Source organism: Arachis stenosperma, chromosome 7, assembly GCF_014773155.1.
Source record: "Arachis stenosperma cultivar V10309 chromosome 7, arast.V10309.gnm1.PFL2, whole genome shotgun sequence".
NCBI lineage: Eukaryota > Viridiplantae > Streptophyta > Magnoliopsida > Fabales > Fabaceae > Arachis > Arachis stenosperma.
In genome coordinates this window covers 61,866,595-61,938,683 of record NC_080383.1, presented here as the reverse complement: position 1 = coordinate 61,938,683, position 72,089 = coordinate 61,866,595, and the positions used below count along the sequence as shown (strand labels likewise).

Sequence of the window (72,089 nt, the reverse complement as noted above, 5' to 3'; positions counted from 1 at the left end):
GTTTTATTTTTAATTTGATTCCTACCGTTGATATTCTGATAATTTCTAATTTAATATTTAATGTCATAAAGTTATAAATTTCTTTTTTGAATTATTGTTGATACAATTAAGTTAGTTATTAATTTTTAATGTGTACTTATTTTAAAAAAAATTAATTATAATTTTTAATTCAAGTGTTATGTTTAGAATTTTAAATTTAAATTCAAATATTTTTTTTTAAATTTTTAAGTAAGTCATTGGGTTTGAGAATACTTTTTAAAAATTTATATAATTTATAAACTACTATGCCAATTACAAAGGATTATAATAAAGTAAATAGAATTATCAGTCTTATTAAGATATGAGGTTATTTATACTGTTTTAAAAAAAAAATCTTTATCTTTATAGCAATACAAATAGAAAGTTCTTATGCTGACGTGGTGGTCATACATTGAGTTTGAAAATTTATTTGCTTAAGTGTCAGTCACTGAAAATTTTTAAAATTTTATTATAAATTATAACTTATTATTTGCTTACGTTGTTACCTTTTAAATTTTTAAATACGCTTTCTTAGATTGTTGGGTATTTAGTTTTTAATATTGTTGAACTAATAATTTGCTTAGGTATCATCACAAAAAATTTTTAAAATGTTATTTATAAATTATAATTTATTATTTGCTTAAGTTGTTACTTTTTAAATTATAATATTAAAGTAAATAGAATTATCAATCTTATTAAAATGTAAGGTTATTTATACTATTTAAAAAATTCAATTTGACATTTTTCTATATTTAATTCTATTTCTAATGTTATTTTGACAAAATTGAATTAATTTAGAAAATTTTATTTAAAAATTTAAAATTTGTACTAGCTAATTAAAAAACTCTATTTAAAAATTTAAAATTTGAAATTCTAATACTAATTCCTAATTAAGTGACTTCTTAACCGTTTCGATTTTTAAATTTAAATTTTTTTACTTGCCACATTTATAAATTTTCTCTTTACTCAATTTACATTGTTATCTTTTAAATTGTTTTTACAGAATAGAAGTACTTTCATTTTTTTCTCTCTTTTTAAATACTTTTCCTAAATTTACGTAATTTATAAGATTATTAATTTTTAGATTGTATTTAATTTTATTTTTTTATCGACAAATAATAGGATTGATACTATTTATGACGAAACTAATAAAATCATTCTTAAATTAACAAATTCTTATATTCTTGATGAACAACGAACATTTAATTAAAAAATTTTATTTAAAAATTTAAAATTTGTACTAGCTAATTAGCAAACTCTACTTAAAAATTTGAAATTTGAAATTCTAATAGTAATTCCTAATTAAGTGACTTCTTAATCGTATCGATTTTTAAATTTAATTTTTTTATTTGTCACATTTATAAAATTTCTCTTTACTCCATTTACATTGTTATTTTTTATATTGTCTATATACAACAATAGAAGTACTTTCATCTTTTTCTCTCTTTTTAATTATAAGCTATTCATTTTTAATTTTTTTTAAAAAATGAAAAAAAAAAGATTTTAACTATTAGTTGAATTTATTGACTGTGAGATTAAACTTATTATTATTTGTTAAAAATTTTTTACTAGAATTTTGATATTAGAATTCATTTATCTAATAAAATAAAATATTTTGTGATTAAAATATATTTATAACTAAACTTTTCGACAAAAATATTTGGAAAACTAATTTGGAGTATTATGACAATTCTCTCGATAAAATGCTTAACAGATTTTTTAAATAAATAAAATAAATCAAATATTTGCTTATTTTAAAAAATATATATTTTTATATTATATTACACATTTTATAAGCGTATCTTTATCTTTATCTTTATCTTTATAGCAATAACAATACAAATAGGGAGCTCTTCTTATGCTGATGTGGTCCTCATACATTGAGTTTAGGAATTTATTTGCTTAAATGTCGACACTAGAAATTTTTAAAATTTTATTTATAAATTATAACATATTTTATTTACTTATGTTGTTACCTTTTAAATTTTTAAATACACTTTCTTAGATTGTTGGATATTTAATTTTTAATATTGTTGAACTAATAATTTGCTTAGGTGTCATCACTAAAATTTTTTAAAATATTATTTATAAATTATAATTTATTATTTGCTTAAGTTATTACTTTTTAAATTTAAAATAATCTTTCTTCTAGACCAAATACAAATGAGGAGACTTTTTGCTGACGTGATACTCATATGTTAGGTTTCGAGATTATTTTCTTAAATATCGTTATTAGAAATTTTTGTAATTTTATTTATAAATTAATAGATTATTTGGTTAAATTGTTAGATAATAATAAGGATTTACTTTTTGAGTTTATTAGCAAGATAGTTAGATATTTCAATCTTAATATTATTAAACTAATTTAAAAAAAATTAATAAATTATTTGGTTAGATTGTTTGATATCAATAAAGATTTAATTTTTGAATTTATTAACAAGGTAGTTAGATATTTAAATCTTAATATTATTGAACTAATTTAAACAAAGTTATTTATAAATTATTTTAAAATTAAGACGGTTGTTTAATAATGAAATCAAAATTTAAAAGTAATAACAAAACAACAAAAAGCAAGTAATAGTAAGAAACAAGTTCGAAAACAAAATAATAAGAGCTTAAATTTGAAAATAGAAACAAAACGTCATCTTTAAAAGAGGTTGTTATTTTTTAAACTTAGTTATTTCTTTAAGTTGTTTTGCTTAGGTTGTTATTTTTTAAATTTTAAGTTATTTTTCTTAGGTGATTATTTTTTAAATTTTAAGTTATTTGCTTAGTTTGTTATTTTTTAAATTTTAAGTTATTTACAGATTACTCTTTTAAATCATAAATTATTATTATTATTTGTTTAAGTTGTTACTTTTTAATTTTAAGTTATTTTTTCATAATTAAATTTTTTAAAAAAATTTAAAAAAAAAATATATCTCACTTAAGAGGGCTCTTGTGACTCAATTCATGAATTTGTTAAGAAAAATCAATGATGGATAATCAATTATTATTTTTTAAATATAACTTCATTGTAAGTCTATATTTTAATATTAACTTCATTGTAAGTCTATATATTTTAAATTATTATTTTAATTTTTTAAATAAATATTTTTTCTATCTTTTTATTTAAAATATTATTATTGATATGTTAATATTAAAAATATAAAAAATAAACATACTTTTAAAAAAATACTTTACGTCATTTTATCGATCTTATAAAATATTCTGTAAATTTAAATTTATTTATTTTAGTATTCTCTATTTAAATTGTTATTTTGATTTTATTTTGTAATAAATATTTTTGTAATATTAAATTTTTTTGTGCTGGAAGGATTTTAATTTGTCGAGAAAAAAATTATTTTTGTGAATAAATATTTTTTATTTTTTTATTTAAAATATTATTATTGGTATGTTAATATTAAAAATATAAAAGATAAAACATATTTAAAAAAATATTATAAAATCAAATAATTTTATGATTGTGGGTATTTATCTACATGGAAGGCTATATGGAGAACTTTGCCTTATGATATTCAGTTATGAGATTAATCTTTTATTTACCTAGAAAACAAAATATCATCTTTAAGGGTGTGAATACCTCTCTCTAGCATGACGCGTTTTGACGAGTGAGCGTGGGGGGGCTTCTGCTATCATCCCTATCGTCAAAGGCAAAACCGTGAGGTCTTGTGTGCCAAAGCGGACAATATGATATTAGCGGGTGGTCTGGGCTGTTACAGATGGTATCAGAGTCAGAACCCGGATTGATGTGCCAGCGAAGGCGCTGGACTCCCTTAAAGGGGTGGATTGTAAGGTCCCACATCGGTTGGGAAGGGGAACGAAGCATGTCTTATAAGGGTGTGGATACCTCTTCTTAGCATGACGCGTTTTGACGAGTGAGTGTGGTGGGATTCGGCTATCATTCCTATTGTCAAAGGCAAAATCGTGAGGCCTTGTGTGTCAAAGCGAACAATATCATGCTAATGGGTGGTCTGGACTGTTACAGGAGGCCAACAAAGAATTTGAAGCAGGTCAAACTTTAACGTATGCTGAGTTTCCAAATCAATTTGTTTATAAAATAGAAGAAATGGAATGATATCCAAGCAAGAGAGAGTATTTTATCTGGAGATTAAACTATGTTCCACCGGGTACATCTGATATCTACCATATGAGAATTTTGTTATTCAAAAAAATTGCATAACATATGAGTCTATTAGGATAGTTAATGGGATTACATATCCTAACTTTCAAGATATTTTCTATTTTATGGGACTACTATGTGACGATAGAAAATTCATTGCATCTATTAACGAGGTCTGGTCATCAATTGAAAAAATTGTTTGTGATGCTATTAATATCTAATAGTGTTAACAAACTAAAACATATTTAGAATGTAACTTAGACATTATTGGTTGACGGGATACTATATATGAGGAGAAAAACATTAAAACCAAGATATTTCACTATGTAGTCAATTATTATCGCATGTAGGACTTTACTTGCCAAAATCAGTGTTTACCAATGGGCTACTTTACGTTATTTGGTCAAGAATTAAGAGTCGCAATGGCTTGAACATTCTAATTCTAAATAAAGACAGTAATTCAAACTCATCAACAACAAATGTCACGTTCAACAAAATTTTTAATAATATTTAGATAAAAAAATAATATTTTCATTTTAGTAACATGTTATGATTTGCACTTTTATATAAATATTTGTCGTAGATATAACTAATTTATTAACTATACTTTTAGACTTGAAATAAAATGTGTAATATGGAGCACAACATCATATGCCAATTACCTTTCTAATGAGGTTAGTAAAATACTAGGTTGTTGATAAATTTTCATTAGTCTTATAATATACAGTTTAGTGTAAAATTAACATGCTATTATTACAGTTATATATGTTCTTATTATTTTATATCTCTTTTTTTATGACTTAAGAATATTATAGATTTTAATCTGTTCTATTTGTATTTTACTTTAAACAAAGATAAAATAACATATTAAATACGTTTATTATATAACGACAATAATAATGTTGTACTAAACTTAAAAACTTTATAATTATAAAATATTATTTTTTATTTATCATGTGAAATTAAAATATAAACCCGTGCATCGCACAAGTTTAACACTAGTATAATTAAATACAATGCGTTGTACGCTGCTAGTACTCAGGGATTTTAAATTTAATTAAATAACAAAAATAAATTAAAAAATGTCATAGACGTAAATAATAAAAAATAAAAAATATACAAAAAAATCACACATATTAAAAGAAAAATTTAACGCCAATAAAACAAATACAATTTTTGTAATTATTTTTATATTTAAATTTAAATTCTCTTAAATTTAATAATAAATATTCTATTCAATCTAAATAATAATAAAATATATCGATATTTATTTTTTAAATTATTTTAAATTAAGTTATTAATATTTTTATTATTTTAAAAAAATATATTTATATATTTATAAACATATATCTCATTTATATTTACACGGTAAATAAAATATGTGAAAATAAGCATATTTCACATATTTTATTTATACTAATACACATAATTAATTCGTTTACACTATAAATGAGATATTTAATGTAATACAAATAATAAAAAATTTTCAAATTATTTAATAAAATATTTTATTTATTTAAAAAAAATCCTATCATTTTGTGTATTTATTTGATCAATTCAACTAGTTATCTTTTAAATTAGTCTTTCATTCAACCTTTTTATTACATTAATTTAAAAAAAAATAAAACAAACACATCAAAATAGATTTATTATTTTTTTAATTTAAATAAAAATCTACAAAAACGGATTAACTACAATTCAAATTCAAATTTTAAATTTAAATCTTATAAATCTTAACAAATCCTAAATAAGATCCTAAATATTCCATATTAAATTTTCATCACTAGTAAAATCTTCCTTCCATAAAGATCCAGAACTGCAGCACTTCCCCCTCCTCCTTTCTTGACCGCTTTTGTCTTCTCCCGCATTGCGCACCTCCTCTGCGAGATCTCCTCCTTTGGCGACGCGCTCCTTCTCGCGACGGGCGCACATCCCAGCACCTCCTCCATCGATGGGCTCCTCCCCGTTCCTGGTCTCCTCCCTCGCACCACGCACAACCGCCTCCTCCTCCCGTGTTTCTCCCTATCTCCTCTTTCACGTCGCACTTCTTCTCTGTCTGGTAGTTCTACTTGTAAAATTCTAAAAAAAATTTGGTTGAGTTCATTCATAAAGATATGTTATTCCTTTTTTTTTTCTTTAATAAAAGGTTCTATTTTTTTAATTTATGTATAATATTGAATATGTCTATGTTTTATTTTTTCTAAGTGTTTGTGATTATAATTTTTTGAGTAAAAGACAAATTAGTCCCTGACCTTTTTAAACGGAGACATTTTCGTCCCTCAAGATTTAAAAATACATTTAAATTCCTCACCTTATAAAACGTGGGACAATTATACCCCTCCGTTGAGTTGGGGTTGAAAACGGCAACGGAGAATGCTGATGTGGCTGGGGGAGTCTCAATTGTCCGTTTTGGTTGCTGAGCTGGATGGGAAACAAAATTTAAATGGACAAATCAATCCTTGTGACTCAAAACGACATTGTTACCATGCCTGAGCTTATTTCACCAAATGTAATCCCCATAACACCCAGAAGCCACTCCAGTTATTACCGAAAATCCTACCAGAAGACAAACAGTTTCTTTCTCCCTCCAAAAAAAGAACGTTCTCATCCCGTTGAGAAAGTGGTGGTGTGCTCAGTGGACATTGTGGGTGGCGAAGTTAACGACAAGCTTCGTCTGGCAAGAAGCTGCCGTCTGCTACAGAGGTAAGGGTATTAGTGGAGGATACCTTTGTTCTTGTTTAACTCTTCGGTAGAATATAATGCATAGGATTGGGCTTATGGGTGATCGCATGTACTCTTTCGGGAAAAAGACTGAGAAAAAGCTTTAGGGATTTTACTGATTTCAAAATCTCATGCACTTGATTTAGAGCTTAATGTCTGATTGATGTATTTGTGCATAATGCAGATGGTTGATATATATGCGGTACCTGTTTTTTATTATGGAGGCCATTTTGGTAGAGGACCTAGTGACACTCTTGAGTATATTGATGGGAAGGTTGAAAATTTTTCGAAGATGGATTTGGACTTTGTGAATTTTGGGAATTTGGTTACACTGTTCAAGGATCTAGGCTATGCAACATACATGACAGTGTATTGGTATGACCCAACAAGCAATGACATTGAGTCTGGCCTGCACGTTCTGAGAGGGGATGCAGAAATCAATGAAATACGAGAGAACAAGTTGAGGAATTCAACTATCAACGAGTTCTATATTTACTTCAATCACCCTGTTGATGAGCCATAGATTGTGGAAGAAGATGCTGATGCAGAACAAGGGGCGGAAGAGTTTGATGATTCCGTTGATGTTGACAGCATCATGAGGGAGTTTCAGTCATCACCATCCACAGAATGGGATGAAAATGAAAGTGGGGAAGACGAGATGTATAAACCTCCTTCGAATGTGGCTGAAACTAATTCTAATGATGACTGTTCTAGCTCTGATGAGGAGAATGATGGTATGAAAAAAAAGAAGAACTCTGAAAAGAAAGGAGAAAATTCTGCCAAAAAGTAAGGTGACTGTCAAGAAAGGAATAGGGGCAGAGTCAAGTGGAAGCAAAAAAAGAGCTGGACCAAGGAGTGCAAGTGGGACTAATGGCAAAGGAACCAGGCCAGTTACGACACCCAAAGGAACTGGGCCTACTGGGAAGCCCAAAAGAACCAGTTCTACTGCCAAGCCCAAAGGAAGTGGGCCTAATCTCAAGCCCTAAAGAACTGGTGCTTCTGTGCATGCTGAAGAAGATGTCCCAACTATGCAGCCCAATAATAGGCCTCCAATCGGCCTCTATGTCAATAAGGAGGATTCAGATGATGATGACTTCATTTATGAGTATGAATCTGAGGATCTTCACACACTAGTGTCTTTAGAGGATGAGGGAGACAAGTATGAATTTTCAGTGTTTAATGAGGAGTATGAGTTTGGAAAGAGTAGATTTGAGGTTGATACCAAGTTTGCAACCATTGATGGCTTCAAAGAAGTGGTTAGAGATATATTCATATATGAAGGGAGGGAACTGTTGTGGATAAAAAATGGTAAGGAAAGGGTTAGAGTTGCCTGCAGGGGTGAAGCCCGTTCCTAATGAGGAATTCTGGACTGTCACTGACCAGCTGAGGCCTGCTCCGCCACCTATCAAGCGCCCTATTGGGAGGCCAAAGGTGCACAACCACAACAAGGACCCTACTAAGACTCATATTCAGGGGGACAAGCTGAAGAGAAGTTTTTAGGTTACATGTAGCAAGTGCAACGAGAAAGGGCATAACTATAAAACTTGTAAAGGAGCTCCAAGCAACCCCAACTGAAAACCAAAGAAGAAAAAAACCCAAGAAGACAGTTGATAACTCACAAGCTTTGGTGCTGCTTCCCCTTTCACAATCAGCCCCTCAACTAGAGGTAAGCAAGCACCAATAATGCTTTGGGATCTTTTTGTACTTTCTAAAATTAGTCAGTGGTAAAAACAATGATGTCATTATACAGATCTCTTAAGCATTAATTACTCCATTTGCTTACCTTGCTATATCTTTGTTACATAGGATCAAAATTAATCACAGGGTGAAAAATTTGCTGACCCAAGTGCTAGGGAAGCATTTGGGACTGCACCAGTTGCTGCACCAGTTATGGGCCAACCATCTGCTCCAGCACAGACTTCATTCAGGCCTCCATCCTAGCTGTCAAGAGTGGACCAACCAAAATTCAATGCTGCTGCCCCTAAATTCAGACCCAAGCAACCAATTGTCAGGCTCCCAACAAGTACAAATCCACCACCAGATCCACCACCACACACACAACAAACTCAAAGCAAAAGCACCAGTAGGGGACTATCCAAGGAGACCTTGAAAGCAGCTAGCAGTGGCAAAAAAAAATTCTCAAGCATCAGAAGAAGTGAACACAACTGCATGATTTTTGTTTGTTTTTTTCCTAGTTATTAGCATGAATTGAACAATGCTTTCTAGCTATCATAGCTTGGCAAGCTTGTTTACATGCCAACCAGACATTTTCTTATTTTGTGGTAAACTTATGTTGTTTAGTTATGTTTTGGATTAAGTCAGATACATTATCATGTAACGTTTTGGTTACAATCTATCTAAAATTACTATCTTATATAATACTTGCAATATTGTTTAGCTGTTCTAACTTTAAAAAAAATGGATTCAGTCCACAAATAGACTTTTCATTAAAAAGCCAGCAATGGCAATTTTCATTACAACATCTCCATGTACATCAATCATCTTTACCTCTTTAAGATACATACAACAACAACTACTACTACTACACTAATCACAGTAATATGCCACAAACTCATTTTTTTTTTTTTTTGCTTTCAATATACAATAGCTTCCTCTCCAACTCTTCCATTTTTTTCTCCATACCCTAATTTCGAAACAGTTGTTCTTCAACGTCTATTCCCTCAGCTTCATCCGCAGCACCCAATGCTTAGGCTCTATGGCCCTAATTTTTTTCAGGTGTTCATCCAGTCAGACAAAGTATCGGCAGTATCGTTCTTTAGCCTGGAGAAAATTTTCAGAGAATCACCAATTAACACCCAATACAGTCTCATCCAACTATTGAAAAAATATTCACTTACCTTGAAGAATGGACACCCGAGAAACATTCTATTAGGGTTACTAGTTGTTCTTGACTTGTACATAATGCCATAGACGACGCGGAAGCACTTTGGCACAACCCGATCTCCCTCATATCCTCCTGACACAGCGCATGAAGATCCCCCTCCAGATCTTGTGCATGAAGAACCCCTTCACTCGTCATGGACGATCGCAGCATCAACGCCCATGGGTTCGTCGAAGGATTTCGATCAAATAGGGCTCAGGCATGGTAACGACGTCGTTTTGAGTCACAAGGATCGATTTGTCCATTTAAATTTTGTTTCCCATCCAACTCAGCAACCAAAAAGGACAACTGAGACTCTCCCCAGCCACATCAGCATTTTCCGTTGCTGTTTTCAACCCCAACTCAACGGAGGGGTATAATTGTCCCACGTTTTATAAGGTGGGGATTTAAATGTATTTCTAAATCTTGAGGAATGAAAATGTCCGCATTTAAAAAGGTCAGGAATCGATTTGTTTTTACTCTTTTTTTTTGCACTCATATATTTGATTTAGGAGTTGTAATGTTAACTTAATTTAGATGTGTCAATACTTAATTTTGAATGTATATATATATATATATATATATATATATATATATATATATATATATATATATATATATATATATATATAATACATTCAAAATTAAGTATTGACACATCTAAATTATTGTCATTGTAGTTCTAGATTACATATTGAACACATACAGACAAAATTAAACTCAAATATACATCTAAAATTATAAGAATGTATTTTAAATATTTTATCAACACATCCAAAACTTATGTAAACAAATTTATATATGTATATAAGAACATAATAAACAACATAAATACATCTAATATTATAAGAATGCACTCTAACTATATTTTATCAACACATTAAAAACTCATGTAATATATATATATATATATATATATATATATATATATATATATATATATAATTTAGATGTGTTAATACATCATTTTAAATGTATTTATGTTATTTATTTAATTTTAGATGTGTTTTTGACATGAAACACATGAGTTTTGAATGTTTTGAATAAAAAAATAATTAAAGTGAGTTTAATTAATTTTAAAAACTTTACTATTTTTTAAAAATTAGTACACAAAAAATTGTTACAAATTTTATAATTTAGTTTGCAAAAAAATAAAAGTAGTTACAAAGTTTACCGTAATAAATATTAAAAATAGAAAATATGATTAATTAAAACATTAGCATTTTTCTTATTCGATTTGATCTTTTAGCAAGATGTTACTATTTTACAAGATAGTTGCAACAATTGCTCCTCTATGATACAGGGCCTACCAAATGGTGATCAATTCATGTTTGCTCAACTTTCTCTCCTTTAAAATCCTCTTCTTATTATTCTTGTATCAATGGATTTTTGACCTTTTAATTCTTCTGATCATGTATAGGGGAGAAGAAAATTATGGCCCCTGTGAATGGGTTGCAAAACTCGTATGCATAAATCTTTTGTAGCCAGGATGTATAAACATTTCAAATAGTTATTGCTTTTAGAATTAGTATAACACCACCCTCCCAAAGCCAACTCTCTTGTCAATATTTTTAAGTTTTTATGTATTTTTAATTTTAATTATTGATATTTTATAATTGATTGTCAATTTAAATAATTATTTTTATAATAAAATTATTTCTTTAAATCAAATACTCTTGTCTCTCAAAGAATAAAAGTAAAAAAATAAATGAATTCAACAAATAGAAATTATTTTGGAGAATATGTATTTAATATTAAATAAAATTAAAAAACTCAACAAATATATAGAAAAGAGGAAGAGAGGTTAAAACGTTTATTCCAAAACTAAAAATCCGTGTATTTTGAGTTGAAAACGTTTTCAAAGGTTAAAACAAAAAAAAAAACTAAAAATAAGAAAATATCAACAAAAAGAAGTGATTCATACTTGCGTGAAACCAACTATATTTGTCAAGATAGGAGAAAAAATCATTCAAAATATATAGGTTTGTCAAGATAGAGAAAAATATCATTCAGAATATATAGGTTTTAAAAACAAATCTAGATGGCAGTGAGGAAAGAAGAAGGTGCAATGTAAAACTCTCTTGCATGATAATGGTAATGCGACAACTGCATAAATAATGTATTTTAAAAAAAAAAAGCTCCACTATTTTGTTTTAGAGACATATATTTGCTTCCACTATCAAAAATGATTTCCAGCTAGACATGCATAAAGTATTTGAGAGATCAGAAAATAATAGAGACCAAGATGTTTAGTGAAAAAAACATTGAAATAGTTAATATTGTCTTAAATACAAGAGAAAAATAAAGGGAAAATTTTATTTTTATTACATTAAAGAGTATTAATTTTACTTTTATTGCGATTCTTCACGATAATTATTGAAATAGCAGATATGATTTATCATAAATCTATAAAACTCTATAACAAGATTTTGCTCAAGTGAAAAATTAAACATTGTATCATCATTGGAACATATTAAGCTTTGATAGTGATTAATTTATGAATTTTTGTATTCCAGCGACTTGAATGATGATCTCTTACACTTAGTTTTTCTTTTTTGGTATATATTAACTTACCGACATATATCTTACATTTTGATAATAAAGAAAATCGTGAAGAAAATTTTCTAGGACATGTATTTATTATCCGAAAAGAAGCTCACATCATGCAGCATCCTCTCTTGTTTTAGAGGCTGCAAATTTCATTCTTTTTACCATTTAACAGGACAACCGTAATCTCAAATTCCTAGAGTATGACCAGCTTCACAGAACCATTGATGAACCTGTAGTTAATATATATGATGTTCCAAAAACATAGCTACATAGTTATATATCCAATAAGAATGAAACATTATGAAGAAATAAAATCCAACCACTAGCATCTAAAGAGTAAGCATTCCAACTCAAATCCAGAAGGCATGCCATATTTTTTAACAGCATTTGAATAGCTGAAATTAAACAGTCACTCATCACTTAAAATTGAAAGGACATTTTGAAACATAGTTGCAAATTTGACAGGCCTTACTGAAAGGTGCAAGAGCATATTTGCTTTTTACACTGAAAACATGGTCATTTGTGTGGAAGGTATATTTCTTGCACACAAATAGCTGCACCTCTTACTTCTTACATTGTTCAGAACTCTTTTCCACTCAGTAACCTTTGTGTGTGCCATAGGTTGAACTTTGAAGCAATTTCTTTTGGTAATTATTAAGTAAAATATTTATGTTATTTTATTCACGATTTTTTTGCACACATGGCAACAGCATAAGCAGCATAATGTGCATAATCACAACGAAAATTATATATATAATAACTCAGTGCATTACTATAATCAATAGTGAAGACTTATGAAATTACACCAAAGTTTATTGATGTGATGTGTTAAATGACATCACAATATATATCTAATAGTTTTAATTGACAATTAACATAATAAATTTATAAAATTAGATCAAATAAATTTTAAATTGAAAGATTTTAATGTCTTAAATTTTTTTTAAATTGGATTTTGATTTAATTTAATTTCATAAATTTATCAAGTTAATAGTCAATTAAAATTTTTATGTGAATATTGTAATAAGTAATAACACTTAACATGTTATATTAACAAATTTTGACACCATCAATAAAAAAAATAACATAAAGTCTAATATGATCAATTCCAAATCTTTAAAGAATAAATTTGATTAAAAATTTTTCAAAAGCCAGTTTAAAAAACGAATAATGTTTTAGTAACGAATTTGACCGATTATTTACTATGCATCGAAATGGAAAAAATTATAAATATTTGTATTTATGTAATTAGTGAAATAGAGACGGATCCACTTCTTAGGATGTGGAGACAAGTGCCTCCATTACAATTTGAAATTTCATTAAGTAGTATATAATAATAATATTTATTTGCCCCCACTAAATTATTAAATTTGACTCCATAATAACTTTTTATTCAACTTTCGACACTTGATAGCCAATATGAGAACTTCATATTAGATGTCTATTATAATTATCAAGTTTCAAATTTAAATAAAATTGATATTCTTTTTTAGAAACCGACTCGAAATTAAAGAATATTATCTATCCATTTGTATTTTTTCTTTTAAAATTAGTTTTAGTTTTTTTCATAATAACTACATTAATTAAATGAATTTTTTCAACTATGAATATCATCAAGAACTAATTGTATGAAAATTGAGTTTTAAATAACTGTTTAACGACATATACAAACAAAAGACATTTTAATTATATTGTCAAGATTTTAAAATATAAAATATAAAAAATTAAATTATATGTTATTATTTAAATTACTATTTTAGCATTTTAATTTGTAATTAGATATTTTGAAGCCTAATTATATTTTATAATAATAAAATATAATTATAACAACAATTATATTACGTATACATAAAATAATTACTTGTACAAAATAAATCTTAAAATACAAATTTTAAAATATAAAATATACATTAAAAATAAGTTAAATGATATATATATATATATATATATATATATATATATAAATTTATAATAAATAATTTAATAGTTATTTTTTTATGTAAACGTAATATTTTGCCCAACCTATCAAAAATTTCTGTGTGAAATAATAAGTACTTAGTTAAACCAAATGCTTCCAATGATACAGTAATATAAGATTAGATGCTCATGTATGTGTAAAAATAATGGTGTTTCATAATATATAACACTGAATAACATAACATAAAAGGTGCATATATATGGTTTAGCATGCACCTTTTATGTAAATTAAAAGAGTAAATAAAGGTGGCTTATCTACCGTACCTATTATTATATGGATAGATAGATTCAAACCCAAAGGATATATAGGAGAGAGGTAAGTGCCGACAAGACCAGCATTATTATTATTAGGTGCCTACTACTGTAAAGATGCATCTTTACAGATTTTTGTTTTTTATGGCAAAAAAGCGTGTCACTAAAAAGCGTTGCTTTAAAGAGAAAAGTGTTATCCTTAATCGTTAACTTGGCTCTGATACCAATTTTTATCAATGCAGGTTTTTGAAATATTTTTCTTGGGTTGGATTTGCATTATTAAAATTTTCTATTTCTTTTAACAAATTTTCTATTTCTCTTGATATGCTTTCTATACAATTTTTACAGAATTGTTCCACTTCTTCTCTATTTCTTGTGTAAATGTTACTATTCTTTAATCTTACTTCATAATATCTTTTTTGACTTTTCTGAAAATCTAAATCATTTTTTAATTCTTGTATCATTTGATTTGCTAAACCAGGCATTTTATACTTGTAATTCTTGTTCAGATTCAATTTGTACTTGTTCTAGGGGTTCAACCTGTAGAGGTTGTATTACTTGAATATTTTGAACATGTATTCTTGATTCAAAAGCTTGTAATGCAATCATATTTTGTATGTGAAGATAATGCAATCTTCGAGCACGATAAATTTGTTTATTCTTAATATTTTCTTTTAAATTTTTGACTGATTTTTTAGTTTTAAAACGTTGTATTAATTTTCTTGTTCTAAATATCTTTTTGTTTACCTTCTTGATTTCTGTTTCTAAATCTGAAGATTCAGTTGTCAAATTTCTTATTTTTATAGATATAGCCATTATTCTTGTTTTCATATTCCTTTTAATTGTTTTTAAAGAAATAAGACTTTTTTGAAAATCTTTCATATTAGAATTTCTGCATCTTCTGCCATAGCTTCATTGTTATTTTCTAAAGATTCTATTATTTTTTCTAATTCTTCGACTTCTTTTTTCAGATTGTTATAAGATAATACTAAAGTTTTGAAAGCTCTTTGGTTTATTTCAGAAAACTTTAAATATTTCAAATGATTTTCTCTTTCAAAGAGTTCTTGTTTCTTATCTTGATAAGACACGTATATTTCTTCTTTATTTATCGTCATAATTTATTATTTAAAGTTTCATTCAACTTTTCAATTCTTTTTGTTAATTCCTTTATTTCAGAATCTTTTTCTTCAATTTTTAAATGAGATAGACTTAGAGGGCTGTTAATTTTAGATTCTTTTATCAATGCAGGTTTTTGAAATATTTTTCTTGGGTTGGATTTGCATTATTAAAATTTTCTATTTCTTTTAACAAATTTTCTATTTCTCTTGATATGCTTTCTATACAATTTTTACAGAATTGTTCCACTTCTTCTCTATTTCTTGTGTAAATGTTACTATTCTGTAATCTTACTTCATAATATCTTTTTTGACTTTTCTGAAAATCTAAATCATTTTTTAATTCTTGTATCGTTTGATTTGCTAAACCAGGCATTTTATACTTGTAATTCTTGTTCAGATTCAATTTGTACTTGTTCTAGGGGTTCAACCTGTAGAGGTTGTATTACTTGAATATTTTGAACATGTATTCTTGATTCAAAAGCTTGTAATGCAATCATATTTTGTATGTGAAGATAATGCAATCTTCGAGCACGATAAATTTGTTTATTCTTAATATTTTCTTTTAAATTTTTGACTGATTTTTTAGTTTTAAAACGTTGTATTAATTTCTTGTTCTAAATATCTTTTTGTTTACCTTCTTGATTTCTGTTTCTAAATCTGAAGATTCAGTTGTCAAATTTCTTATTTTTATAGATATAGCCATTATTCTTGTTTTCATATTCCTTTTAATTGTTTTTAAAGAAATAAGACTTTTTTGAAAATCTTTCATATTAGAATTTCTGCATCTTCTGCCATAGCTTCATTGTTATTTTCTAAAGATTCTATTATTTTTTCTAATTCTTCGACTTCTTTTTTCAGATTGTTATAAGATAATACTAAAGTTTTGAAAGCTCTTTGGTTTATTTCAGAAAACTTTAAATATTTCAAATGATTTTCTCTTTCAAAGAGTTCTTGTTTCTTATCTTGATAAGACACGTATATTTCTTCTTTATTTATCGTCATAATTTATTATTTAAAGTTTCATTCAACTTTTCAATTCTTTTGTTAATTCCTTTATTTCAGAATCTTTTTCTTCAATTTTTAAATGAGATAGACTTAGAGGGCTGTTAATTTTAGATTCTCTTATTCTAAAACTAGATGATGAAAATGAATTTCTTGACGGTTGTTTTAATAACAAAACTGGGCTTTCAATAGCCTTATTTCTTGGAATTTCTGTTTTTACAAACTTTTGAAATAGTTCATCAACATAAATTCTTTCTTTATCTTTGAAGTCTATACTATGATGACTATTTGTCAGCGCATAATTAATTGCATATGTGATAGAAAATGGTTCATCATTTTGTTCCATTAAATCTATCTTATGGAATTATAAGCCAGACTTAAGGATCTGCCGAGATTTTCGGTTGATAGAGGAATAGCGTATCCAATATGAGCATTGAATTTAACATTTACATTTGCCAAGTTACCATGGATTATTCCAATTATTTGATCTCTAGGATTAGTGATTCTTTTATCACAGATTGCCAGACTTATTGGAGAATTAATTCCTTTCATGTATGTGGATTTAACTAAAACTTGAATGGTACTAATATGAATCCATCCAATTTTAGATCTTTTTTGTTGATCTTTAATTTTTCCAATTGTTTATTTACATCTTGTTCATTTATCAGAGCTATTTCAAGTTCTCCATTTGCGGATTGTATTTTTATTGGAGTTTCAATCTGAATTTTTCCATAATATATTATATTTTTTCTATTAAAGATTTCTTTTAGAGGATTTTGTTTATTAAAATTATCGTTAGGTTTAAGATCTAATTCCGTTTTTAAAATAGCTTGTTTTTCATTATCAAGTAAAGCAGTTAGCTTATAGTAATCAGATTCTTCAGTTATTTCTATATCTTCTAAATAATTCATAACTTAAAAAGATTGGGATAAAGATGTACCTTTCTGGAGAATAAACTTCTTTATTTATTGCTATTTTACAATATGTGTTTTGTTCTCCAGAGGGGAGATTTTACAAATTAATTCCAGAGGGGAATATCTTTGAGCCATTTTTAATTGTTTAAAAAGCATTGTAACTTCTTCTAATTTTTCATCAATATTCATAATTTTAGAGGCGGTCTAATCATTAGATTTGTTGTATCGATTTTATTTTGGATTTCTTCTTTCTTAGGAATTTCTTTTTGGAAATGTTTATCAAGAATTTGTTCAATTTTATTTATTATATTAGGCTCTTCTTTTTCTTTATTTTTCTGAAACTTTAGAGAGACTAATATTTCTTCAAGCATATCTATTATCGAATTTAATTGTGGATTAAAAGTATGATGAAGATGGGGATAATTATCTCCATGATAACATTTTTTAGAAACTCCGTGTGAAATATAAGTTTTTTCTGGTTTTTGAATACCTTCAATAAAACTTAAAGTAAAATTAAGATTTTGGGAAAACTCGTTTTGTATTGATTTTAAAAATTCAGTGTCATTACTATTGACATTAGTTAAGATCATTAGTTTTTGATCTATTAATTTTGATAGATTAATTATTTCTTCTCTTAAATCTTCTAATTTACTAGTTTTTTCCATTAGGTGACGCTTTTCTTTGTAAAGGGCTACGGTTTTAAGTTAAAAGTGTGGTTTTAGAATGTGTGGTTCAAATTTTGCCACATAGCACATCTTTAAAACAACATCTTTACCATATATTTCACCTTATTATTATCAATATTGTTAATATTCAGCATCGACCTCTTTACACATATAACATGGGAAGATCCCTTCACAGAGGAACATGCAGCACCAATACCATACTCTCAATATTATATTTTTTTTTTATATGTATTAATATCAGCAAATGCAGCCAGTCATGCACGTCACGTACCGCATGTGCTTGCCTTTCATTGTTCACATGCAATTAATTGCAAATAACACCCACCTACACACTAACACATATATATATATATATATATCCTTTTACTATATTACCATTATTCAATAATTTATTAATGATAATATAAGCCTTACATTTAATTTCATCTCATCATCATCTTCACTATATATAAATTAAATCAATTAACAGTGGACATTGCCGACACTAGTAAGTAGTAACCATATATACACACCAATAGTGTACATTGTCTGTTGTACTTGCCATGTGTACTTTTATATACTTTAATTTCTTTTCTTCGAAAGTATTTGTTGATTCTATAATAATTCTACGTTAGGCAGATACCGAACCACACACATGCAAATTGCAATGATGCATGTAAAAGCTTCGTATGTAAATCATTCATGTATAGTCCTTTGAATAATATGTCACATGGTCATTCAACAAAGTACTGAACAACTCGTCAAAGAGCAATGCTCATTCGTTCCTTTTCTACAATGTAATTAATTAGCCTTCCCAACGTAACCCCCACTTTTTGGTCTTTGTATAATGGCTTGGCTTCACATACTTCATAGTTAATAAGAAATTCTAGTGCGTTCCTAAATAATTAAGTATATAATTAGGCCTTCGTCAGTTCAAAATTGACTTTACTGATTAACTTGTTTAATTTATATGTAATGCGGTAATGGCAACCAAGGAAGAAGAAGCTAATAAGATTGCAATATGATGAAAGGGTGGAGCCCTTGTCCAAAATCGGTGGAGAGAGTTATATCAACACTCAATGTGTGACCTAATTCTTTCTTTATTTTTATATTTATCATCACTACGCCCCACAACTCAACTCACATGACCTTGCCGCACCGTTTTGCAAGCTAGCTCAGCATCACTCACATTTTTATTTTATTTTATTCTTTTCAAGTTGGTCCTCTCATTTTAGCTTCATAAATTCCCTTGGGCCTTATTAGCTTTTTCTTTTTTCTATGTAGTACGTACAAAGGACGATGTCTAACTGGCCAATGCTAATGGCTAAACATCAAATATTTTAATTTCATTGAGTAATAAACTTTGCTGAAATTCATGCCATCATTCATCTCGATTCGCGTATGATATGTCATAATCAAACTTCAAAAATGATACGACCGTATTTGTTGCCACTCGCCAATCTGATCCTTTTGGTAAAAGTTGGGCCAAGATCTTATCTGTTATATAGTCATTACTTAGTTATTGTTAGAATTTTTAATGGTGTAAAATTTCATTCAATAATATAAAATTATTCACCTTTTTTTGTCATTTAAGTATTAGCCAAATTTTAATAAAAGTGTTATTCCTAAACTTTCTTTCTAACATTATTCTAAATTTACCAATCTCGAAAAAAAAAATCGGAGTGATGAAATACAATCTAGTTTCTACAACTCTACTATATTCTCCTTTAATTATACAGCAGTTTTTGCTTTTTTGAGTTGCACTCACTTGTAGTCCCAAAAAGACGAGAACAATTCTATAGTTTCAAATTTAGCTTATAAAACTTTTGAAAAAGAGTGAAATTAAAAAGAAAAAGTTAAATGTAAGAGGGCTCCACGGTGAAAGCTAAGTTAGACGTTCCTATAATCTGGACAGTTGTGGTGATGAATCAAATACGAATCTTCACCGCTGGATATGTCGAAAACCGAACTCTGACCAATCAAACGGTGATGCTGCATCTCCTTCTGCCTCCTCAGCTCCAACACCTTCCTATGCGAATTTGAATGCTTCGTGGACACAAACGTTGGGCTTGCAGCGGGCCGGTACTCCGGCACTAACCTCCCAGATTTATACCTTACCCCGCATGCATTGCACAATGTCTTTGGGCCCATGGGCCCAGTTCGCCACTGCGGCGTCTGTTCCGCCGCGCAGTGCAGGCATTTTCGGCCCGATGCCTCGGAATTCGCCCCATCTCTCTTCTTCGCGGGCCTTTGCTCCGCGTCCGTTTTAACAACCCGAACCACGCGCGTGGACCAATCACCAGGCGCGGCGCGTGAGCGCTTGCTTCGTGCCTTGGCTGGGAGAGGCGTTTCGGGGTGGAATAACGGTGCGTTTCGAGCATCCGAAGAAGAAGACGATTGAGGTGTCTGAGGCTTCACGCCGGAGATAAGGTGAAGAGTTTTCAGCTCCTCCTCCGCCGGAAAGGACTCTTCAACGAAATTCGAGAGCCATTCCAGTTCCACCACGTCATCATACTGTATAGACAAAAAAAGAAAATAATAATTAATCATATGTATAATTGATTTTTTTTTGTTTGTGGAATTTTTTTGAAAAATTACCGGAACGCAGAACTCTTCGGAGAATTGAGGATCCACTCCGGCGAAGCAGCGGAAGCTGCTGCCGGAAATGGAGGAGTTACAGCTGTCGACTGCGGTGACGACAGAGACGTCGGTGGAGTTTCCGGCGGTATTGTTGAAAAATCCGTCAGATGTGATAGCGTCGGTGTTGGCGTTGGAGAAGTCGAGAAGGTCGTCAATGGTGAAAACCTCGCCGGGCTTCTGGTCAGCGTGACGCTTCTCCGACGAGAGTTGGTCCGGAGTGGCGGCAAAATATCCCGCAATGAAGTATTCCGGCAATTCCATTAAAAAAAAACGAGAGAATGAGAAGTTTTTTTTTTTTTTGAGTGTGAGAATTGAGAAAGAGACTATCTGAGAAGTGAGAAGAGGGGTGCTACTGGTGGGGTTTTGAGGAGTGAAGTAAGGGCATAGTTGACATTTTGGTATCATGTAGGAGCATCTTTTCTCATGCAGAAAATGTATTCTACTCTAGGGAACTCACTGTCACTGACTTGCAAGTTCTGCAAAGTTAATTATGCGCTTCCATTATTATTATTATGTTGTTGTTTTCTTTTTTTCAATGGTAGTTAACTTTTACTGTTAGTATTAGCTTAGCCCCTTGCTCCTTTTACTGCTGTGGAGCAAGAAGTGGAGTAGTTGGCTCAAACTTTACAACTTGGAAAATAATGATCATAGTACCTTATAATTATGGTCGATAAATAACAACCACGTGATCATCTTGGCCTAAACACAAAAGGCAATAATCAAAGTTCAGGCACATGTGTGCATATGTATGAAGTAATTTGCAATCAATTAGTTTTATTATTAACCATCTACTACACAAGACAATTTCCAACTGTCCTTTTCATATTTCAGTACATTGGTGTTTCCATGCTTTTCATATTTTTGTAATTTTATATGCAACTTTTGGCATTTGGTAAGTTGTAAAATAGTTATTGCACATACCAAAACTCTGAATCCATTAATATTTAATAGTGAATTTCTGCGATGTCATTGCTGCAGAATAAAAACAACCGGAGACCCACTCAAATGCACTGCTTCATGTCCTTCGGAGTTTTGGACACACCATTATTGTAGCAAAACAAGAAGCAAAGCTCTTCAACACAATTATGCATTGCCATAGTACTAGTGTAGCAGTAGTCACATTATTATGGTAATACCAATGGTGTCCAAATTTTGAAGCTAGATTCCTCTTCTACTACTACCAATATTATTTTGCTTTTAATCTTACTTAATTAATGGTGCTTTTCTACCCTCGTTAGTACTTAGTATACTTTATCTTCTCACGTTACTATAGTCCGCTAAGACTGACACATGCATTATTGGCACGTGGCTAGTGAAAGTAGTCAACAGTCAACACACTGCCATGGGCTTTTTTTGGTCATCGATTACCATGGGCTTCAACCTCTAGTGTTAGTAGTCCATATGCTACCGTATAAGCCCAATGTCAGATGGCCCACATATCCTCGTAGCCCAAAAAATCTAGATTCACGATTAAACGGACGTCTTCTATTTCATCGGACCCAAATATAACGTATTATATTATGGGCAAAGAGAAATGGTAGCAAGAACTTGGGCCATTGATTTCTCTGTAGCTTCAAATATTTATTACCTCCTACCAATTTTTTTTTTTTTACCTTTTCCTCTTTCTTTTTTCCTAATTCCCCCCCTTAATTTCAACCCTATCTGGTTTTTCCATCAGCACATGAAATTGAGCATACGGATCAAATTTCATTTGCAACCATTAATACACAAAAAAGGGATTTCACTTTGCCTTTTCTTTCAAGAAGAACATATACATGATCGTGTCTTCATGCTTTTTGGGACCATTTTTTATTTCTCACGGAATCTCCCAAACCGACGCCGACAAGTTAAAAACTAATTCATCATGGATTGGATCTCTATTTAAGAGTTTGCCGCTAACAAATGGGTTGTTGTACGAATTCCTGACACTTATTTAGAAGGGTATTCATGGATTAGATCCGATCCGCATATCTGCCGTGTTTATCCAAATCCGATTCAAAAATTGCGAATATGAATCTAATCCACAAAGTTATCGGATCGGATCCGGATCGCGCGTATCCGCTAAAATAAAGAAATAAATAAGTAAATATTTTTTTATATTTTATTTCAACTAATAATTATTATATATGTTGTATTATTTTAATTTATTATTTAAGAAAGTATGTTTGATATTATTTTAAGAGCAAACATATTTAAAAGAATAGAAAAAATAATTTTTATTGATATTTTTTAATAAAAATAAGCTTTTAAAAATATTTTTTGTGTTTTGCGGATATATCTAATATCCAATCCATAGATCAAATCTAAGCTTAAAAACAGCGGATATTGAATCCGATCCGATAATTTTAGTACGGATTGGTTCAAAATTTTGGTCATATCCAATCCGTGTTTATCCCTATTTATTTAAGTAGACTAGTTAATTAACCACTAGAATAACCCAATTTAGTTCATATTTTTGGACTTTGTTGAGTGGTTGTGTTAAGACTATCTCCAGGGAATTCATCCAAATCCTTATTTATGGTCCACCTGTCATAAAAAGTAATTTCATATCAGCTTTTGCGTCATAAATAGTAAATAGGAACTCAAAGCATCTTTCTCTTCTCCATTAGGAGGAACTAACTTTAGTCCCTGTTGTGGTCCCACTTAATTAATTAACTAAAATACTTAAAATTAATGTAATTAATTTTTTTAATAATATTATTTAAATTTATAAATTTAAAAATAATTCACTATTAAAAGATATTAATATTAAATAAATTCATATATGACAATAATACACAATATATAATTCGGGATTACACTAATTTGTAAAATTAATTAATACAAAGAAAAACATAATTAAACTCCATAACTGACGACAAGCATTGTAAAATTGCCATATTTGTTTAATCAAATCCTCTTTCAGTTGTCTATATTGCTGCCTATTTCGAAGTTGGGCATTTCTTTAGAGAAATTGATGGTATGGTGCAAAATCTTCCTCTCCGAGTTGAGGTTGTGATAAGTCATTTTCGACATCATCATTATCTAAGCTTTGAGCAAAATTTCCTACATAAGTGTCTCTTTCATCCTCAACAATCATATTACGCAATATAATACAAGCTCTCATTATGTTGGCAAGCTTCTTCTTTTCCCAAAAGCGAGCTGAACCACGTATAATTGCAAAGGGTGCTTGCAACACTCCGAATGCTCGCTCCACATCTTTTCTTTGCCCTTCTTGGTATTGTGCAAATAACTTGCGTTTCTCCCCTTGTGGCTTTGAGATTGATTTGACAAATGTGGCCCATTCAGGATAAATACCATCTGCTAAATAGTATCCCATAGTATAATTATTACAATTAATAGTATAATTTACCTCCGGAGCACGGTCATGTAGGATATCATCGAACACTGGAGAACGATCTAACACATTGATATCGTTATTTGAACCAGAAACTCCAAAGAACGCATGCCATATCCAAAGGTCTGAAGATGCTAAACCTCAAGTATTGTGGTTGCAATCCTACGATAACCACTCATGTACATACATTTCCATACCTTTGGACAATTTTTCTATTGCCAATGCATGCAGTCAATGCTACCCAACATGATAGGAAAATCATGACCCTCCGCCATTTGTAGCAAGCGTCGAACATCATTCATATTTGGTTTCCGCAAGTATTCATCCTCGAACACCGAAATGACACATTCAACAAACTTTTTCAAGCATTCAATTGTAGTGCTCTCGCCTATGCGCACATAATCATCAACAACATCAGCTGCTATGCATATGCTAACATTCGTATAACAGCGGTACATTTTTTGAGTGGTGACAAGCCTCTTCTTCCAATTGCATCAACTCTCTATTGGAAATACGGATAGACGTTTGAGAGAACGTCTACTATCCGAAGGAACACATGTCTTCTCATTCGAAATCTCTGTCAAAAAATGTCAGCATTATACGCGGTTCATCTGCAAAGTAATCTTGGAAAGGCGATCATGTCTTGCTTCTCAATCTCTGTTGATCCATCTATGAGGAATTGGGACAGAGTTTCTAACGATATCTTCTTCTTCTGAATTTTCGAATAAACACTCATCGATCCAATTATCTATGAGTGTGTTATCTTGCCGTCTTCTTTTGCCATACAAAGCCTCATTAAACATGTCATGAAAATTTCTAGCCATAATCTTTGCTCTTTGTAATTTTTAGTATTCTTTCGAGGTGAGAAACAAGAGTTGAAATGGAGTTGCAAAGTCTTTGATAGTTGATATTTATAAGTGTGTATGCAACAAATACCTACTTCTCAACGCCTAGTTTTACAACGGCTACTTAACGGATAGTTTTGCAACGACTACTTAACGGCTAGTTTTGTAACTGCTACTTAACGGTCACTTTCATGAATAATAACGACACAATAATATTGACTAATTTGAAAAGTTACATCAGAAATGAATAAAACATACTACATCACATACCAGTAATACACAATAAAACTAAGAACATACTACGTAACTCTACGAATACAAGAAACGATTAAGTAAATCACTTCGCGATTATTTTCTCACATGTAATCTCATGAAGAGCTCGTCGTTTTTCACTTATTGTAGACCTATCAGCATTAAGTTTTTGCATGTCCATTTCCCTTTTCCTTTCCTTAGCCATCCTCTCAATTTTCCTTTCTTTTGCATTTATCTCCATTTCTTTAATATACCTTTGAGTTTGTAATTCTTGTTCTTTCATTGCCGCTTGAGTTTGTAATTCTTGTTCTTTTATTGCCGCTTGAATTTGTAACTCCTTCTCCTTTATTGCCATAATCTTTGTTCTATGTGCCCTCTCCTCTTCTCTTTCTTTTTCCTTATCCATTAGTTCCTTTTCTCTAACATTCTTAATATCTTCCATGAGAGATAGTTTTTTAACAACCGATGATTCTTTTTCGCTAAGATCGTCAGACATTTGTGCTTTTTCCTTACCTTTTCGCTTGCTCTTCTTTTATTCTTGTGGGCGAACGGGAGAGTCCACACCGGGTTCGTCTGCCAACGGTGTATCTGGGTTTGATGAGGATGAGTATGCTCTAGTTGCACTAACCTTAGTTCTCTTTGAACCTCCACTCTATGTAGGTAGTTGGCTTCTCCATTTTTACTCCAAACGAAGCATGTTCCAATGCCTCTCAAAAGTAAATTTTTGACCATAATTTATGGAATAAAGTTTATATGCCAATTCCTTTATATCATCAGCATTCGAAGCACACCTTATGTTTTGACTAGCTTGATCGTAGCAACCAGCAAATTGTGCAATAGCCTTGTTGATCTTATACCATCGTTTTTTACATGCAACTACCCCCTTGTCATGTCGGAGCAAAATTCTACACAGTAGCTATGAATTCGACTCCAAAATGTTTCTCTCTTTTGATTGGTACCAACTATAGGGTCAGTTGAAACATTTAACCATGCACTGATCAGTATCTCATCCTCTTTCTAATGCCAGTGTTGAATACTATCTTGCCTCCGATCTTCAATATCATCATAATTAAGGTCGATAGCATCTAATCCACTAGGATTGGTAAAATCTGAATATTGCGAATTTGGACTAGATTGTATCGGAGTTTGAGAGGATAGGTTAGAAGAGCCACAAACATAAGATGAGTTATGTCGTGATGCACTGAATTGAGTTGGAAACGGCAAAGATGTTGGATTAACATTTCCGATAGAGGGGTTAGATATGGATGAAAATGAAAAATGTGGTGTTTGTGAATCTTGATTTTGTGGTTGGAATATAGGAAATTGATTATTATAAAAAGCTTGAAAATTGAAATTAGGAAGATTATGTGGATTTGGATTTTGAAATGTGTTTGGTAGTGTGAAGTTTTGATTTGGAACTTGAGAGTTTGAGGTTTGAGATTGTTGGGTATTTAGAGTTTGATAAAAATTTTGTAAATAATTGAAAAAAGAATTGAGTTGGTTTGGATCCATTTTTTTGAACAAAAAATAATATCAGCAGAACTTTGATTTCGTAAACTTGGAAGAAGATGAAAAAGAGTAGAAGAAAGTGTGAGAATAGAAGTATATGTAAGTGGTATATATAGATTAATAAAATATTAATTTATTAATAATAACGGTAACATAGTAACGGCTAGTTTCTAACGGCTAATTTTGCAACGGCTAGTTTTACAACTGCTAATTTTAATAATGTGGTTAGCATTTTAAATTTCAAAAATAAAAATAACCAACCCAACAAAAAATTATTTTATAAAGTGTAAAATTAAATTTATTTTTTGATGTAAGTAAATTTAATTAATTATAATTTAATATAATTATTTAAATAATATTTAATATTAATTATGATATAAATAATTAATATAAATCATTAATTAAATAAAACTTTAATTATATAATCTAATTAATTATTATTTAAATAATTAATATAAATTATTAATTAAATAAAAATATAATTATTTAATATAATTAATTATTATAATTATTATTAAATTAATTATTATTGAATTATTTAATATAATTATTTAACTAATTAATATTTTTATAATTATTTATTTTTTAAATAACTTGTCAAATGATAAGTTATTATTGAGTATATAGAGTATATAGAGTTCCATTCAAAGAAATTTCCCCTTCTTAATCCAAGAGAAAGAATTTCTTCTTACCTCACTCCAAGTATTGGAACTTTTCTGACATGCACAATAATGAGAATTCCAAAAAAATAACCATAGAAGTTGCTCTAAGTATTGTCAGGCCCATCCGCCCATGTTATGTTTGATGAACTGGTATTAGAATTTTGGATAAAAGGGTCATAAGCCCAGAAAATAAAAAATGAAGGGTGTGCTTGTAAAAGCAAAAGAAAACGGGATGGTTGAGGTTTGGCCCATATATAAGAACAGTGTGGAAGTCGTGATTATTCTCCCGAAGAATAAAAGAAAAAAAAAGCCTACTTGTGTAAGTATTAGATAGGCACGCCGCATTCGTATGTAACTATATGTGATTACATGAATGCAAGTAGCGTTGAGTCTTCTTAGGTTTATTCAATGAATTGAGAATGAATAAGACCGAACAAGAAAGGAAGAGAGAAGCATGAATGATTATAGAGCAGTATGTTGCAGTAGTCCTTTGTGGTTCACTTGGTCAAACTATGACGCACACACACCACCACCACAACAAAAAATCTATCTATCCATGGCGTGACACCAAAATGTCAGCGCTCTTGACGCTTCCCAATTATTACTTACAGCTGCTTCTTCATTTTCTTTTTTTCTTATACAATTTCTTGAATCTCATATACAATGCCAAAAAGGGTAGACACAAGACATGCATTACACAAGATGTAGCAATAATAGTTGTAGAATACGTATATATATACAAATACTACACTATGTTTGTAGGATACAGGTACCAACCACTCCAATGTCACTTGTCTTGTCAATCATGGTCATGCAATGATTTAACCTTATGGTATAATATGCCACATCGTATATATACTATACGGATTCTCATTTAACCTCGGTAAAATATTTGAGAAAATAAATAATATGAAATGAAATTTAAAAAGAATAATACGCATGCTAAAAGGTCATGATGGTGTCCGTGTGACCCACACATACAATAACATAAACAAAGCCTTCGTGGCTCTTCAACCTTCAACTCGTTATACTATGCCTTGCCAATGCCAATGCCAATGCCAATGCCTTTTGTGTATTTTAAGACTCTGATCATCACATCCTATCCTTCCATTCTGCTCCCTCTACTTTCTTCCATTTTACCCTTTTTGCCATTATTTGTATCTCCACTCATTACACCATCCTTTCATATTTCATTCTCACTTCCCAATACTACCCTTCGCATTCCCAATAATGTGTAACATAGGTCATGGTCAACAGGCCAAGGGTCAGGGGATGAGATATCCAACTATGCTGAAGTATCAAAATTAAAGAAACTATATAGTATATGCACTCAAACATTATTAATTAACTGATATATATGAATGATTCAGAAGAAAGCCCATGTTGAGGAGAATGGTTGTAATGCTAGGAAAATAAGAAAATAATAGTTAAAATTTATTTTATTTAATATTAATTAATTATCGTAATAATTTATAAATATTAAATAAAATAAATTATAATTGTTTTTAGCTCTTTTTTTTAGTTACCAAATATTTTTGATTAATTATATACTTTTCTTGCATGCATCATGGTTGTCCATGTAGGAATTTTTGTTTTTCAACGAAGAATATTTTGTGTGACTAAATATAATCTTTGTACGTGATTTTAGCATTAATAAAATTTCTTAAATGACATATATGATTTACTAATGCGTTAACATTTTTCTAGTAATTAATTGCCTTTAAATACATCTAATTTTATTTCATGTGGTAGATGATTAGTATATATAAAGAATGATATTTTTTTATGTCTAATTTTTTGACATTCCAAAATAACATTTGCCTTAAAATGTTGAGAAAATCTAGCATACCATCCAAAGTAGGTAAATTAAGTTGAAGATGGAAACAATTATAGTAGTTAGTTCAACTATAATACTGAAGCGTAGCATAGTAGCATGGGCATATACTCTGATAAATCAAAAAAGAAAAGTATGTACTATGTAGTGTAATAATGAGTACTACAAGTAATAATTAAGAACAATTAATGAAGTAAGTAAATGAGAACCAAGGAAAAAGAAGGTTGGAGCTATGGGGGTATTTAAGGGAATACATAGGGATAATGATAGTGGAGCGGTGGGACCCAGACTCTTGAAGGCGCAATTCACTGTCAGAACAGCCGCGAGAATAAGGGCATTTTCGTCCATACAATAGAAAAAGAGATGGCGCTGTTCTCCATTTGAACCGAAAGTGAAAGAACAAATGAAGACAATCACAACAGAGCAAATCTGAGAGTGAAAATTAAATTAAATAAATATAAAAATAAAAAAAAGAGCAAAAAAAAAAAAGGAGAGAGAAGAAGAAAACCAGCACCACCATCCACTAGTCACTAGGGTCCCCACCCTTCTTCCCCTCTTTCGCTTTCACTTTAGGGTTTCTTTGTTGTCTTCCTTTCATTCCCAAACCCAAATCCCCAATCAACCAACTTCCCTGAAATCCCCAAAAAAGGTGTTTTTTTTTTTTTTTTAAATTCTCTCCGTCGTCTTTGATGCTACCAGCTCAATTACTGCGTTGTTGTGTTTCTATGGTGTTTGTTTGATTATTTGAAAGCGATGGTTCCGAGATCAGCTGAGCTTCGAAAAGTTTCACTTCGAGGATGATGAAGATCGGCGGTGGAGTGGACTGGTCTCGTTTCAACTCCTTCTGAATCCCCGAGGGTTCGGAGGGAACACTCTGTTTTCCGAGCTCTTCACGTCAATCCAATCGGCAGTATCATTTCTTTCTTCAAGCTGTCTCTGGATTTTCGATTTTCCTTCAGGAGAGGTTGTGGTGGATGATTCCGGGATTCAGATCGTCGCTGTTTTCTTCATAAGTTTTCTTCCAAGTCACTGATCTCCGGAAAAAAAATGTATACTTAGTTACTTACTCATTGAAAGATCATTTATTGGAAGCTGTATATAGAAGAAGGTGGGTAAAGCTTGCTTCTTTGTTTTGAGTTGGAAGTGTTAACAAATTTTGGTGTGGTTGGGGGTGGTGTTTTGTGAAGACACTGTTGAATTTGTTGTTGTTGTTGTTTGTGAGTTGTGAGGGTAGTTAGGTAGCGATGTCAATGTCCTGCAAGGATGGTAAACCAGGATTGGATAACGGCAAGTATGTCCGTTACACACCTGAGCAGGTTGAGGCCCTCGAGAGGCTCTACCATGACTGCCCCAAACCCAGCTCCATTCGCCGCCAGCAGCTCATCCGCGAGTGCCCCATTCTCTCCAACATTGAGCCCAAGCAAATCAAAGTTTGGTTCCAGAACAGAAGGTATTATCAAAACCATTTCTTTGTCCCCTTTCTGGTGAATAGTCTGTTACTTGGTGATGGAACTGCTAACATTGTATGTGGATTCAGATGTAGAGAGAAGCAGAGGAAAGAGGCTTTGCGACTTCAGGCTGTGAATAGGAAACTGACAGCCATGAACAAGCTGCTGATGGAGGAGAATGATAGGTTGCAGAAGCAGGTTTCTCAGTTGGTGTATGAAAATGGCTACTTTCGTCAGCATACCCAAAATGTAAGATTTATGTTCAAATGGTTTACTTTAGTTTAAAACTACCTTGAAGTTTTTCTGTTAACGGTTTCCATTCTTCAAGTTTCCTAATCTATAGGTTTTTCTGATTAATTAGATGTCATATTAGCAACTCCGGTTATAGGAAGTATTTTATTCTCTGTTATCCTTTACATACTGGAATTCAATTAGAATGGCGTTCATTTTTTTTGGCTCTGCAGACTTCTCTGCCAACCAAAGACACAAGCTGTGAATCAGCCGTGACTAGTGGTCAGCGCAGCTTGACAAATCAGCATCCCCCAAGGGATGCAAGTCCTGCAGGGTTAGTGGGAATATTAATGATCGTTGGGACCAATTTATGTCATTGTTTCTGTCTGGAAAAATTTGTTTGTGCATGCTTGACCTTACTCAATCACTGTCATTCTTCCCAGGCTTTTGTCCATTGCAGAAGAGACTTTAGCAGAGTTTCTTTCAAAGGCTACTGGAACTGCTGTTGAGTGGGTCCAAATGCCTGGAATGAAGGTAACCCTGAAATAATTAACAACTCTTAATATTGGTTAAGCAATTAGTTATTTTCAGTTTTTTTTTTTCTCTCATGTTTGAACGAGGCATGGATGACGTTCATATTCTATTGGAAATGTTTGCAAGATCAAACTATTTTTAGAATATTGTTTCTTACATTTTGCTTATGTGACAGCCTGGTCCGGATTCCATTGGAATCGTTGCTATTTCTCATGGTTGCACTGGTGTGGCAGCACGAGCCTGCGGCCTGGTGGGTCTAGAACCCACAAGGGTAAGTGCTCAAAATTTGTTCTTTCTAAACTGGTTTTCTTGCTTGTGTTCTTCCACAACATAATGAGCCACAAAATTTTCAGGTTGCAGAAATACTCAAAGATCGACCTTCATGGTTCCGTGATTGCCGAGCTGTTGATGTGCTGAATGTGCTGCCCACAGCAAATGGTGGAACCATTGAGCTGCTTTATATGCAGGTAAATTTAAACTTGATTAGTATGAGATATGACCAATGGTTCTATGCAACTTAATTGATGTTCACCAAAAAAAAAAAATGTAACTTGATTGCTAGCAAACTTCTTATACGCATGTGTTACACCTTGATGATCAGCTATATGCGCCAACCACGTTGGCACCTGCTCGCGACTTCTGGTTGCTGCGCTACACATCTGTGTTGGAAGATGGAAGCTTAGTGGTATGTGACTTATAAGATTATGTTCTTAAGATTTGTCTATACCAAGATATTATGGTCAACCTCATTCCAATGTCCAATGACTTGCCCAAATTTGTACTGCATAATCCTGAAATATATAATAATCATTCTTATCCGCCCTGCTGTAGATCTGTGAGAGGTCTCTTAAGAATACACAAAATGGTCCAACCATGCCTCCTGTGCAGCATTTTGTTAGAGCAGAGATGTTGCCTAGTGGGTACCTGATAAGACCTTGTGAAGGAGGTGGCTCCATCATTCATATTGTTGATCATATGGATTTGGAGGTACATGAATTTAACTTGGTTGCTTTATTGTTTTTGTATTTATTTAACAGAAAATTGAGAAATAATTTTGGATTTTTTATGTTATTATTAGCCTTGGAGTGTTCCTGAAGTATTGCGTCCACTGTATGAATCATCAACGGTGCTGGCTCAGAAGACGACAATGGCGGTATGATATTGTATCAGTATTAATATTGACAGTACAACCATGGCTATTACTGATCCTACTGAAATTTAAATTTAAATTTATCATCTTATGAGCTCCAATATTATATAAAAAGATGTTTGCATTGTTTACATTGTTCATTCCATTCAGGCCCTACGTCAGCTAAGGCAGATTTCACATGAAGTTTCTCAGTCTAATGTCACTGGGTGGGGCAGACGACCAGCCGCTCTTCGAGCACTTGGCCAGAGACTGAGCCGGTAAAAATACTACTGGCACTCTGGTGGATATCTATTGTATCTAAATTTAGAAAACTCATTGATTTTCTTGTAGTGGTTTCAATGAGGCACTCAATGGATTTACTGATGAGGGATGGTCAACGATTGGTAATGATGGTGTTGATGATGTTACAATTCTAGTGAATTCATCACCTGACAAGTTGATGGGTCTGAATCTTTCCTTTGCCAATGGATTTCCTTCTGTCAGTAATGCAGTTTTATGTGCCAAAGCTTCAATGCTGTTACAGGTCAGGATGCTTTGAAATTTCACTTATGTTTCCCTAAAGTTATAAACTATAATATTTTATTGCTGTGGAATATGTTATAGACAGTTATATGTCAAGAATACTTTTTTGTATGACCAGTTTAGCTTTTGTTAAACTGAAAAAGAATCACAGAATTCAAATTGTTACAATATAATGGCTATCAGTTGCTTAGTTGACTAAATTACGCCTTACGAAAGGGACATACAAAGACTTGGTTGATCAGTTATCAAGCTTTTCTATTGAGCTATTCCTTAACATGAGTCACTCTTGTCATCACTAGTTAAAGATAATTATTATCTCCTTTCTAATTATGCTCTTCTTAATTAAATGTACCGGAGACATAGTTAAGTTTTAATATTTCTCTGATGTTTCTCTTTTATGGCTGTCTTCCATTTCTTCAGAATGTGCCTCCAGCCATTCTTCTGAGGTTCCTGCGGGAGCACAGGTCAGAATGGGCAGACAATAACATGGATGCGTACTCAGCTGCTGCCATTAAAGTTGGTCCTTGTAGCTTATCAGGATCTCGCATAGGAAATTATGGGGGTCAAGTTATTCTTCCTCTAGCCCACACTATTGAGCATGAGGAGGTAATAAATTGGTGTAAAAATCTGTAATAACTAACAAGAATTATATGATTGATCTATTCTAACTTCTTTTTAATTTTTTTTTTAATTAATGGTAGTTTCTGGAAGTGATTAAATTGGAAGGAATTGCTCATTCTCCTGAAGAAGCAATGATGCCCAGAGAAGTCTTTCTTCTGCAAGTGAGTTTCTTCAGTTTCTTTCCCCATCTTGCTTGTTTCACTGCTTCCTCCTGTAACATCTGGTCCATACTTAATGTGCTTGATTTTGCTAGATGTGAGTCTAAGATGTAGAAGCTAACATTTAGGTTCTTTATTATAACTTGAGGTCACATTTCCCTCATATGACGCAATTTGGATTATTTAATGATTTTGTAGTCACTTTTGATTTTCCATAAAATATGGTGTGCTTCTAATGTTTAGCCTTGGATTTGGTTTATTTCTTGATTTGCACTTTGCAGCATGTAAAACTTGATTGCATATTGGAATTCAAAGAAAAGTAGTGTGATGACTTCGTATGTTAGCATTGGCTAGAATCGAATTTTTTTAACCGAGTTGCTTAAAGCTTAACTGCATGCACGTCTGACGACACATTGCCATGAATACTATGTGTTATTGTAGACCAAGTCTATAGTCAAAGTATTAATCTATCTATGATCTATTATGAGAAAAATGTTTATGGTTTGGGGCCCCTCTCTTTCTCTGTTAATAGACACTTAGTGGAGTCCAGGAAGAAGTGTCATTTTCTCACCAATCACCATTTGGAATACTTTCTTACAGTTTATTCAATTTATTTTGATAGTTATGTAGTGGAATGGATGAGAATGCTGTTGGAACCTGTGCTGAACTTATTTTTGCTCCAATTGATGCATCCTTCGCTGATGATGCCCCCCTTCTGCCTTCAGGATTTCGCATCATTCCTCTTGATTCTGGAAAGGTTAGCCTCAATTATTGTTGAAGTAGTATATTTTGTTTGTATTTAATATCTTATCTTTAGACAAGGTTCTATCTTTTCAAATCGTGATGCAAAATTTGCAGGAAGCATCCAATCCAAATCGTACCCTTGACCTTGCATCTGCCCTGGATATTGGCCCCACTGGAAACAGAGCTTCGAATGAAACTTCTGGAAATTCTGGCTCTGTGAGATCTGTGATGACAATAGCATTTGAATTTGCATTTGAAAGCCATATGCAAGAGCATGTAGCTTCCATGGCACGCCAGTATGTTCGCAGCATTATATCATCAGTCCAAAGGGTAGCATTAGCGCTTTCACCTTCTCATTTGAGTTCACAAGCTGGGCTTAGGACACCATTAGGCACTCCTGAAGCACAAACTCTTGCTCGCTGGATCTGCAATAGCTACAGGTGTGTAAAATTCTCGTGTCATTTGCCTTCACTGTTCTGAAACTTAGTACAGCAGTTCACATTCTGTGAGATGTTCACATTAGGAACTGATTTCTTTTTAGGCATGTGCATGCCCAAGTGTTTAATAAGGACTTGTGGCACCAATTCATGATATGTTGCAGTTTTTAATATATAATCTCTGGTGTCTGATCCTTTCTTATTATTAATCAATTGATTGAGACATCCATATAAGTTAATAGATTACATGTATTGCATTTGCACATTGAGTGAATTTCTGGTTTCTCCTGCTGCAATTTCAAACACTAGAATGATGTTTGACAGTTCTAATTTGTAGGTGCTACTTGGGTGTTGAGCTACTTAAATCGAATAATGAGGGGAACGAATCTCTTCTCAAGTCACTGTGGCATCACTCGGATGCATTATTGTGCTGCACTCTAAAGGTATCCTTTGAATTTATTTCAATTTCACAACACTATTTCTCAAACCTTAAAGCAACTCCTGAGAGAATATAACAGTCAGATTTCAAGTTTGATTCTTTCCAGTTATTTTAATCATTTACCAATTAGAAAGAGCATTCATTGAAACTTGGTTTTTGCAGGCATTGCCAGTGTTTACTTTTGCAAACCAAGCAGGGCTTGACATGCTGGAGACTACCTTAGTTGCACTGCAGGATATAACTCTAGAGAAGATATTTGATGATCATGGCAGAAAGATTCTCTGCTCAGAGTTTCCCCAAATCATTCAACAGGTACTTTACATTTTATTTTTCAGATTGCAGCATTTTTGTTGCTTTATACAGTTCTCTTTATAGATCGTTGTGTTGATTTCTCTTGCTTTGTAGGGTTTTGCATGCCTTCAAGGTGGCATATGTCTTTCAAGTATGGGGCGACCAATCTCTTACGAAAGAGTAGTGGCTTGGAAGGTGCTGAATGAAGAGGAGAATGCACATTGTATTTGCTTTATGTTTATGAATTGGTCTTTTGTTTAAACATTATGTGTTTTAAGTCTAGGAACCGCAAGTGTCGAACACCAACTCTTTTCAAGACATATTTTGTTGGCTGCTGTTGTTTTAATTTCTTATATTTGATGCCTAAGACTTGGATTGCCTGTAAAACCTACTTTATGTGTTAACCTACGTTGTTATGTTTATTAATGTCTGATTCCCAGTCTATTATTATTATTATTATTATTATTATTATTATTATTATAGTACATAATTTTACTGTCAAGTTTTGAAATCGTTTACACAATTAAGATGCACATAAATAAAAGATAAGTGATACTTTTCCTTACTAGGCAGTACTTTCACCAAACCCTGTTCATTTGGTTGCCTCATCACAGTGACCAAATTTACGGAAGCTATAAAAGTTTAATAATAATTAGTAAATTTAAACCGTTGGATGGAGCAAAAAGGCCTCAGTTAGCAAAAATCAACCAAGTTTATTTTATTTTTAAATACGACTATTTTAAAATTTCAAATTCAAATCATTTTTGGGGCAAGTTTACTATTATGCGAAGAACAAAATATAGTCAAGATTTGATTGAGAGGATCCATGGAGATTATTCTTGCATCATGTTTACCTTACCTTGAAGGCTCTAGCATGATTCACTAGATAGATAGGGACTGCAACTTTATTGAATAATATCTTCCTTGAAAGATGAGAGCTGAAACCAACTTCATTCATTTACTTTCCTTTCATACTTTTAAGCTCGTGAAATGAAAAGTATATATATATATATATACTGAGTAAAAGCTCGTGCTCCATACATAGCCAAGTCCCTTTCTTCCTTCATGTAATTATATTTTACTAAAGCAGAAAAAGTAGAGCCAAAGTATATATGTATGGTTTCACCGTGCCATCATGTGAATACACCCCACACTTTATAGTAATTGGTATTCTGCTTGCAATGGACCACATATGAATAATGCAATTGCCAAAGGGAACAACTTTTTATTAATGTCAACTAACTTTCCTATTGCATGGATATGATACATTGATCCTTGTACATCATCCTAACAAAAAGAAAGGAAGTTTTTTTTTTTTCATTTTCTTGAAAGATTTTCTTTTCAGTGTGCTGATTAAGCATGGCCATCATGGCAATCCAAATTACATGAGATAAAGTTAAAATGAGTGGATACCGAAGGGCCAAGAGAGTAACAATTAGGAAATACTACATATTTAGATCCTCTAAATGGAGCATATTTGTATAGTGGACAAGAGATGAAAAACTAATCATTTAGTAGAACCCACAAAATTATATTAAAAATAAATATAGAAATTAACTTTTAATTATTCAATATTGATCATTTTTTTTTGTAACACTTATTTTATTTTGGAGAATTTAAATTATTCTAAATTTTGATGCACTCACACAATAATGTCTTTATTCTACCCTGAATAATGTAAAAATTAATACATTATCCTAAGAGCAGTGATACATTATTATTCAAGTATGATCAACTAGCTAGATAAAGAAATCATGATGATAATTAATTGTTAATGCAGGTGAACCATACCTTTTCTTGTAGCCACAACTACCCATCAGCATGGATTGCAAGCTATTAGTCCAGTTGCATTGTATACAGATTACAGACCTCTGATTTGAAATAAAAGCTACTCGACTCATCACATCCTTTCCTGAAAAATCTAGCGAGTTCACGATCTTGAAAACTGACATTCCAGTTTCTAAGATCCACACATGTACAATTGTCTCATCCTTAGAAACAAGTAGATTCATTATAAATAGGATCCTTCCTTCATTCTCCAACAACTTAATATATTCACTGTAGTTTCATTATTCAAGACCAAAGCTCTTATTTTCTCTCAAAGCAACCAACTTCAATTCAATTCAAAAGTATGGCTCCCTGTGGAGAGAGTTTCTCAAACCCTAATTTGTGTAGGAACAACATTGCGAAGCCACCGAAGCAGTCACTATGTAATAATAATCATATTCAACGGACCTTCTCAGACATCTCGTTCGAGCTGGCGAAAGAAGAGATCAATGATTTGAAGACACTTACACCAATAAGTGAGGTAGAGGATGCAAAGTGCGAGTGTTGTGGCATGTCCGAAGAGTGCACGCCGGAGTACATAGGCCGCGTTCGCGCCAAATTCTCCGGCAAGTTTGTGTGCGGGTTGTGTTCGGAGGCGGTGAAGGAAGAGTTGGAGAAGAACGGAGGGAAGAAGGAGGAAGCACTGAACTCACACATCAATGCTTGTGTTAGGTTCAACAAGTATGGTAGGGCTTTCCCTGTTTTGTTCCAAGCTGAAGCCATGAAAGCCATGCTGAAGAAGAACAAAATGGAAGGGAGAAGGGCTAAGTCCTTTAACCCTAGGGACACCAACAATGGACCAAAGATAGGATCCATTGCAAGGAGTTCAAGTTGCATTCCTGCAATCACAAGAGAGATCAATGATCTCACTCTTGCAAATTAATTATGTTCTTTAACGGTTTTTGACTATCAATTTAGAAAAAGTAGTAATTGAAAAATTAATGTATTTTAGACAATTTGTCTATATACATAGAATTTTCAATGAACTACTTTTTCGTCCTAATTAAGGGGAACATGGTTATGTACTATCTTTGTTTACCTGTTCCCTATAATTTTCTCTCTGCTGACCGATGTTTCAATTTGTGTGTAATGGGAAGAAGACCCAAGTCACCTTGATTATAAGGGTTTTTTTTCAGGTCTTTGAACCCATGCATACATAAATTATAGTTTTTGGAAGTTGGTATGTGGTGCCACTTCTTGTTTTTCCTTCTTTCTCTTTAGACTTGAGAGGGTTATAGTCCATGTTGCGTTTTAGGTCATCAGGGTATGCATGTCTTTTATTTCTTGTTTTATCCAATAAATTAAAATAATATGTATAATGTATTCTGGATATTATTGCCAATCTTACATATAGCTCTTATTGTGTAATAAATTCAATTTGCTTAGCTTATTGCACATTGAACTAATAATAATCCTCCCGCTTACTAGCTTTTGTGAGTGTATATCATTTCAATATTACCAATTCGAAGAGAAACTATTTCTTGTTTATTTAATTATTAATTTATTATATTTGACTTTAAGCAAAATAATATTCCTCTTATCAAGTTAAAGATAGAATTATTTATGTCCTTCTTATCGATTTAAATTAAAAAAAAAAAGATTTTATAACTAATATTACAATTCATAAAATGATTGATAAATTTGCAGAATAATAAATAAAGAAAATGGTATAGAGACGTCACGTGCATCTTGTTTAAACTAAACCTATCTATACATACGTCTTATATATATATATATATATATATATGTTATTCTTAATTCTACCACATATATATATGCATGCATGCTGAGAATTCTTAATTCTGATGTATCTTGAACATTTTTCTAATGGATGTAAACACATAAATAGTTATAGCCTTTGGCATTAGGTCATTCACTGTTACATATATATTAAGTAATAGCCACCAATCTAGAAATGAAAACAAAGATTTTTCAAAAATAAAATAAAAAAGCAAACCCCAAAAGGATGTCTGGTATGAATTATTCCAAAATATCTCAAACTCAAAAAGGAAGCGCAGCACTCCACCAATAATGATAGATCGATGGGGTCAATAAAACAATAAAAGAAATACATAAAGTATCCAAACTAGTATGTGGTGTATGCACCCAGGTTTCTTAATTAGGGTTAGGTTATTATAATTCTAGCACAGGATGTATTATTATACAATAATGACTATACTTGATATAAAAAAAGGGTCTTCGTACGAAGATTAAAGATAATAACATATAAATGCGTATATTATTTTTAATAATTTAATCAAATATATTAAATTATTAAATTATTTATTGACGTGAATAATCGACTTATTATAGAAAAGTATTAAGGATATAAGTAGTATTTTTATACTATTATAATTTAAAATTTAGAATTTATTATTTAATATTTAGCTTTTAGTGTTAGTTAAAAATAATTATTTTATTAGTGATAAGCATTACTCTTATATTTATATACAAAATAATGTTAAGAAATTAATTTTTTTTGTTACATGAAGTAATTTTTTAAAATTTATTTTATTTATGTTGAATTATAAATAAATTATTAATTTTTATATTCTAAATTATTATAAAGTTAGGGCTAACTAAAAATGAATTTCTACTAGTATATACATATAAGAGGAGTGCTAGGGTCAACAATTTTTGTGAGTGGTAGCCATCAAATAACTATTAATAATATTTTTAATGGTATAAAATTTTATTTAATAGTATAAAATTACTCACTTTTTTTTTTTAAGCCAAAATTTAATAAAGTTGTTGGCCTTAGACTTTTCCTATGTATAATAACATTTTGGTTCACAACCTTAAATAGTTGATTCCCAATGAGTACTATATAAGGTCCTCACACCCCTTCCCTTCTCTTCAATCCATTCTCTCTTCAATTCTCTTCTTTCTCTCTCTCTCTCTCAAAAATGGAAAGCAATAATATACCAATAATGGCAAAGAAAGTGTGGAACATGGTACGTGTAGTATTTTTCATGCTTAGAAGAGGCATATCAAAGGGAAAGCTCATGATGGATCTCAACATGTTCCTCAAGCGCCGCCGCAAGCTCGCCGGAAAAGCCATCTACAACCTCATGTTCCATCACCACCACCACTCAAACAACCCTAATCTACAGTTCTCCGCCCCAAGGGAGTACGAGTTCAGCTGCAGCAACACTCCCAACAACCACTACTTCTTCCCAATCGGCAAGCGCCACCGCAATCACAACCACCACTTCTTCGCATGCACTCACGCGCCACCCACTCTGGACGACGACGTGGTCACCGCGAACGCGCTCAAGGCGGTGTTGGAGATCTTAAACAACAACAACAACAATAATAATAATGATCAGGTGATGATGGCTATGGTGGAGGCTTCGCCGGCGCTTCCAGGGTTCGGGCGGAGTCCAATGGTGAGGCAGCTGAGAGTGACGGACTCGCCGTTTCCGCTTTATAACGACGACAAAGATGACCACCAGGTTGATAAGGCGGCGGAAGAGTTCATCAAGAGGTTCTACAAGGAGTTAAGGAAGCAAGATTAATGTTAATTATTAGTTCATCATATTTTTGGATATATGTTTTCATCATCATCATGATCCTGAGTTCAATTAATAAAGATATACATGTTTGTATTCTACTTCAACGTGTAATAATAAACAATAATAAAATCAATAATTTATAGCTATATGAGTGAATATACCAATAAATCGGATTGGAATTTAAGGAATCTTTATTATTTATTATTTATTTTCTCCCTGCCTACACCTCCTTGTACTCGGAATATATTGAATCTTTGCATCTACAATGAATAATGCATCTCTTTCCTAACATGCATAATAATCAAGCTTTATTAATAATGATCCTGATTATTATTATTCCATATATTTATTATGCTCTCTAGCTGGCTAGATGATGAATAACACAATATTATACCAACAGTCATTAGCAACATAATCTTGAATTATTTGGACTTATGGCATATGATTGGTGTGATTGGTGATCCAAAATATTTTAATTTGGATTTGAAGTTAATTAAATTGGGTTTAATTTTACAGCAACAAAACGAACCCCACTCTTCATATGATTCCACTAACATAAGTAAAATTATATAGCTGGCCCCTCATCAAAATATTGTTGCCTTTCTTAACTTTAATTTTGCTTCTCTTTTCCTTACTTTTGCTTTTTCCTCTTTATTTCTTTATTTCTTCCCCTTTTTCATGCCAAGTTAATGAGATTTTCAAGTTTTCCAATATACCACTTTTCTGATGCTTAAGTGGTTGCTATATAGATATAATAAATCAACTAAAGTGTCACCTCTCTACAGAAATTAAATTAAAGATGAAGAAAAAGGTGGCAATAATATTGACTTTGTTTAACATGCTATGCTTTTTAGCTTCCCATTACCATTTACATGCCTCAAGGCTGTAATAACACAAGGCAATTTGAAAATAACTTTTTATTATCAACTAATAATGTCAATTAATTAATTATACATTTTAATTCGTTTCATCTACTAACTAAATATATATTCATAAATTTTGGATTAGAGAGTAGACATTAGAAATATAACTGTCTATGTCTCTCTTTTATTTTATTAACTTAAATTTTATAGATTAGACAAATAATTTCATGAGATAATACCAGAATTTTTATAATCTAAATACTTCAATTTTAATTGTATTGACTCTAAACAAATTTTAATATAAGAAAAATAAAAAAAATGTATACAAAATTTACATAAATGTTCAAACTAACTGGAACTTTTTATTATTAGTGAAATGCCTTGTGATTTATATTGGATAGCTTGTTAAATAAAGGAAATTATTAAACATGATTTATTTGTCAAAATTAGAGTGTAAATGGCACCACTAATACTGCTGATATCAAATCAAATGAAAATGATAAGACAATGATTTAATTAATAGCGGGGTAGGTCAGACAAAGTTTGTTAAGTTGATGAGTTACTATTATGAACAATAAATAGTTAAATAATTAACAGCAAATTCCAAAATGTCAATTTCTGGAAATAATTATTGTAGGTGAGGTGGATACCTGGATTTGTTCTTTCTTGTGGGCAAATTAAAAAAGATGGCACACTCAAATTAAATTAAAACAAATAAAAGGACCTAGTCATTTTTAACTTTTATCAACAATCACAATTGAATTGAAAGGTGGCAGCTCGTAAAGCCAAAAGCTTAGGTGAAGTGTTTGCTACTATTTTTCTATGAAATTATTGTAAGGAAAAATTAATTAATCTAAGTTTGATTGGGAGACATGTGTCACTTTTAGAACTCATCACCTTTGCCTTCTATTTTCGACATGCTTCACGTGTAATCAATCTTCATGCCATCACAATCATTCTTAGATATATATTACTTAATAGCTAAAATATAGGTAGATAATGAAAATACTAAATAATGTAAATAATAAATATATTGGATGTTCATTTTAATAGGTGTGTAAATGATTATTCTAATATTAAAATTTAAATGAATAATTTGAAGATGTAGTGTGTTTTAATTTAATTAGTGATTGTTCATGTTAGGGGTGTATATGACTCGGTCCGGCCCGAAGATCCGGTTCGGCCCCAAACACTTTAAGGGCTAATTTAGTGTGATTTCATCGGGTTTAGAGTCGGGTAAGGGTCTCAAAAATAGATCCGGTTATTATTTCGGATTGAGTCCGGGTCATAGCTCCGGTCACCGAACTCGACTCGGTAGCCCGATCATCATACACAATTAATATTTTGTGTTATTAGTGATGAATGATGGATATTCTTATGTGGAATTTAAATATTGTAAATTTTAATATTTTATGTTATTAGTCATTATAAGATTATAAGGTAATGTTTTATGTTTAAAATGCATAAGACTTTAGACTAATGCATAATAGTGTTATTTGTATTAATTTAAATATTTGGTGTTATTAGACTAGTATTGATTATGGTTATGCTTTAATTTTAGAGAAGGATTGGTTCTTATTATATTTTTTTAAGTGAATTTTACTGTGTGAATTGTGAAATAATAGTTGGAGATTAGGTGATTTTTACATGCTAAAGACCTGATTTTTATCCGATTTTTATCCAATTTTCACTCGACCCAAAAGTACGTAAATTTTATTGAGTCTAGGATTGGGTTAGAGTCTAAAAATTAGGCCTGATCTATATTTTGAGTCGAGTCTAGGTTAAGCCAAATCTAGTGTGACCCAACTCATGTATACCTTTAGTTCATATTATTCGAAAAAATTATTGGTTACCTAACATAATCCTACTTATAATTGTATGCTCAAAATACATGCCTAAAATGATTGTTTTCATGTTACCATATGCCAGAAGAAAAAAGAATTAAAATGGTGTATTTTGTGTATAAGAAATTAAATTAAAGAAAACTTTAGGTTGTAATAGGCTAATATATAATATAGTAATTGTTGTTGCTGGTCCTGTTACGTATCAACACAAGTTATTAATGTATCATAAAAAAGCACATACTTTAGGTTTTTCTTAATTTATTGAATTAAAATTAATTTAATCTTGCAAATTAAAGAACAAACTTTCTTACTATATATATATATGTTATAAAGCTCCTTGGTGATCTTTCTTTAAGTATTATTTTATATCATAATATTCGTAACGATATATTTATTATACCTAAACAATTATTTTAACGATAATTAATAAATATTAAATGAGATAATTTTAAACTGTTTTAATTGATTTTTTATTCCCTCCGAAATATTATTGATAATTAGTAATGCATGGTGCTAGCTTGCATTTAATTATAATTAGGGGCTGCTTGAGGAATGAATAGTTTTAAACGTGAGAAAGTGTCTCTTTAATTAGGCACAACGGGAAAGCATGCATGATATACTGTTTGACCGCATGGCAAAATTCAAAGTACTTCTTATGCTTTTATGTGCTTTTTCTTTTTTGGGTCGATGCAGCTTTGTATAAAAGTTGACTTGTATATATATATATATATAAGCTCCCATGGATGCTAGAATCTTAATATTATTGTTGCATATACTTTGCATCTCAAATCATTATTTTAACGGGTTAATTACTTAGGGTTCATTCATGATAAATATTTAGTTATGGAAATCATGATGAATAGTGTATTGAGTCCTTAATAAAAAAGACTATCAATCAAATACTAATCAATTCTTTTATATAGAAATTTACATCAATAATACTTAAGTTTTTTTTTAAAGACTAATTAATCATGATTAAGAATAATATTATGATAAAGAGTAAAGTTTTGGTAAAGATTAAAAATTTTTTTTACCAGAAAAAATGGAAAAAATTATCATGTACAACATATTTTTTTTATAAATTTAATAAAAATTTTATTTTTTACCAAAAAAAGATCCTGTTATTAATTAATGGAATGTTCAAAAAAAAAAAAAAAAAGAAACAATCAAATATGGTTGCCCTTCAATTTAAACGAGAATACGTGGTTGAGTTTTCATCCACGAAATTCTATAACAATTTAAGTAAACTCCGCCGTTTAATGTGGCTACTTATGTGTCATTTCTACGAGTTTCTTGTGTTAGATTTTTTGGGTTTCAAAATACAATCTGATTCTAGCAACGGATTTCGTGCAACTCAATTATTGGTGTTAGAATATAATTAGGATCAATTAGATCAATTAGTATTATTTAGTATATCTGAATATTTATTATAGGAGATTACATTTTTATTATTACGATTCTCAATGTACTTATAAATACATTTTATATTGTATCATTCGATACAATTTAAATACACTCAATAATATACTATTATTTCTACAGTTAAGTTTCTTGTTTCTAACAATTGGAATTTCGAGTATATATATATATATATATATTTTTTTTTTCATTACGAAAAATATAGGTTACCAATAATATTTTTGAACAATGTGTGAACAATGTAAATTAATAAAATTAAAAGAGTAAATTAATCTTAAATTTAATTAATAATATTAAATTAAAATATAGTATATTTTTATTTGATTAGTAATTATTCATTGATCATTATTTACCTAGCACTCCTCTTTTTATTATTTAATACTTTGAACGATTCATGCATAAACCTTGTCTCTTTCTTCGAATGTTTGTTTTGTCTTGTAATAATTGGAAGTGGTGGTTGAGCAGTCAATATCATTGTGAATGTATATAAACATGGTGCAATCTAATATTATGATTGAGCTAGCTAGCAGCTACCATTCAATAAATAAATTTTAATTAACTAATTAATTTCATTTAATTTAAAGTCAATGTAATTAAATCTGGTTTAAGATTTTAACCGTGTCATTTTGTACACTCGCGCGCAATTTTGGGGGGACGTCGCTGTATATGAGCAAATATTTGTATGAATTAATATTTAAAGGTCACCAAAAAATTGGTTTGATTTTACAGGAAGAACGCTGCATCCACTTGGCTTTTCATAGAAACTCCTATGAATTAATATTATGTAAAATTATTGTTTTATATTTTCGTACAATAAAATTATACGAACATGTTACATTAGGCTCCGTTTGGTTTGGTTGATGTATATGATGAGACATAGATACAAAAACATAAACATTAAAGACATGGACATAAAATATTTGTGTTTATGTACTGTGTTTGGTAAAAATAAAGAACAAGACACATATATTTTAAAAAGATTGAATTATCCTTCATTCTACTACAAATTTTACTATTATTACTATACATCTATTATCCCAAACACTACATGTCATTACCATTAAATTTTATTTCTTTTAATATTTTTTATTTCTTTTAATATCATCTTAAATTATCATTCAAATATTAAATATATATATATATATTTTGAAAAAAATAAAAAACTAAAGCTCAAAATTTATCAAAGATTAATCAAAATTTAAATAAATAAAAATTAAATGTACAATTTTTTTGAAGAAAATAGAAAAATAAATTTAGTTATAGAATCTAAAAGATGAAGGAAGAGAAAAAAGAAAGGTTTGGGGAGATAAGAGGACAAATTTTAAAATTTCAATAAGGATAAAAGAGTAAAAAATTAGTGTCTCACAAGTTATGTCTTAGTGTCTCACCAAATTGGAGGTACACAAATTTAATGTCTCCGTGTCTATCTGTATCCTCCCGTGTCCTTCGAAAATCTGTGTCTCATCAAACTAAACAGCAGACATATATCACCGTGTACCACTGTATCTATGTCTCAGTGTTTATGTCTCTTAAACCAAACGCTGTCTTATTGTGGATGTTATAAACTTATAGTAATTTAATATCGAAAATTGTGAATAGTTAAATATTTTGTTACCACAATGTTAAAACAAAAATATTTTTATTTTTGGAGACAATAAAATTAAAAATCAATCAAAAACAGCATAAAATTAGTTTATTTTGTATACTTTAATTACCAATAGAATAATTGAATAATATAAGATATAATAAATATGTAATTATAAATATTATATGTATAAAATTATGAATATTAAATTAAATCAAATAATTTTAGATTATTATTATCTCTTTATTTATTATATTTTAGGCAAAAATTGCATAAAATCAATATTCAATACTAATTAGCATGATTCTAAATTATATGATATTTTTTGTAAGAAAATATCGGTACAAGTTCCGTAAATTTGAAGAAAAATCTATGCATGTCAAGGAAAAATATCATGGAAGCAAAGATTTTTATATCTTTTAGTTTATATGCATTTTGCTAGATTTTAATTTCTTTCCAAAAATCTAGGGGAAGACGCCAATGGTGCTAGAAGGTATGTTACACAAAGAAGTGGGGGCAGGTAGCAAAAGTTCATTTTCTTTGATGCTAAGCATTCTCTTATTTCCCCACTCTTCTTTTGTATGTCTTTTCCTCCTCAATTTTCCTATTAATTACAATAATAACCTTGTTATTAGAGATTTTGGTACGCTGTTTATTGTCCTACTGGCCTATGACTAAGGACTCAAGTTGGAATTATTGTCTAATTTAGAGACAAATAAGTTAACGAAAATATTTGATAAAAACTCAAACACAATATATATATAGGAATATGGATTGTGAATAATAGATACGTATTTTTTGTTATCGGATGTTGATACATATTAATTTATCCATTTAAGTGTCTGGAGTACGGTAGGGGCAGAGGAAATTTTCGGTGGAACGGTAAAATGCGTAGAGATCGAAAAGAATACTAACGATAAAAGCACTTTGTTGGACCGATACTGACACTGAGAGACAAAAGCTAGGAGATCGAATGAGATTAGATACTCCAATAATCCTAGCCGTAAACGATGGATACTAGACGCTGCGCGTATCGACCCGTGCAATGTTAGTATATAGCCACATATGTCTCTGTCCCCTTCATACGCTATCATTTCATGAATTTTTTAGGTTTAGTAGTGGAACTTCATGATTTGATTTTAGTTACTATATGTAATGCATGGCTGGCACATAAAACTAAATTATTAGATTCTTACTTCAAACCATTCGATTTGTGACACTTGGAATGCATAGAAATAAATATTAACAATAAGACTGTGTTTGTTTATAAATACATGATCTGAAATAGAGATACTGAAATACAAAATTATATTTGATAGAAGAGATATAGACAGAGATAATGTGTCCAAAAATATTGAATTAATATATTTTGTGTCTATCCTGACAGAAAGAACACAGAGACATTAATAAAAGACATAACTTATTTTTTTTCTTTTATTATTCTTGTTAATTTTTTATAATTATATTTTTTATTGTTATATTTTTCATCTCAAATTGTTTAATGAAAAAAATGAGAATAAATTAAATTTTTATAATTTGTTCTAATTTATCATTAAATAAAATACAAAAATATAAAATTTTAAATTTCTATCCATCAGTATCTTATCCTATCATATTCTCACTATCTTATTATATTCTATTTTTAGAAACAAACGCAACCTAAATTATTAAAATCAATTATATAGATCGAAGTAACATCCAAAAGTATTATTATTATAAAATTATGCATATACTACACGTATATAATCACCAAACAATTTGAACTTGATTAATCAAATTAAACATCTATACCAGGTAAATAATGCGCAATAATAACATAGATTTACTTCCTTCTGCCAAGTAATTTTAAAAATATATTTAAATACCTAATAGAAGGCTACCATATTAAGGGTTGTGTTTCTCTTTGATTATTGCTTTAATAACAAAATGTTTATTATATATAGCATAGTGCAAGCTAAGGAAGAAAAGAGCTTTGGCTTATTGCTTTTGGCCACTTCTATAATTAAATAATTGTTTACTCAACCATTGAATATTGACTCTGCCAAAAAAGCTTTCAAGTAGCTAGTGTTATAAAACTAGTGCTTAATTACTTTAAAGTTTAAACGATATATAGGACTAAGAAAAAATTTAAAACGAAAATAAATAAATAAAAATGAAAATCTTTTGGTTACCAAAGGAAGCTTGTATGTTGGATTTAGTGGTGGCAAATTCCAACCTAGCCGCCTTATTCCAAACTTTAGCCAACACACGAAACGTAATAATTTATAACAAAAATATTATCAAGTATAAAATTAATTAGTCATTATATATTATATGAATTTACATATTTTTAATTAAATAATTATCTACTAAAATAATCAAAATTATTCATAATAGTATAATAAAAGAATTGTCAAATGAAAACTATATTTTATACACAATAAATTATTAATTGCTAAATTTTTATGTTATAAAATATAATTAAATATATAATTGTTTATTAATTCAATTCAAACTATATATAAAGTATATATAGGTTTCAACATTTTGGTTTTAAAATATTGATCTCAAAAATAATTTAAGTTCTTTGGTTCTATTACTTAACAAAAAAAAATTAAGATGCAGTAGAATTTATTATTTTTTATTAATATTTTTAATTATTAATTTAATTTTTTAGTCTAATAATTTAATAATATATTTTTAATTTATTTTTTAAAATATTATTAGTTATTAATAAAAAATAATAAATTGTATTTACTCTCTGATATTCTTCCATAACAAAATATAGTGTATTCTATATAGATTAAACAGAAAAAATAATAACTGAAAAAAAAATTAAATTATTATTCATCAAAGTATCATGAGTAGAAATAAACTAGAGTATATAACTCAAAAACATAGGATAAAAATTCGTTTATTTATATTAAACTTTCGAAAACCCATTCAAGACTTACTCAAATTATTAGTCAACAAAAAATCAAAACGCTCATTTTCGCTAATAGAAATAGAGATAGAAAAAAAAAGATTTCGCAGTTTATGGATCCATCCAATAAATAAAATAATTGATAAGAATTAAAAAAATAATACAATAGGATATATTTATATATATAAAATAGTGGTGGTCTCCCATGCAATGTCTTACTTTGATATATATCCTATCCAATGGGGGCCATGTTTAAGAATTAAGAGTCTTCAACTTCAATTTCTTGTACTTTATTTGTGTTATATATACAAAAGCATCATGTGAGGGTTCCAATTTTGCTTAAATCCTAAGTAAGAGGTACTAGTTGTCCTCACGGAATTTACGGAACAACAAGAACAAGAAAATTAAAGGTAAAGATAGAATCCATAGGATTAACAAAAACTATCACTAAATCTGAAATATGTCTCTCTACCATTAAGTACACTGCAATATTATTATTTGATGCTTCCGAGTAGTACCCCAGAATTTCATCCACATATTTTGAAACTGTTAAATTTGATATATGTTTTCATCGAATCACATGAATATATAAATAAAATTCCTATGTATGTTTTAATCTAACAAAATTTTTTAAAGTAGTTACACTAATTAAAAATGTCACGAAACTACCTCTATTGTCAATAAAAAGAAATTCACATAAAAAATGACATCTCTAACATACTCTCTTTTTTTCAATGCTTACAACCTCACAAAAGTGAAAAAAGTGAGGGAAGTACAACAAAGCTAGTTCAAATCAAAACAACTGCAATAGCCGCAGACTCATCTAAACCAAGTCAAAGAAAAAAAAAAAAGAAACAAACATATCAAAAATAAATTATATTACATATTAAATTACGTCTCTTCACGCAAAAGTATATTTTAAATCTATCTGAATTTTGTTGTTTTATGCTAATTTTTTTGGGGTCAATAAAATTAAATTCTAAACTATTAAGTCATAACAATTCTGATATTATATTATAAATTTTTTTTTTCAAAAACTTAAACTGATAAAAAAAATATACATCAATAATTATATCTTTTAAAAAATCATTTATTAACAAGGTTAAGTTTACTTAAACTTACAATAGAAAGTTTTGTTCAGTAAAAGCAGGTTATAGAACAAAAGTTGCATCTCAAGCACTAAAAACTAATTAAAGGGCAATTAATCCATTATCTTGTGTCTGTTTTTTTCCGGTTATAACAACAATATACTTATGATTAAATTGTCAATTATGGGAGAAGTTTGTCCCCCCATTACTTTAGTTTATGTATGCTTAGTGACACACTACTACTTAGGATGCAAAAGAATCAATTGCTTTTAATTTCTTTTTTGTCCAGCCATTCAAAAATCAAAGGTTATCTGAATTAGCCAGATGGGAATTATGTTTAAATCTTTTAGATCCAAAGATTGGAACCTGTTATTAAAGTAGTATAGGTTGCTCTTTTGAGAAGTGGAAAAGCATCTATATATCCATTGCTCATCATCACAATAATTCAGACGAAGGATTGGATAAAATTTTGCGTTATCCGTTCAAGGATTGGATATTTGGATCATAATTAGAGCCTTTTCCCATTATTTTAATTTAACGCATTTTCTGAAAATCCTTTTTAATTTATTTACATAAAGTAATAGGTTCCTTCAGAATCTAGATGAACTCTTTGTTAAGCATATGCCGCATTCATATATAGTTAGTGGCAAACATAAGATACACCGTGTGGCCTAAATAAGCAAAAGTAGATTATCCATAACCAAGTATGAAAAAAAAGGTACAATGCTTCGATTTGAATTTAGGATAGAAAGCTAGATGAAAAATCATACATTAGGGCCCAACCGGGTTCGAACCGATGACCTCTTGATCTGCAGTCAAATGCTCTACCACTGAGCTATAGACCCTTGAATGTTAAATGTTTAAATATATAAAAATAAAAATAATGTGCAACAAATATTTTACTGTTAATCAAACTAAATGATAATCTTGATGGTATGATTTAGTTTTTTAAATTATTTTTTCATACAAAATGTTTTACATAAACATTAATAACGGCATCAGTATACTAGAAACTTTTTTTGGGACATGAGAAACTTTAAACATCAACATGGGCCTAAGCCCTAAATCGAAAACTGATTGTTGGGCTTAAGTTTTATTAGGGTACACGCAATTACTTCCAGACCAAGAGAAAAAAAAAAGACAGTTGTTTAGTCAACTTGGGTTAGTCTATAGAAAAGACAATAGATATGGAGATTGTCATTTACCAAAAAAAAAAAAAAGATATGGAGATTGTCTAGTGCATAAAAAGATTGAATTAGAAACATGGTTTTATTTTTGGGATACTCTTTTAAGAGAGGTAGTGAATATTTTGGTTGAATATGAACAAGAAGTTACTCCTGACCAAAAAAAAAAAAAAAAGAAGTTACTCTATCCTGTTTACTTCGCATGTAGGTCTTTTTTCGGACTTCAAACCCCGTTTATATACGGAAAAAATAGGTTAATCTAATTGTTAATTATACTAATTTAGTTAAGTAAGTATTGAAGATTTAGATTTTGTCTATAATAATAAATTATTAAATAGAATTCAGATTTACGAAAAATTGTTGTAAAATAAATAAAAAAATATATTAAATATAAAATAAAAATGTATAAATAGAAGACTTTAGCATTAAAATAATTAGTTCAATAATAATTTATATATATATAATAATATTATATGTTGTAATGTGTATATATATATATAAAGATAGAAAGGACTCAAAGGAGTATTAAAAGTAAAGAGAGAGAATTGCATTTGCATATATTTTATTATTGCTGCTTCATTTCAAACGTTGCTTCTACTATTTATACACATGAGAAGGTTTTGATTTCAACTTTCATTTATTTTAATTGTCTTGGAGAGAGGTTCTTTCAATATGGAGAAGGTAAACCAATGTGGTTATCCACATACTTATCTTAACACTCCCCCTTAGATGACCATTTAGAATTATTGCCTCATTAAAACCTTACTAAAGGAAAATCCTGTGGGAAAAACTTTAGTGAAGGAAAAAGAGTACAATATCCTTTATGATGGAGACTGCCTCATTAAAAACCTTTTTATTTAAATCATGAGTTGTGATACATAAATACTCATGACTTCCCTCATTCATAGTCTCAATATGATATCCATTTCGGCGAATATCTTTAAAGCTCAACAAGTTTCTTCGAGACTTGGTAGACAATAGTACATTATTTATTATGAATTTTGTTCCTCTAGGAAACAAAATTATAGTTCTTCCAGAGCCTTTTATCACATTGCCTGAGCCAATAATAGTATTAACACATTCTTCTTTTGGTACCAAATGTGTAAAATATATATCACTTTTGATAATAGTGTTCGAACTTACACTATCCGCAAGGCATACATCTTCATTACATATCCTTGCCATTCTCTTCAAAGACAAATAATAATAAAATGAGTAGTGTTCCTACCCTGGCCCAATAATAAAGGCCCAGGTCCAAATAAAAGGCCTAGTCCAGAGGATTGAGCCTTACTAAGCACCAACCTTCACACTAAGAAGTCGGTGTCAAACCCAACTTACTCCCAAGAAGTCGGGACGGAGAATAGTTGGCAGATAAGCACTCATTCAAATGAGTAACTGCCCCTAAGATCTCTCTAACTACTTTATCGAGCCATATCTTAACCTCCCTAAGATAATGGGACGGTTAACACCCTAAAAATATGGCACTACTCCAACGGTGGTTATTGGCTCACCACTATAAATACACTGACACCCCTCAGGTATCTCTAAGCCCAATACTCTCTAGACCTGCTCACACCCTTGCTAACTTAGGCATCGGAGTGTCTTTGCAGGTACCACCCCCCGTTCATTCACGAGCACAAGTCGGAAGGAGGCTCCAACGTGCAAACTAGCTCAGAAGCCACCATCCGCGGACGATTGGGCCAACCAAAGCCATCCATCTTATTAATCTCCGGTTACCCACCGTAACATTGGCGCCGTTGCCGGAGACCCGAGAGATCATCCAACGATGGCGGATAGATCCCACGAAGAAGGCCATGTAGAGACAGATTCTGAACAAGAGAATCTGGACACAGGCAACAACGATGTGGACCTCACCCTCCACCAAGAAATCAATAATCAACACAGGGAAGGCACTTCCGGAATAAAGAACCCGAAGGTAAACTCCTCAGAAGGGCGCGAGTCAGAAAAAGAAGGACCACCCCATGTAACTGAACTCATGGGATTAGTCCACAGCCGCTGGAGCAATTAGAACAGGAACGAGAGCGGCAAAAGAAAACTGAAAAGAGCCTAAAAGAGGAGATGAAACGACGAAAAGAGTTAGAAAGAAAGCTCTTACAGTTGGAATCCTCCCTCAAAAGTCGCAACTCCCGCGACGAACAAGAAGAACCACCCTTAGGTGGGGAGGATCCCTTCAGCGAGGACATAATGAGGGCTAAAGTTCCGAGAAACTTCAAAAGCCCTGACATGGACCTCTATGACGGAACCTCGGATCCAAAGCATCACCTGAGCAACTTCAAAAGTCGGATGTATCTAGCTGATGCTTCCGACGCTACGCGATGCAAAGCCTTCCCGACCACTCTATCGAAAGCAGCGATGAAGTGGTTCGATAGCCTCCCCCCAAGGTCGGTTACTAGTTTTGAAGACCTCTCAAGGAAGTTTTTGATGAGGTTCTCAATCCAGAAAGACAAAGTGAAACATGCACCGAGCCTCCTAGGAATAAAACAGGAGGTCGGAGAATCTTTACGAGCCTATATGGAAAGATTCAATAAAGCATGTTTGGAGATTCAAGACCTACCCACCGAGGCAGTAATAATGGGGTTAGTCAATGGGCTTAGAGAAGGTCCCTTCTCGCAGTCCATATCCAAAAGACACCCCACCTCTTTGAGTGATGTACAGGAAAGAGCTGAAAAGTACATCAACATGGAGGAAAACGCCAAATTAAGAGACCTGAGTTGGCGACCCGGACCCCCTCCCTCAACAAAAGAGAGAGAAAGGGAAACCAAGAAAAAGGAAGAACTCGGTCTCGAAAGGCCAAGAAAATATCACTCCTATACTCCTCTGAAAGTTTCTATAGTGGACGTATATAGAGAGATTTGTAACACTGAGAGATTGCCACCCCCTAGACCCATTAAAAATAAAAAAGGGGGAAGCCACAACGATTACTGTGAGTACCATAAAATATATGGTCACTCCACAAACGACTGTTACGACCTTAAAAATGTGATAGAAAAGCTGGCTAGAGAAGGTCGGCTTGATAGATATCTCATAGAAAGGTCGGACGGTCACGGAAAGAGAAAGCGAGACGACATGGATAGAAGAGACCCACCACCGCAGACACCAGAGAGACATATCCATATGATCTCAGGAGGGTTCGTGGGAGGGGGACTCACCAAATCCTCTCGCAAAAGACATCTCAAAAGAGTTTATCAGGTCGGAGAAGAGTCATCCGACCTCCCTACCATTTCATTCACAAAAGAAGATGGGCAAGGAATAATCCCTGGACATGATGATCCAGTAGTGATAACCATGATCCTAGCAAATGCCCACCTCCACAGAACCCTAGTAGACCAAGGAAGCTCGGCGGACATCCTTTTTAAGCCCGCTTTCGACAAGCTAGGGTTAGATGAGAAAGAATTAAGAGCCTACCCTGACACCCTATACGGATTAGGGGACACGCCAATAAAACCGCTAGGATTTTTGCCCCTTCACACTACTTTTGGAAAAGGGGAAAAATCAAAGACTCTAAGTATAGACTTCATAGTCATTGATGTGGGGTCAGCATATAATGCTTTAATCGGTAGAGCTACCCTCAATCGACTCGGAGCAGTGGTATTTACTCCTCACCTCTGCATGAAATTCCCGACCTCAGCGGGAATAGCAACGGTAAGGGGAGATCAAAAGTTGGCAAGGAAGTGCTACAATGAAAGCCTAAATCTAAGAGGGAAAGGCAGAGAAGTTCACACGATAGAACTCGGGGGCGCAAGGGCCAAAGAAGAGCTGCGACCACAACCGGGAGGAAAAATCGAGGAGATACAGGTCGGTAAGGAGGAAGGGAAAAATACTCATATAGGAGCCAATCTAGGGGAAACCCTAAAACAAGGATTGGCTAAGCTCCTAAGAGATAACTCCGACCTCTTTGCCCGGAAGGCCTCGGACATGCCTGGAATAGATCCCGAGCTCATTTCCCACAAACTCTTGGTTTATCCGGGATCCCGACCTGTACAGCAAAGAAGACGGAAGCTCGGCCCAGAACGAACCCTAATAGTAGAAGAACAAGTACAGGCACCTTGGAAGCTGGCTTCATCAGAGAAGTCAAGTACCCAACATGGCTAGCCAATACAGTGCTAGTCAAAAAACAGAATGGCAAATTGAGAATGTGTGTCGACTACACCGACTTAAATAAGGCATGTCCTAAGGACCCTTATCCCCTACCAAGTATTGATACCCTAGTGGATTCCAGCTCGGGGTACCAATACTTATCGTTCATGGACGCCTACTCAGGATATAATCAAATCCCGATGTATGTGCCCGACCAGGAGAAAACATCATTCATCACGCCCAGAGCTAATTTCTGCTACGTGGTCATGCCATTCGGATTAAAGAATGCGGGGGCCACATATCAAAGGTTGATGAATAAAGTGTTTTCCCCTCATCTGGGGAGTCTAATGGAAGTATACGTCGACGATATGCTAGTAAAGACCAAGAAGGAAGTCGACCTCTTGTCAGACCTCTCTCAAGTCTTTGACACCATAAGGCTGCACGGGATGAGACTAAATCCCGCAAAGTGCGCCTTCGCAGTGAAAGCAGGGAAATTTCTAGGGTTTATGCTAACACAAAGAGGGATCGAAGCCAATCCCGACAAGTGTAGAGCCATCCTAGAAATGAAAAGTCCGACTTGTTTGAGAGAAGTCCAGCAGCTAAACGGCCGACTTGCAGCCCTCTCCAGATTCTTGGCAGGATCGGCACTGAAATCCCTTCCACTATTCTCGTTATTAAGAAAGGGATGCCAGTTCGAATGGACTCCTGAATGCGAGGAGGCATTCCAGAAGTTCAAAAAGTTTTTAAGCCAACCTCCTATTCTAACCCGACCAGTACCTGGGAAAGACCTCGTCCTGTACTTATCCGTAGCAAACAGGGCTGTCTCATCAGCCCTGATAAAAGAAGACGAGGTCGGACAACATCCAGTCTACTTCATCAGTAGAGTTCTACAAGGCCCTGAACTAAGGTACCACAAACTAGAAAAGTTTGCATACTCCTTAGTAATAGCCTCACGAAGGCTACGACCCTACTTTCAGGCCCATACAATAAGAGTCCGTACGAACCAACCCATGAAGCAAATCCTCCAAAAGACAGATGTTGCAGGAAGAATGGTCCAATGGGCAATAGAGCTTTCCGAGTTCGACTTAAAATATGAAACTCGGACAGCGATCAAAGCTCAATACATCGCCGACTTCGTTGCAAAATACGCAGGGGATCAGGAGGAAAAACCAACTACATGGGAACTCTATGTAGATGGATCCTCCAACAAAACGGGAAGTGGCGCAGGCATAATATTGGTAGATGAAAGAGGAACCCAGATAGAGGTTTCCTTAAAATTTGAATTCCCGGCTTCAAATAATCAGGCAGAATATGAAGCCTTGATTGCTGGACTAAAACTAGCAGAAGAAGTCGGTGCTACAAAGGTGATGATATACAGCGACGCACAAGTGGTAACCTCCCAAATAAGTGGAGAGTATCAGGCAAAGGACCCAAATATGAGGAAGTACTTGGAAAAAACTTTGGAATACCTTGAGCGCTTCGCAGAAACCGAGGTCAAACACATAACTCGGGATCTAAACAGCAGAGCAGACGCCCTATCTGAGTTAGCAAGTACCAAACCAGGAGAGAACAACAGAAGCCTGATCCAAGAAACCCTTCAGGAACCCTCAGTAATAAAAGACAAGTAAGAAGTACTTGAGGTAGTCGGTTTAGACCTCGGATGGATGAACCCCTTAGTTGAATACATGAAATTCGACATCCTCCCTAAAGAGGAGAGAGAAGCTAAAAAGATCCGAAGGGAAGCACAACACTACACTTTGGTGAGAAATATCCTCTACAGAAGGGGGATATCAACACCACTGTTAAAGTGCGTACCGACCTCAAGAACGGACGAGGTGTTGGAGGAAGTACATAGTGGAATCTGCGGAAACCATCTTGGAGCAAGGTCACTAGCCAGGAAAGTAATCCGAGCTGGATTCTATTGGCCGACCTTGCAAAAAGATGCCACAGAATTTGTGAAAAAATGTCAACCATGTCAGATGCATGCAAATTTCCACGTGGCTCCACCAGAAGAGCTCATCAGTATCACTTCTCCATGGCCTTTTGCAAAATGGGGAATGGATTTGTTAGGTCCTTTTCCCCAAGCGCCAGGACAAGTCAAATACCTTATCGTGGGAATAGACTATTTCACAAAGTGGATAGAAGCAGAACCATTGGCCACCATCACCGCTCAAAGAAGTCGGAGGTTCCTCTACAAAAATATCATCACAAGATATGGGATACATTATTCCATCACTACGGATAATGGAACCCAATTCACCGATGCTACCTTCAGAAGCTTAGTAGCCAGTATGAAAATCAAACATCAGTTCACCTCGGTGGAGCACCCACAAGCCAATGGGCAAGCCGAGGCAGCCAACAAAGTCATACTGGCAGGACTAAGGAAAAGATTGCAAGAAGCAAAAGGAGCTTGGGCCGAAGAGCTCCCCCAAGTATTATGGGCTTACAGGACAACGCCTCAATCCGCCACCGGAGAAACGCCCTTCCGACTAGTCTATGGCGTAGAAGCAATGATACCAATAGAAATCAATGATCATTTGAAACTATTCCATCATTGATCAAATGACCAATATTTCTTTCAGGATCCTTAAAGAAATCAGATACATCATAATGGGTGGTGGAATTTTCAACATCATTTGAAACGAAATTCGACTCTTTTTCCTTGTCGTCTTTTTTCAAAGATGCCTGATAAAGATCGACTAGGTGCCTTGGAGTACGACAGGTACGTGACCAATGGCCCTTTCCACCACAATGGAAACACTTATCCTCTGTTGATTTATTCTGCCCGATATTTCTTTCTTTATCCCACTTCTGGTGAGATCCTCTCTTTTGAATATAATTCTTTTTCCTCCCATAATTTTTCTTTGGGGTCCCATTTTGGTGCGATTAGGTGGTGCAATGGAAACATATATCGCACACCCAAATATTCTTAAATGGGAAACATTTGACTGTTGGCCAAAAGCTAATTGCATTGGAGAGAACCGATGGTAACTCGTTGGTCTCAAACGAATAAGTGCTGCGGCATGTAAAATAGCATGCCCCGAAACCGAGGTTGGGAGATTTGTTCTCATAAGCAAGGGTCTAGCAATTAACTGGAGGCGTTTAATAAGCGATTCTGCTAACCCATTTTGTGTGTGAACATAAGCTACTGGATGTTCAACACTTATTCCATTAGCCATACAATAAGCATCAAAAGCTTGGGAAGTAAATTCAACATCATTATCAAGGCGAATTGCTTTGATTGGATTTTCTGGAAATTGTGCTTTTAATCGAATAATTTGAGCCAGTAATCTCGCAAACGCCAGGTTGCGAGAAGACAATAAGCACACATGTGACCATCTCGAAGATGTATCTATTAGGACCATAAAATATCTAAAAGATCCACATAGTGGATGAATAAGTCCACATATATCACCTTGAATCCTTTCTAGAAATTCAGGAGACTCAAATCCAATCTTTACTAGTGATGGCCTTAAAATTAACTTTCCCTCAGAACATGTAGCACAACAAAATTCACTAGATTTAAGAATCTTCTGGTTCTTTAGTGAATGTCCATGAGAGTTTTCAATAATTCTCCTCATTATGGTTGTTCCTGGATGACCCAAATGGTCGTGCCAAGTTATGAATTCATTTGAGCTAGTAAACTTCTGGTTTACAGTGGCATGTGATTCAATTGCACTAATATTGGTATAATACAACCCTGATGAAAGTGAGGGTAACTTTTCTAATATAACCTTTTTCTCGATACTACTGCTGCAGGAGCACATTCAAGGCATGGAAGGTTGAGAAAGTTTTCTCCAACATATCATGATCAGTTATCTTTTTTCCACATAATTTCATTCGTGAGGTGATTCAAAACATTGCAGAATTATATTCATTTATAGATTTAAAATCTTATAAACGCAAGTGCATCCATTCATATCGGGTTTGAGGAAGTATCACCATTTTCTTATGATTATACCTTTCTTCAAGGTCTTTCCGAAGATCTGCAGGATCTTTTAATGTGAGATATTCATTTTTCAACCCTTCGTCAAGATGACGACGAAGGAAAATCATGGCTTTGGCCTTAACCTTTTGGGATGCATTATTTTCAACCTTAATGGTATCTCCAAGATCCATTGAATCAAGATGAATTTCAGCATCTAATATCCACGATAAATAATTGTTTCCAGATATATCAAGAGCATTGAATTCAAGATGAGAGAGTTTCTACATAATGAAAATTTGTTACCTGAGTCTTCCTAAAATTTGATCAGAGTCTCGTGCTGATAACGTGTTGTAAAATAAATAAAAGGTATATTAAATATAAAATAAAGATGTATAAATAGAAGACTCTAGCATTAAAATAATTAGCTCAATAATGATTTATATATATAATAATAATATTATATGTTGTAATGTGTATATATATATAGATAGAAAGGAGTATTAAAAGTAAAGAGAGAGAGAATTGCATTTGCATATATTTTATTATTGCTGCTTTATTTCAAACGTTACTTCTACTATTTATACACATGAGAAGATTTTGATTTCAACTTTTATTTATTTTAATTGTCTTGGAGAGAGGTTTTTTCAATATGAAAAAAGTAAACCAACATGATCATCCACATACTTATCTTAACAGAAATTAGTTTTTAGTCTATAAAATTTAAAAGTATCATGAAAAAGGACAAAAAAAAAAAAAGGGCGATAATGACTAGTTGACTACTCTCATTGTGGTAAACCATTTTCTGAAGAACAAATAATTAGTCATTTAGCTATGAAATCACAGCCACATGTGATTTAATCACCATGTTTTATTTGTATGCACCACATATATACACGCAAAAGTGTGACACTGTTGCAATATATCATCGTCAAAGGCAAAAGTCCAATTGTTTGACAATTCCCTACTTCACATTAAATTCCCTGATTTATAGTATTATACATGCATATATACCCTTTTTCTTTCTCTTTGGTTCGATGTACATTACACGTGTTCTATATACGATGATGATGTAAGTTTAACATTCTCAATAACTGAATAAACAAAACAAAACAAGGTATGGTGATGATCAGAGATTATCATCATGTAAGTACTAATAGTGTTCACCACAAAATTGAGACACGTGTGATGCCAAAGTTGAGATATATGAATAATGATTATAACAGTCTAATTAATCAACTTATATTAGAATTGAGATATATGGAGTTAACTCAACTCAAAAAAATTAACTGATAGTGCAAAAAATATCTCAGTCTCATATTTATAGATTATTTAAAATTTTTTTGTTTAAGAGATGTGAGACTTGTAATAAATTATCTTAAAATTTTTAGGTTTTACTTGAAATTAAAGAAACGTATTATTATTTGAGTATTGTATTTTACGTATACCTAGAATCAAATAACAAGTCTTATTTTTAATTTAAGATTTGGATTTTTATTTTTTATTGTTATTATACGTGTTGGATGTCAATAAAGTGAATAAAGTATAAACACTTTACTTCTACTTGTTTAAATTTCAAATAACATCTCTTTCTAAAATAAAGACAATGATGCAGCTCTTTCATCCGATCCCTTTGAATAATATGCATGCAAATTATTAAGGAGCAATTACTCATCCTCTACCCTCTAAGGTCAAAATAAACTCATTTATTTTTCTATTGTATGATTAAATAATAAATATTTATCTTTTAATTTTAGCAATTATTTTTAATAAAAAAATAATATACATAAAAATGGTGCATATAGTTGTTAAAATATTAATGTACCTTATTCGAAGCTAGTGTACATTTCTATTTGTTCTAATGTGATAGTTCACTATTGTTATTGTATCTTCAACTTGCAAAAAGGACATGCAAATGTGTCATTTGGTTTCATATTATATCTATAATTGTTATTTGGTACATGATGAGGTAGCTAAACAACTTCAATATCAAACAATAATAAATAAAACAGATATGGATGGACTGCTAACAAATTAATTACATGCAAGTAGGTTGGAGATTTTGAAGAAACGATCCAAATATTAAACAGCCGAACGACTGCACAATTTTTTATTAAAAAAAATAAAAAATTAAGTTTGATTATAAATATAAATTTAATTTTATTATAAATCAAACCATCAGACCATTTTCATATTTTTATATTAATAGTTGGTTGTTTCTGATTAAAAAAATGTTCTATTTCTACCGAATTAGTAACTAAATAAAAAAAATTCACAAATATTATGAACGGATGAAAATTCTATAAATATAAGATATCTTAATTGGAATTTAAAAAAAAATTAATCATATCAATACTAATTCATTTTAAAGTTTAAACTAAGATAAATGATATACATGAAAAATTATCCAAAAAAAGATTATATATTAAAATATATGAAATATTAGTCTCATAAACTAATATTAACTAATTTTTTAACGTTAAAAATGTTAATCTCCTAGTATTTTTTAATACATTAATAATTTTTTTTTTCAGTTTTACAAGGACAACAAGGAGAGAAAATCCCTAATAATATACTCCTAAGTCCTTAGTCTTAGCTTAGTCAAACTCATTGCTTAATCATTCATAGATTCCTCTAAGCTGAAGTATCTTCTTTGGAATCATAATTTTTTTGAAGAGTTTAATTTTGATAATATAAAATGTTTTACACAATCTTGTAATTACATTCGTTTTTTTTATGATCATATATATAGTTAATATAAAAAATAGTTATTTTTACTGATATGACGTTACGTAATTAAATACACGTGTAAAATTATTTTACACTACTGATAATATATCAAAATTAAATTATTTCCGTGAAATTAAAACTTTTCTGCCTTGGGGTCTTGGCCAATTGGCCATTCTTGCTTGCATTTGACCCATTCTTCCCATAAACCATCCATCCAAGCAAAACAAATCATACAAAACAAATTCTACCAACATCACACGACACTTTCCATGTTTAAGTTTTAAAAATGATCTGTTCTCTATGTATGTCCTGGTCTCCCTGTACAGAGCTACAAGAAAAGTTATAAGTATCTAAACATATTTAACAACAATCAAAACCTAAGCATGCCTCTTCTAACGAATTGGTCAATTACCAAGCTTGTAATTTCACTATTATTATTAAAGGATCTTTATTACATTTTAAAAAATCGTTTATCTTAAGTTATAATGATGAAGAGAATTTGTAAAAGTTAAAAAATTTAAGTGATTATTTTAAAAAAGTATTAAATGTGTTTTTAAATCATATAATAATACTTGATCGCCTCGGTGTTCCCTCTCTTTCTTTTCCTATCAATTCATCACTTTTGTATGCATCTATAATTTATTTATTATAAATAAATATTCATTAAGACTTTGAGTCCAAGTCGTTTGTCATTTGAAGTTGTTTGTGAAAACAGAAAAAGCATGAGAAAGAAAATAAGAGGCAACACATTCTCTAAGAAGGAAGTAGTGTTTCAAACTAGAAAAGGCCACACATAACTTTTCTAGTTTCCAACTCTAACAAACTAAACCTTCCCTATATTAACCACACAAGACATTACTTCTCTATCTCCTTCTTGTCTTCTCTTATTCCAATTCAAAGTATGTATTCTCACTATAAATCTTCCTATTCTGTTATTTAGTTATGCTTGTTTTGATGTGAATCATGAATAAAGTAGTTTTTATTGTTATGTATATATAGGTTCTATACTTCAACTCTGTTTTCCCCTGCTTCAAAACAGGGGAAGAAACAGGACAACTCTGTTTTTGCCGTCTTCGATATCGAGTTAAGAGGGAAAGGGAGCAAAATGGAGGGGAAGTTAACAAGAACCATAAGCAGGAACTTGAGTAAAACAAGTTGGAGAATGGAGGAAGTGTTTGCGAGCGGCCGATATTCGCGAAGGAGCTCGAATGTTGATGAAGATGAAGAGGCTCTCAAATGGGCTGCCATAGAGAAATTGCCAACCTATGATAGGCTTAGAACAAGTATCATCCAAACTGCTTTGGAAGAGAATGATGATGCCAAAATGTGGCACAGGGAAGTTGATGTTCGGAAGCTTGATATGAATGAGAGGCAACAAATCATTGACAAGATTTTCAAGGTTGCTGAAGAAGATAATGAGAAGTTCTTAACAAAGTTCAGAAACAGAATTCAAAAGTAAGCTCTGTTGCTATCTTTCAATATAAAATTATTTAATTTGTATGTAGTCCATATAAAAGAGTTTTAGATGTATAATTAATAGTAAAAATTTGATAGTTGAGAGTCATTAAATGACACTTTAGTCAAACCTATCAAATTATTTATCGACTCTCATCTATTAACTTCACATCAAGTTAACTGTACTTGTGTTTATACCATAATCAATATCATATATTATTAGATAATATAAATAATTAACTTTTAAATTTATTATTTAAAAAATTATTTAAACTATGATTATTGTTAAATAATTATATTGTTAATAGACCAAAATTAAATTCATTAAAATATTGATAATCTTAAAATACTTATTATTAACTAGAGAGGTTTTTCAACGAAGTACACATGAAGATTGAGTTTCGTGGCAAGCTTACAATCTTACACCATTAAAAGTCTTAAGAATTATAGTTTGAGACTTAAAATTTCAAACTTATGGGAACAAAATCCACATAGATGACCGTGAAGTCGTGTGAACTCTTTTCAACTAGTTTCTGACTTGCAGAAATATAATACGAGTTATTAAATTTTCAAAATTTTACCTTTTTTACCACGTGTAAAGAAAGACAACAACATTGAAGATTTGTTTATGATTTAGATTTGACTTTGAGTGTGCACGTGACTTGACTTATTAGTTATTACCAGATAGATGTCAATTGCATGTGCATGATTTTTTCAACATGAATGAAACATAAAAGAGTATGTTTTCAAGAAAGATATATATCTTTATTCATATGATCGAAAATAAAAATTATTAAATAATTTAATATAATTGATTATCTTAATTACTAATGGCAGGGTTGGAATCAGACTTCCAACAGTGGAAGTGAGGTTTCGGAATTTGACAATTGAGGCTGATTGCTATGTTGGAAGCAGAGCCCTCCCAACACTACCAAATGTTGCATTAAACATTTTGGAATCTGGCCTAAGTTTATGTGGGATTAGAACCACAAAGAGAACAAAGCTCACTATTCTTAAGAACGCTTCTGGAATTATTAAACCTTCTAGGTATGATCACATCATTATTTTTGTTTTGGAATTATATCATCTAGAAATTTTTTCAAGTTAATATTTTTGTTGTTATTGTGTGTAGGATGGCCCTTTTGCTTGGTCCCCCTTCTTCAGGGAAAACAACTCTATTACTTGCATTGGCCGGAAAATTGGACACTCACCTCAGGGTACCTTCTTATCCCATCATTTTCATTACCACACAATATAACTTTATATATATTTTTCATAAAAATGCTTCTTATACACTAAAAATCACAATATATTTATGTATATTTATACATATTAATTCATATAATTTTCTAATTAAATAAATAATTACCAAAATAATTAAATATTTCATAAAAGAATAATTAAATCTGCAAAACTGTCTTTGGTTTTGAAAATAGAACAAGACAAACACTGAAAACAAGACACTAAAGATAGAGCTATGAAAATTTAGCGTTCTTATATTTTGTTTGGTGATAAATTAGAACAAATTATGAAAATCTAATTTATTTTTATTTTTTTATTTAAAAAATTTGGGAAGAAAAATATAATAATAAAAAATATAATTATAAAAAATTAACAAAAATAATGAAAAAAAATTAAAACATAAGTTATGTCTCTTGTTAGTGTTTTTGTATCTTTTTTATTAAGATAGACACAAAATACACTAATTCAGTAGTTATGGACACAATATCTCTGTCCATATCTCATTTGTCAAATACGATTTTATGTTTCTATATATTTGTCTTAGTGTCTCTGTAAACAAGCACAACTCAATATATAAACAATTAAACTTGTTTACAATATAGTATACTGATTTTTTAGAAGATGTCAAATATATATCTTCATACATAGTGACTGATTTTTCATGTAAAATAGCATAATTGAAGTGATGTTGGTAACATGATTTTATTGCCCTAAAAAATACTATTTTGTTAACATGAGGAATTGAAGAAGAGTGATGTTTGTATTGGTTTGGATGAAATAGGTAGAAGGTGAAATCAGTTACAATGGACACAAGCTTAATGAGTTTGTTCCTAGAAAGACTTCAGCATACATTAGCCAAAATGATGTGCATGTGGGTGAAATGACCGTTAAAGAAACCTTGGACTTCTCAGCTAGATGCCAAGGGGTTGGAACTCGTTATGGTAACTTAATTAACTAACAAACAATTTCATATTAAAACATGGGTTAATAATGTTCTTTTGTATTAACAAATTTAGCTTTATTGTTTAATTGTTAACATAGACTTGTTATCCGAGCTTGCTCGAAGGGAAAAGGAAGCTGGCATATTTCCAGAGGCAGAAATTGACCTTTTCATGAAGGTGCCATTCATTTGAGTTATGTACTAATTAAATATTCTTAGTTATAAATAATTTCATGCATTGTTTCTTACTATATGGAATATATTTTTCATGCTTATATATTTAGGCCACGGCACTAGAAGGAACAGAAAGCAGTCTCATTACTGATTACACTCTCAAAGTAAGTGAATTCTACTATGACAAATTACATTAAATTCTACCATGCATGATTAAGGATTTGATCATGTTATGCAGATATTAGGCCTTGATATTTGCAAAGATACTATTGTGGGTGATGAAATGCAGAGAGGTGTTTCCGGTGGCCAAAAGAAGCGTGTAACAACAGGTTTTTCTTTTTTTTTTTTAATTTAAAAAGTCAAATAAAATAATATTTTTTTATTTTCCGGTTCAACAATTTTCTAGTCATATTTTAGTCTTCTCTCTCTGCTATTTTTATTTTTATTTTTATTTTTATTTTTAATCCAAAAGCTTGCCTCTATCCACGTTTGAATAGGTTTAGTTTAATTTTATACACTCATCATCAGATGTAATTATTAATTAAGAAAGAAAACCAAAAGAATTCTTCTTTATTGAAAGGAAGAAAGAACCATTCAAAGGTAATTAGAGCTTGTTGCAATAACTTATATATTAAGAAAATAAGTCCGGCCAAATAATACCTTGATTATGCCATACATTACCTAATCTCTGCTACATTCTAATAATATAAAACAACATTGGCCTGCATGCATTATAATAAGGTGCATTTGTGCTTCTAAAATGAATATATATATATATATATATATATATATATATATATATATATATATATATATATATATATATATATATAGAAAGGTCTCTTTTTGTTGACCAACAAATATTTTGTTGACATTCGGTGGTGTTGGGTAATGTAATAAGAGAAGTGTTAGGGACTTAGGGTCAATTACAAAAGAATAAATGCATGCTCAAAAATTATTTTTTGTTCATGTGGATCATTAATTCATTATTGAATCTTCGCTCTTGTTTTGATTAATTTTGTTTATTTTTTTAAAATGGTATAATAATATGTAATTCACGTTTATTTAAAAATAATATAAAAAACTATTTGAAATTATATTTAAATTAAGGTTTAATTACTTTGTTGGTCTTTATAGTTTCACGAAATTTTTAATTAAGCCATGTACTTTTTTCTTTTAATTGAGTTCTTGTACCAAAACTTTTTTTTAATTGGATCCCTACACTTTTTTTTTTATTTGGGTCCCTGCACCAATTTTTTTTAGTTGGATCTTATAAAATTAAGTCAATTGCTGTCAAGAGAAATCTAATTAAAAAAAATTGGTACAGAGACTTAATTAAAAGGAAAAAAATATAGGGAGCTAATTAAAAATTTTGAAAAACTATAGAGACTAACAGAGTAATTAAATCATAAATTAAATATTATTTTAAAATTTTAAATTTATTTTAAATATAATCATTTAGATATAGTTTAAACATATATAATTTAAATTTTAACATTTATATTTAAAATTATATTTATTAATTTAAATTAAATAGTGTATAATTTAAAATTATAAGTTAGTATATGTAAATTATATTAATTAGTTTATTATTAATTTTAAGGATAACTCATTAAAATTACACTTTGAAAAAATTATTTCTATTAAACATGAAAATTCTACCATAATTTTTTATGAAATATTCAAAATGTAACCTAAACCATAGGAGGTTTTTTTTTAAATATTTTCTATATAATTAAACTAAAAAACCAAAAAAAAGTTTATTTTTAAAAGTTTATTAAATTAATAGATTAAAAGTTCTAACACCGTTAACAACAAAAATAATAAAAAAATAATATAACTAACTTACGATCTTTTAAAAACGAAAATAATAAAAAAATAATATAATTAACTTACGATCTTTTAAAAACGAATTTGATTAAAAAATATTTTATAAACTAATTTAAAAAATAATAAATTTTCAAAACTAATTTGATTATTTTATAAGTTGTTCTTGAGATGTCTTTTAATATGTTACAGGAGAAATGATCGTTGGGCCCACAAAAACACTATTCATGGATGAAATATCAACAGGTCTTGATAGTTCAACAACATATCAGATAGTAAAATGCTTGCAGCAGATTGTACACATAACTGAAGCAACCATATTCATGTCTCTCTTACAACCTGCTCCTGAGACATTCGATCTCTTTGATGATATCTTCTTAATATCAGAGGGTCAAATTGTTTATCAGGGCCCACGTGAGCATATAGTTGACTTCTTTGAATCATGTGGATTCAAATGTCCTGACAGAAAAGGAACTGCCGATTTCTTACAAGAGGTAATATATCAATTATTATCATAATATAACATTCAAAAACTTTTAAATATATAATTTTAGGATAAATGATTTTATTAAATCCAATGCATTTTAATATGTCTTAAATGTTCTAAACCAAAAAATACAACATTAAAGTTTCAAATTATATTTCTATATAAATCGAATTGAGTGAATTTGATTTAGCATACGTAGTAAATCGAATCTAATTGATTCGAATTAAGTAAAAAACGTAATTTAACTGAAATCGAATTAAATCAATTTGATTTAACGTTTTCCTACTAAATCGAAACAAATGGGTTCATTTATAAATGAACGTCGATTTATACATGCACCAACATTAGGGTAAATTGAAACTAAATGTTATAAAAACGAGCTCATACATAAAATTTTGTAGAAGAGTGAGATTCAAAATAGCTAGTGATGAGAGTTTTGTAGCTCTGTGCACTATAGAGGGTCAATTAAGAAAAAAACGCGATCAGGAATTAAGTTCACTAACAAGGACCCGCTGAGTGTTTTTTTCAAACCTTCAACCAGAGACTAGGACTGTATGGCGTGAAACAGGTGGAGAAGTTATTCTATAGAATTCCGATTTCTGTGTTACGCGATGATGTAAAGTATGATTCATTCGTTATTAGCAGTGACGAAGATATGCAGGTGTTATTTCATTGTCGCCATCAATTTCCTGAGGTTAGGACTCCGGAGTTGTTGGCAAAGCTTGTGGATGTGGCATCTAGTTCTGGAGGTTTGAATAGGAATCTGCACTCCACAGGACATCTAGCCAGCTCTAGTGCCATGCTTGTTAGATCCTCGTCAGCAGTGCCAGTGATTGCACCCGAGCCAGATTTAGTGGCTTCACCATTTTTTGCCGTTAATCTGAATCATAGTTGTGATGCATTAGTTGGTGAGGCTGGACCGTTGGGAGAGAGTGCTTTCGCGGCGCCCACTTCTCCTCCGTTTGTTTCGGTTTTCGGAAAGGTTGGAGCACCCGATGGGATTGAAGATGCATTGCATGATGATGATGATGATGATGATGAGGATGATGATGATGATGTGGAACCCGCAACGATTGCTGATGATAGCAATAAGGAGACACCACGTACAACTCCACCTGTGGGTGGGGGAGCATCTAGTTCAGGTACTAATCAGTACCCTCCGCACTTCTCCACGACTGGAGGAGCTGCAGTGGACCAGCCAACTTGACGACATTTCTGTTCGTCACACGGCACATGCACCTGTATAGCCATGACAACGCAGCAAAACCCCAATTGTACTGACCCATGTCCTCCAACCTGGCGACGTACGACAGCCATCGGATGTGGAGGCAGGCACCTGACTTGTCCCCAAATAACTGCGTCGATAGGAGTATCATGATGTAAGCACGGGCATACCTCCTAACCGTCCCCTCATTTGCCCCCGTAGAAGCTCACTAAACGTCTCCTCAAACCATGTGCACTTCACTGTGAATTTGTCGATGCAGTTTGCATGAGGCAATACCCCGAGCAGCTCCTCAAACCACACCCATGGTGGTCGGCCACCTTCTATATATTGTGGAAAGTCTGTCAGACATCCGCTAACATATTGACCATCGATCGGGAGACCAAGGTGGTACGCTACATCCTGTAGGGTTATCGTGCACTCTCCAAATGGCATGTGGAATGTATGCGTCTCAGCGCGCCACTCTCTACGAAGGCGCTGACCAACGGCTCGTCCAGCCGAAACCAACTCTCGGTCAATCTTGCAAGATGGTACAGACAAGTCATCTGCAAGTAAGGAACGATCTTATCATCCAACATCATACCGTGCTGCCGTCTCATGCTGTTGATGCATCGATGGGACTGCATAAGAATAGAAGATGACTTCTCACATTCGTCACAAAAAACCTCTCAATGAATCAAAATTTCTAGTTATCACAGACATTGCATGCCATCACTTTGCAAACATTTTTTCAATGAATCCCTACCAATCTTTTATAGATAAAAATACTAACCACTACATTATTCACGATCCAATTCTTCGAATTAACAAAAAAATTACTAATATGAGATAAAAAGATGTTCTTTTTATTAACAAATATAAAAACTTGTACTAAATAATCTTCATGACTCCACAGCTAAACCCTATTCTATAGTTAATGACTCACTAAGTCTGACATGAACTAAATTCAAATATCTATTTATGAATTTATTTTAAAAATTCCACACTAACGGTTCTAACTAACTACTAATTTATTTTTTTTAAAAATAAATATTAAAAAACACTAACCTCGAGGTGGACGGCTCCAACAATATGCGCGACTCCATCTAGTCGATACAGACGATTCGGGTCGTCCTCCATGTATGCAGATTCGGTTGTTTCCGGGTTGCTTTCAGAGAATTTTGGAACTGGATGGTGGGGTTGGGCGTGGGGTATGAGGTTTCTAGATTCAAATCAACTGATTTCGATTTGTTTAGATAGCAACGATCCAAGAAAATCGAATCAATTATATTCGAATTATGCTCAACGCCAAGTACATGTAAATCGAAACAAGTAACTTCAATTTACAAAACCATCAAATCGAATCAAGTGGTTTCGATTTGCGTCGGACTTGAAATCCGTTGGCTAAATCGAATTGTATTAATTCGATTTACATGTTTTTAAAAATCGAATTCACTAAATTCGATTTATTCAATTTCTTACCATAATTCGAATTGATTTGATTCGATTTTCATTCAAATTCCTTTTTCACTTAATTCGAATCGATTGGATTCGATTTACTATGTGCTAGGCTAAATTGAATTCACTCAATTCGATTTATATAGAAATCATCTTTAGGATTTTGACTTTGCTTTTTTAGTTTGGAACATTCAAAACATATTAAAATGCATTGAATTTAATCAAGTCATTTACCTATAATTTTAATTATAAAAATATATATAATATATATAATTAAGTTTAAATTCACAGATACAACAACCATAACAATATGCTATATAAATCAAACAATGTAATTGTGTCTTATACTCTTATCATATTCATATTTAGTGCAAGACTATTTATGATAAATATTAAATATGTGAAAGTTATTCAAATAGGTGACATCAAGGAAGGACCAAGAACAATACT

General features: G+C 31.5%; 6 protein-coding genes and 1 non-coding gene across 9 annotated transcripts in view; 4 read left to right on the top strand and 3 right to left on the bottom strand.

Annotated features, from left to right (window-relative positions):
* Positions 1–19,922: 19,922 nt before the first annotated feature.
* On the bottom strand, positions 19,923–21,177 carry LOC130941866 (GATA transcription factor 9-like). The gene is made up of 2 exons (XM_057870492.1): positions 20,820–21,177; positions 19,923–20,735 (listed from the first exon to the last, which is right to left on the bottom strand). The coding sequence occupies exons 1-2, from the start codon at positions 21,120–21,122 to the stop codon at positions 20,112–20,114; spliced, it is 927 nt and encodes a 308-aa protein (XP_057726475.1). The 5' UTR covers positions 21,123–21,177; the 3' UTR covers positions 19,923–20,111.
* Positions 21,178–23,805: 2,628 nt separating this feature from the next.
* On the bottom strand, positions 23,806–24,656 carry LOC130939843 (uncharacterized). The gene is made up of 2 exons (XM_057867909.1): positions 24,440–24,656; positions 23,806–24,260 (listed from the first exon to the last, which is right to left on the bottom strand). Exons 1-2 carry the CDS (start codon positions 24,654–24,656, stop codon positions 23,806–23,808), a joined length of 672 nt encoding a protein of 223 aa, XP_057723892.1.
* A 5,173-nt stretch (positions 24,657–29,829) lies between these two features.
* On the top strand, positions 29,830–36,328 carry LOC130941080 (homeobox-leucine zipper protein ATHB-15). Its single transcript, XM_057869467.1, has 18 exons — positions 29,830–30,750; positions 30,838–30,997; positions 31,213–31,313; positions 31,423–31,513; positions 31,689–31,784; positions 31,867–31,980; positions 32,115–32,198; positions 32,345–32,500; positions 32,592–32,666; positions 32,814–32,920; positions 32,994–33,186; positions 33,606–33,791; positions 33,887–33,967; positions 34,587–34,721; positions 34,823–35,148; positions 35,483–35,588; positions 35,747–35,896; positions 35,990–36,328. Exons 1-18 carry the CDS (start codon positions 30,545–30,547, stop codon positions 36,134–36,136), a joined length of 2,514 nt encoding a protein of 837 aa, XP_057725450.1. The 5' UTR covers positions 29,830–30,544; the 3' UTR covers positions 36,137–36,328.
* A 1,597-nt stretch (positions 36,329–37,925) lies between these two features.
* Positions 37,926–39,129, top strand: LOC130941747 (uncharacterized). Its single transcript, XM_057870325.1, has one exon. The coding sequence runs from the start codon at positions 38,007–38,009 to the stop codon at positions 38,583–38,585; it is 579 nt and encodes a 192-aa protein (XP_057726308.1). The 5' UTR covers positions 37,926–38,006; the 3' UTR covers positions 38,586–39,129.
* Positions 39,130–40,557: 1,428 nt separating this feature from the next.
* On the top strand, positions 40,558–41,405 carry LOC130941522 (uncharacterized). Its single transcript, XM_057870062.1, has one exon. It carries the CDS (start codon positions 40,609–40,611, stop codon positions 41,218–41,220), a length of 612 nt encoding a protein of 203 aa, XP_057726045.1. The 5' UTR covers positions 40,558–40,608; the 3' UTR covers positions 41,221–41,405.
* A 10,286-nt stretch (positions 41,406–51,691) lies between these two features.
* On the bottom strand, positions 51,692–51,763 carry TRNAC-GCA (transfer RNA cysteine (anticodon GCA)). Its single transcript has one exon. It is a non-coding gene; the product is annotated as a tRNA-Cys (tRNA).
* An 11,759-nt stretch (positions 51,764–63,522) lies between these two features.
* LOC130940965 (ABC transporter G family member 29-like) overlaps positions 63,523–72,089 on the top strand; it is a 13,131-nt gene continuing 4,564 nt past the window's right edge. For 2 of the 3 annotated variants that reach the window (XM_057869274.1, XM_057869272.1), the window contains exons 1-10: positions 63,523–63,754; positions 63,855–64,310; positions 65,148–65,357; positions 65,443–65,527; positions 66,334–66,493; positions 66,594–66,670; positions 66,777–66,830; positions 66,905–66,995; positions 68,686–68,987; positions 72,059–72,089. The exon at positions 72,059–72,089 is cut by the window's right edge and continues 568 nt beyond it. In XM_057869274.1, the coding sequence (XP_057725257.1) occupies positions 63,961–64,310; positions 65,148–65,357; positions 65,443–65,527; positions 66,334–66,493; positions 66,594–66,670; positions 66,777–66,830; positions 66,905–66,995; positions 68,686–68,987; positions 72,059–72,089 (1,360 nt within the window). In that variant the 5' untranslated portion in view covers positions 63,523–63,754; positions 63,855–63,960. The remainder of the gene's footprint in view (positions 63,755–63,854; positions 64,311–65,147; positions 65,358–65,442; positions 65,528–66,333; positions 66,494–66,593; positions 66,671–66,776; positions 66,831–66,904; positions 66,996–68,685; positions 68,988–72,058) is intronic. The other variant, XM_057869273.1, reaches the window with a different exon arrangement.

Bases quoted from the DNA above. Each gene is read 5' to 3' on its own strand.
- LOC130941747 (XM_057870325.1), top strand. From the start codon at position 38,007: ATGGCTCCCTGTGGAGAGAGTTTCTCAAACCCTAATTTGTGTAGGAAC.
- LOC130941080 (XM_057869467.1), top strand. From the start codon at position 30,545: ATGTCAATGTCCTGCAAGGATGGTAAACCAGGATTGGATAACGGCAAG. The intron at 31,314-31,422 runs GTTAGTGGGAAT...CATTCTTCCCAG, and splicing joins AGGGATGCAAGTCCTGCAGG to GCTTTTGTCCATTGCAGAAG. The intron at 33,968-34,586 runs GTGAGTTTCTTC...TTATTTTGATAG, and splicing joins GAGAAGTCTTTCTTCTGCAA to TTATGTAGTGGAATGGATGA.
- LOC130941522 (XM_057870062.1), top strand. From the start codon at position 40,609: ATGGAAAGCAATAATATACCAATAATGGCAAAGAAAGTGTGGAACATG.
- LOC130941866 (XM_057870492.1), bottom strand. From the start codon at position 21,122: ATGGAATTGCCGGAATACTTCATTGCGGGATATTTTGCCGCCACTCCG. The intron at 20,736-20,819 runs GTAATTTTTCAA...TTGTCTATACAG, and splicing joins CCGAAGAGTTCTGCGTTCCG to TATGATGACGTGGTGGAACT.
- LOC130939843 (XM_057867909.1), bottom strand. From the start codon at position 24,656: ATGTACCGCTGTTATACGAATGTTAGCATATGCATAGCAGCTGATGTT. The intron at 24,261-24,439 runs GTAGCATTGACT...TCAATGTGTTAG, and splicing joins TGATTTTCCTATCATGTTGG to ATCGTTCTCCAGTGTTCGAT.